Genomic DNA, 72089 nt, shown 5'->3' on the forward strand with positions numbered 1-72089 from the left:
TGTGGATCGCATACTCTCCATATATGCAAGCCAAGTTGGATCACCAATGTACTATAGAATTTTGCATACCGTGAGAAATAAGATCATCGGCCAAGCCGACGCGGCCCTCGAATCGTGCAATGTACCCCTTAATTGAAATGCCATCTCCAAGTGTCTCACACTGCACTATGCAGATAAAAGAGATATAAATACATTAGAATACGAGATGACTATGTTAATACAGGGGAACAACCAGACAGTAGAACAGTTTTATCAGGTTGTCTACAACCAGCTGACTTTAATACTGAACAAGGTAGGATGTATGGAACTCAATAGAGAGTCAGAAATACTCATGACGAAAATGTACAGAGAAAAAGCATTAGACACTTTCATCAGAGGTTTGAGAGTAGACTTTGCATAAAGGAACCAGCAGACCTTCCCTCAGCCCTCCATTTATGTTTAAAATTAGAAAATCAGAACTATAAAACAAACATAGCCTTCAATAAAAGCCATCAAACAGGTCACAAAAGCGTAGCTTGAAACGCAACACCACCCATGTTACCACCGCATATGGTTCAATACGCACAATATTCCCCTCAGATGATGAGAACTGTACCAATTGGTTTCAGAGCTCAAGTGCCAATGCAACATGCATGGCCAAATACCATGAATCAGGGACACCAATACCATAGACAACAACCTTTCCAAGCGCTTCAGACAAACGTATTTCCCCGACCATTAGCACCCAAACCACAGCCACGCCCCGAACCAATGGACGTTGACAACAGCATCCAAACATGGATGATAAATTACATGAACAGGCCAAATTTTGAACCAGGGAAAAGACCCCCAACAATAGCAAATACAACCGATAAAAGACAGAGAAACTTTAATATTCAATCAGAAGAGGAATATCCCGACAATGACAACCACAACGCCTACATAACTATGGAAGAATACGGACAGGCCATCGAAAGCTATGAACAACAGACCGAACACGAACAATCACTACAAGAGTACGCACAATAAATAGAACAAGATGACGACGAACAAGAGAGCCCCACTGAACATGCTAGCATCAACTTTTTAGAATAACTAGCTCCTCGCTTCCTTACATAGAATGCAGACAAAAAGCGGGGAGATACTTAAAATACTAATAGACACAGGTTCAAACAGAAATTACATACAGCCCAAACTAGTTTCTAACCCGATTCCCAATCAAAAGCCTTTCGAAGCCGTAACAGTCGGCGGAAATATAAAAATAACTCACCATAAAATCGCTAATCTCTTTGACAGATTCTTTGAGATATTCAAGTAAAATTTTTCCTATTACCTACGTTAAAAGCATTTGACGCAATTCTGGGCAACGACAGCCTTAAAAAACTAGACGCAGTAATCCACAGCAGCAAAAAGCAATTAATAATTAAAGATACCATGTTTATTAGACAGAAAAAAATCGAGGCAGTTAACACTGTCATACCACGGACAGATCACATGAAAAGCGAACAGAAACAAAGATTAAAACAGTTAGTTACGAAATACCCCAATTTATTTGCCACCCCAAATGAAAAATTAACCTACACAACAAACGTAAAAGCAGAAATTCGAACCAAGACAGATTCACCCATATATTCGAAATTTTATCAATTCCCAATGTCTTTAAAAGACGAAGTCCATGAACAAATACGGGAACTTTTAGAGGACGGAATTATTCGCTCATCCCGATCACCCTACAATTCACCCGTGTGGATTGTTCCCAAAAAAATGGATGCATCCCAAGAGAAAAAGTATAGAATGGTTATTTATTACAGAAAGCTTAATAAAGAAACAATAGCAGATAAATACCCTATTCCAGAAATAAATGAAGTACTAGCACAACTTGGAAATAATAACATTTTTTCAGTGCTTGACCTAAAAAGTGGTTTCAACCAAATTCCATTAAAAGAAGCAGATATCGAAAAGACCGCCTTCTCCGTAAACAACGGAAAATACGAGTTTACACGACTCCCTTTCGGTCTGAAAAACACACCTTCTATTTTTCAAAGAGCACTAGACGACATTCTTCGTGATCATATCGGCAAGATATGCTTCATATACATAGATGATATTATCATATTTAGCAAAGATAATGGAACCCATGCAGAAAATCTTGACACAATTTGTCGAACTCTTCAAGACGGTAACATGAAATGCCAGTTAGACAAACGCGAGATCTTTACAGATAAAGTAGAATTTCTCGGCTTTGTCCTCTCAGATAAAGGCGTCGAGACTAACCCAGACAAAATAGCAACCATAGCCAAATATCCCTATCCAAAAACACTTAAAGATTTGAGATCTTTCCTCGGACTCTCTAGCTACTATAGAAGGTTCATAAGAGATTTCAATAAGTTGGCAAAACCACTTAGCTCTCTTTTAAGAGGGGAGGATAGACGAGTGTCCAAAAGCCAGTCTTCAAAAAAACTAATTAATCTCAATCAAGAAGCCATTGATTCCTTTGATACAATCAAAAACGCTCTAATATCCAATGAAGTCATTTTACAATACCCAGATTTTAATAGGGAATTTCAATTTACAACAGACGCACCCAATTATGCAATTGGAGCAGTCTTATCTCAGAATAAACGACCCATATGCTTCCTTTCAAGAACATTGTCAAAATCTGATGAAAATTATGCCACTAATGAAAAAGAAATGTTGGCGATTATTTGGGCACTAAAAGCCCTCAAAAATCACCTTTACGGTAAGGCAAAAGTAACAAGTAAGAAAGCTATAGTTGAGACTACTCGACTACGAGTTCCCCTGAGCCCTTGGAGTAATAGCTATTTCAATAATTTTTCGCGTCTTTCAGCTTACACAAGAAACACACACACACACACACGCACGCACGCACAAGCATACATACACACAGGCATACATACACACACATACACACACACACACACACACACACGCACACACAAACAATTACATACATATACACACACAAGCATAAACACGCATGGGCGGCAGTGAGCGCATGTAATTGCCAAAGCACAAGTCTCTAGTATTTGAAATGAATTTAAGGGTGAGGGGTAAATCTTAACAAAAATCGAAATTGTATAAATTGCATATAAGCATACATTAAATATTTGGAGACTAGCAATAAAGGTGTAGAAGATATAATTTTATAACTGGTTTTCGATAAGGTTTTTTATAGATAAACCAGTAAGAAAGCTCTAGTCGAGACTGCTCGACTACGAGATCCCCTGAACCCTTGGAGCAATAGATATTTCAATAATTTTTCGCGTCTTTCAGCTTACACAAGAAACACGCACACACACACACACAGGCACGTACGCACACACAGGCATACATACACACACACGCATACAGACACACATACACACACACACGCATACATACACAAACGCATACACACACACACATACACATACACACACACATACACAAACACACACACACATACACAAACATATACAAGTTAACACAATCGACCAGCAAAACATAAATGTTCAGATTGATCACGCGCCGTCAGCATGAATGTAGCCGTTCCCAGCGGATATTGCACAACAGCAGCAGTGGCTCCAACGCGCAACAATGTTGTTGCCCGAAGTAATGCGATGCCTCGCGTAAATATGCAATGTCAGCATAATCAGGGTTTAGGGCTAGCTTTGGATATAAGAATTTATGTCACTGTACTTTAGTTGATTTTTGATAATAAAGAACGTCGGTCGTCGCCAACGGAAATTGAAGTCTACGCTTTAACTGGAAACAAAAAATTTTTTATAATTCAAATAACACCTATACAAGAGGCAGACGGAAGAGAAGTGGGAGCCCGACCGAACAACGAACCCAAAAAAAAAAAAACATACAAAACAAAAAAAAAAAAAAAAAACAAAAAAACAAGCCGATCAATGAGTGAGTTATATAAACAAGCAAGCAAGTGATACTAAATACACAGGTGCAAACAAAAAACAGAGCAAGACAACTGAAACTCATTTCACACTGGTACGATAATTTAACGAAAAAAAGATAGCATGATTTCCCATTAGACGAAGAAGTCACGCGTTATAGACACACAAACGAAAGCCAGCACTCAGCGAAGAGACAAGAACAAAGACGAAGCAGATCACCAGCGAAAGCAGCATAAAACGAAACAGTACGCAGCGAAGACACCCACCACGAAGCGGCTCATCAGCGAAGAAACACACAACATACAGTCTACTAACATAATATAAGAACATGTGAGTAGAGTGTTCATTGCAAAAAAAGAAATTAAGGAGTAAAAACAAATAAAAATACAATTTCAACCTTTAAATATTAATTATTAATAACAAAAAACGCAGCACGCAAAATTCCCTGTCTTTACTTGCCCTATGAGTGATAGTGAAATACAAGATTTAATAACAAATTTTCGAAAAATTTACAACACAGAAAATTTAAAAATGGCTTTGAATTCAGATCAATTAAAAGCTATAGTAGAAGGCGCAGTCGCAAGCGCTTTAGCTGCTCAAAAAGATAGCTTTGATAGAAAATTAAACGAAATTGAACAACGTATAAATTCAGTACAGGTTAGCGCACCCGAGGTAGAAACTTTCAAGGAGGCAGAAATCAAAATAGGTGTTATTTGCAACGAAACCCTTGACATCATGAAGTCCCTCCCGGACTTTGAAGGAAAAAGCGAAACTTATGTATCTTGGAGAAAGGCTGCGCATATCGCATACAAGGTATATGAGAAATACGATGGTAGCTCAAAGCATTATCAAGCTTTGGGAATATTAAGAAACAAAATTAAGAACGCTGCTGATATGGTACTCTCTTCTTTCGACACTCCTCTAAATTTTAAGGCCATTATAAATCGGTTAGATTTCACGTACTCCGACAAACGACCGATATACTTAATTGAACAGGAGATGTCAACACTCCGCCAAGGAAATTTGACACTACTGCAGTACTACGACGAGGTAGAAAAGAAACTGACTTTACTTATAAATAAGACAATCATGACCTACGACACCACCGTTGCCTCTTCGCTAAATGAGAAATATAGAGCAGACGCCCTGCGAGTATTCATCTCAGGAACCAGGAAGGCCTTAAGTGATGTCCTATTCTCAGCTAGACCAATTGATCTTCCCTCTGCATTGGCATTGGCTCAAGAAGTTGAGTCAAATCATGAACGTTATATGTTCGCCACAAATTTCGCCCGCAGTATAGAAGAAAAAGCGCAGAAGATCGAACAAAGACAGCAAGTCAGAGACAAGACTCTAGCTCAAGACCCAAAACACAACCAACCAGGAAAAAGCCCACACTACAAAAGACCAGAATTCTCACCACGACAAGAACAGGTAGAACCAATGGACGTTGACTCATCTTCTCGCTTCAGACAGGCTACGCAACACCAACAAAACGCGACCTTCTCGAAACAGACTCAGTGGCCAAATCAACAACGACGCACTCAATACGAAAACTACAATAACCAGGGACAGGCAAACAAACGACCAAACAGCGGTAGCGCACGGTTCACAGGACCGAAACAGCAAAGAGTTAACCACCTAGGAACAGAAGATACAGAATACGAGCAGGACAATAGCGAATACCAAGCGATCGCAGAAACCGAGACAGAAGACGTTGACAATGAATTGGACGAATACGACCAGGTCAATTTTTTAGGAATAAATCCCTGCTCCCGTTCATAGAGAGAACGATAGCAGGGAAAACCATAAAGTTGCTAATAGATACCGGAGCCTCAAAGAATTACGTGAGACCATTAAAAGAACTAAAAAATATTACGCCGGTAGAAAAACCCTTTCGATTAAAATCAATCCATGGCCACAACGTAGTTGACAAGAAATGCATAATGCACCTTTTTAATACCAAGACAACATTTTTCTTATTACCAAACCTCACGACATTCGATGGTATAATCGGACTTGACCTACTAAACCAAACCAACGTTTTATTAGACTTCAAAAATAAGAAACTAACAACAAACTATGGTTCTGAGACCATTAACTTTCTAAAATGCCCAGCCGTAAATTTCACAAGTGTCAAAGAAATAGAAGCCCCTCAGGCTATAACAACGGAATTTCAAACAATGCTCAAAGCCCGAGCAGGAGTATTTGCGGAACCAAATGAAGCGCTTCCGTATAATACAAATGTCATTGCAACTATTAGAACAGAGGACGAGAATCCCATTTATTCAAAATTATATCCATACCCAATGGGCGTATCAGAATTCGTAAACACAGAAACTCAAGATCTGTTAGAAAACGGTATAATACGTCCGTCCCAGTCACCATACAATAACCCCGTGTGGGTTGTAGATAAAAAAGGTACCGACGAGCAGGGAAGAAAAAAGAAACGTTTAGTTATAGACTTCAGAAAACTAAACAAAAAGACAATAGATGACAAATACCCCATTCCCAATATAGCCTCCATTTTATCCAACTTAGGCACAGCAAAGTACTTTACAACACTAGATTTAAAATCCGGATTCCACCAGATTTTACTTGCCGAAAAAGATAGAGAAAAAACAGCCTTTTCTGTAGGAAGCGGAAAGTATGAGTTCTGCAGGCTCCCTTTTGGCTTGAAAAATGCACCTAGTATTTTTCAGAGAGCCATTGACGATGTGCTCAGAGAGCAAATTGGAAAATCTTGTTATGTTTACGTAGACGACGTAATCATTTTTTCTGAAAATATGGAAAGCCATGTCAAGCATATCGCCTGGGTCCTAGATAAACTATACGAGGCCAACATGAGAGTTTCACCAGAAAAGTCGCACTTTTTCAAAGAAAGTGTAGAATACCTAGGTTTCGTAGTCTCAAGTAATGGTATAAAGACATGTCCAAGTAAAGTTGAAGCGATTCGTAACTATGAAGTACCAACAACTTTGTTTAACGTCAGATCATTCCTTGGGTTGGCAAGCTACTATAGGTGTTTCATCAAGGACTTCGCGTCTATAGCAAAACCTATAAGCGACATCTTAAAAGGCCAAAATGGCAAAGTGAGCGCCGGACAATCCAAAAAAATTCCAGTAAAATTTGACGAGAGTCAACATGCGGCATTCGAGAAGCTAAAAGAGGTTCTTGCATCCGAAAATGTAATGTTGCTCTACCCTGACTACAAGAAGCCGTTTGATTTAACAACGGACGCTTCATCCTCTGGTCTTGGGGCAGTTCTGTCACAAGGTGGAAAACCAATCACCATGATATCAAGAACATTAAAGGATAGAGAGCTTATCTTTGCAACAAATGAGAGGGAACTACTTGCAATAGTTTGGGCTTTAAAAAACCTCCGAAATTATCTATATGGGGTAAAAAATTTAAATATCTTTACGGACCATCAGCCTCTGACGTTTGCAGTATCCGACCGAAACCCGAACGCAAAAATCAGGCGTTGGAAAGCTTTTATAGATGAATATAACGCAAACATCTATTACAAGCCAGGGAAGGAGAACTACGTTGCGGACGCACTGTCACGGCATAATATTCATGCCCTAGAGGACGATGTACAGTCAGACAGAGCCACAATTCACAGCGAAATATCGCTCACATACACCATAGACACAACAGACAAACCAATCAACTGTTTCCAAAACCAAATTATAATAGAAGAAAATAATATAGCCTCTGATCGTACAGTTATCCTATTTGGTAAGAAAATCCGACATACAATTCATTTCTCAAACAGAGACTCGTTAATCAAAAGAGTTTGCGATGTAGTCAAAAAAGATGTCGTAAATGCAATCCATTGCGAGTTACCAATATTAGCATTCATACAACATAAACTAATAGAAACTTTTCCAACAACAACATTTCGATATACAAAGTACATAGTAAATGACATTTTTGATAAAAACGGACAGAAAGAAATAATTGCAACAGAACACAATCGGGCTCACAGAGCAGCCCAAGAAAATGTGAAGCAGATTTTACAAGACTATTTTTTTCCGAAAATGACAAAATTAACGAACGAAGTTGTTTCAAATTGTAAAATTTGTAAAACAGCTAAGTACAATCGTCACCCACAAAAACAAATACTTGGAGAAACACCCATACCTTCCTATGTGGGCGAAATACTACACATAGACATATACTCAACCAATAAAAAATACTTCCTTACGTGCATAGATAAATTTTCAAAATTTGCAATTGTTCAACCCATCGCTTCAAGGACAATAATTGACATACAATCAGCAATTTTACAACTTGTAAATTTTTACCGGCATACCAAGACGATCTATTGCGATAACGAGCCCTCCATAAAGTCCGAAACAATAAAATCTCTGCTAAACAATCAATATAACATTCAAATCGTAAATGCCCCACCACTCCATAGTACATCAAACGGACAAGTCGAGAGATTCCATAGCACCCTCGGTGACATTGCAAGATGCCTAACAGCTCAAAGAAAAATTACTGACACTGTTGAAACGATACTTCAAGCAACTATCGAATATAACAATACAATTCACTCAGTAACGGACAAACGACCAATCGATATAATCCACTCATCCTCCCCAGAACTCGAAATAGAGATAGGAAATAAAATTCAAAAGGCACAACAACTCCTAACAAATAGAGTAAACGAAACAAGACACAATAGACAATTCCAAATAGGCGACACAGTTTTGGAAAAAACAAACAGACGCTTAGGGAACAAACTGACACCACTATACAACGAAGGCAAAATTGACGCAGACTTGGGGACAACAGTCTTAATAAAAGGGAGGGTGGTCCACAAGGACAATCTAAGATAGGCAAAACATTAAATTCCCTTTTTTATCTTTTTAGGATTTGGACTATACTTCTTTTTGCTACAACGATAACAGCGAAATTGACTGACTATACTAACATGGACTACATACCGATCTTGGACGGATACGTAACCATTTGGACGGATTTCCAATACTTGAAGCACTCAACCAACCTTACCCTATACTCAGAAATAGTAAAAAATACGAAAGAATTAGCAAACCATTTCCCCCGATCACATATGAGAATGTTATTAGACGCAGACATACAACATATAGAAACATTAATAGCTACAGTAAATGTCCACCATAGACATGCTAGGAGTATCAATATGCTAGGCACCGTTCTAAAGGTCGTAGCTGGCACGCCAGACCATGATGATTTCGAGAAACTAAAATTTACACAGAATGAACTTGTAGAGTCAGAAAATAGGCAGATAACCATAAACACAAAAATGCAGGAACAAATTAATAAGCTAACTGACACCGTAAACCTCCTAGTAAAAAACACAAAAGTAAAACAAGTAGACACAGAGCATTTATATGAAACGCTGCTAACAAGAAATAGAATAATTATCTCAGAGTTAAAAACCTTAATACTATCAGTAACACTTGCAAAGGTTGGAATTGTAAACCCCTCCATTTTGGATTCCACTGATTTAAAAAACATTGTTAATGAACACTCTATAAATATCACTATTACTGACTTAATGGAAGTATCTCAAATTAAAGTTTTGTTAAGCGAAAATTTTCTACATTTCATTATAAGATATCCTAAGCCTAGCATAGTATGTAAAAAATTAACCGTATACCCTGTCCAACACAACGGCATCATAATAAATTTCGCCGAAGACTACAATTTAGCTGACTGTGGAAATCATGTAATATCAATAGGAAATTGTAGTACAGCCCTCACAATAACGTTCTGCAAGAAGTCACCCTACACAACATGCGCTCAACAGCTACACTCAGGTGACACCGCACATTGTTCAACTCGGCCCAGCCACCTCGAACCTCTAACCATAGTCGACGATGGAGTAATCATCATCAACGACGGAGCAGCTACAGTCAACGAGCAGATGGTAAAAGGGACGTTCCTCCTTACCTTTGACGACAAGATAAAGGTAAACAACACCGTATACCAAAACCAAAAAAACTACGTGAGGAAATCCCCGGGACCAGCGGTATCTGCGCTCTTAAATATAACAGACCACCAAGAGATACCAAGCCTGCCATACCTGCAGAAGATAAGCATAAAAAATCTGCGGGATATTGCTCAACTAGAGGAAGGGCTAGTAAGAAGGCCAATAGTATCTGGGCTAACCGTGGCCATCCTTTTACTCTCCTGCTACGCTTCGATGAAACTCTATCAAAGACATCAGAGGAACAAACGTCAACGTGATCTTCAAACATTAATTAACAGTTTCAAGAAAGCCGAGGACGTCATTCATCTAAGTGGGGGAGGAGTTAACACAATCGACCAGCAAAACATAAATGTTCAGATTGATCACGCGCCGTCAGCATGAATGTAGCCGTTCCCAGCGGATATTGCACAACAGCAGCAGTGGCTCCAACGCGCAACAATGTTGTTGCCCGAAGTAATGCGATGCCTCGCGTAAATATGCAATGTCAGCATAATCAGGGTTTAGGGCTAGCTTTGGATATAAGAATTTATGTCACTGTACTTTAGTTGATTTTTGATAATAAAGAACGTCGGTCGTCGCCACGGGATTATTGAAGTCTACTCATTTTGTGCAACACCGCACACTAACATCTAACACTTACAGCAAAAAAGCTTAATTTACATGCTATGTGTGATCTGGTCACACTTGATTACACGTGCTGGCTATTATTGTATCAAACAGGCATTACAATTAGATAAGTATATTAATATTAACAATGTGATTGCATTTAAGTGGCTAGTATATACTTTTTCTTTTTACTCTCAGCGCTGCGTCTCTTCATTGCAATCCGCGTGTTTAGAGGAATGCAGCCGTCGAGGCAAACTATTGGTAGCAGTGCAGTTTGTGCAGCCAGTGTAGCGCTAGCTGTATGCATTGGTCCAAGAGCAGCCACGTCACCAGCGGCAGGATGAGTTCTCATTCCAGGCAACCGCCTGCGCATTAGTTGGTTTGATGGCTGTACTGGCTGATTGGCGTAGCAGTTTGAAATACGCATTCTAATTCTCCCTCTTCTTCTTCTTCTTTGAGGTGCTATTGATGGCGTTAACGTTGTTGCAGTCGCATTCGCCGCGATCGTCACCGTCGTCACTTCTGGCGGACACAAGAAGTGGAAGGTGCATGGTACCATCATATGGGGACGAAGTGGCCGCCTCGAGCATCTTCCAGCAGTGCAGGACAAAGTCTGAAAAGAAAGAGCGTACGCAGCTGGCATAATATGTGCAGGCACTCTCACCAGTCCTGCAATTAGTGTCCAGTGGACGAGCCGGGATATCAGCTGTATTCCCTGGCATTGGTGGCGCGGACGTCTGTTCAGGGTATGTACACGTGAGTACGAGGGGTGCACTTCTCTTAGTTGCTGCTCCATCCTCTTTTCGTCAGCATCCAGGGCGTGTTCTAACCTGATTCTAATTCCTTTTAGCCCTTCATCAAGCAATGCCTCTTGATCAGCTGTGTCGATCAACGGGTCCGTAGTCAATGGAGATGCAGTCGATGATGGCAGGACTTTTGTAGACCCAGCGTCTATTGTTGTAGGTATTGTCGCCGCCATTGTCGTAGTGGCCACCATGGCTTGTGGTGCCTCCATTGCTGTCTGGTTTAAGGTTGAGGCCGCTAGTGCATCCATCGTCGCTGGAGTTGTTGAAGCAGTAGTTTGTCGCGGCATAGCTGCTTCTAGCACTGGAGTTGTAAGAGGTGCTGCCGCAACCGCTGTAGTTGATGTCGCCGCAGTTTGGAGTTCTTCAGTTGTTGTCAGCATTGGAGTTGGAGTTGCTGGTACTGTCGTCGTTGTTGGATTCACTGCCACCGATTCCAGGGATGTCGCTATGACTATCATCACTGGGGCTGGAACTGGGGCTGGAGCTATTGTTGCTGCTGCCAGAGGGACGTCATCTTGATCCTCATCATAGTCAGGTACGATGATTTTCTTAATGGCCAGTGGTTGACGTTGCACTCGTGCCACTGCCGCCGCTCTTGTAATACGCCCGTCTCTATAGTCTCTCCTGTAGCTGTTTATTAGTGATTCACATAGTCTGCTTGGTGGCTGGCCAGTTAATAGCTCATATAGCCACCCCGCACGCTCGTTTACCTGCCTGTCCGCCTCTTGTCGTTGCAGCTCTTCCGCTTCAAGACGAAGCAGTGTAGGTAGGGAGGTCATTTCTTGCTCGACTGGTCGTCTGCCATTAGTGGTAATTTGCGTAGCCTGGGTGCCTAGTGCTTGCAGTGGGAGTATATGGTTTTGCAGCTGTGTCATATATCTCGATCTGAGGAGTCGCTGCGGCTCGTATGGATTCTCTATTAGGCCTCGTGCTTCGGGGTTGCAGTGGATAGCCAAGGAATTGGCGAGGCGACTGCTTGCCTGTTCAAAAACCTCTTCAACTGTTTTGAATCCATATTTCAGATGTGTAGTGACGTTGCGTGTGAGCCAGGGCACTCGCAGCGCTCTTCTTATTATTTTATTTTGTGTGCCCTGGATACGTCTGATTTGCGATTCGGTTGTGAGGGCACCCCAAATAGGCAGGCCGTATTGCCACAATGGCATAATTAGTTGTTTAATAAGTACAGCTTTGCAGCTCTTGGCCAGCAAGCTGTCTCGGCCAATCAGCCAATCCAGTTTTGCTGCCCTCGTTCTGATCTTTGCCCTAAGTCTCACCACATGTTGTTTCATGTTGAGTTTCCTGTCCAGAATTATGCCCAAGTATGTGTGTGAGCTTTTGCATGGGATCGCTTTGCCAAAGACTGTAGGAGTTACTTGTCTATCTCTCCGATTTACTTGCCTTAGAGTGAATAGGACATGGCCTGTCTTATTGGCATTAAGATTAATGGCCCATTTTTTAGTCCATTTTTCGAAATGTTGCAAGTACCTCTCATTGGCTCTAACAGCCATTTCCGGCAAATCAGCTGCACTCATGATGACCGTATCATCAGCAAAAGTGGACAGCAACATTTCCTCTTGTGGCAGGCCGATCCGATTCGTATGCTCCTGGGAGGGCAGTGGCATATCCGAGGAGAAGATAGTGTACAGAATAGGGCCCAGTACGCTGCCCTGTGGCACGCCCGCAGATACACGGCCCATCCTGGAAGTTGCAGCTGACGAGAAATGTCCTAACCTCCAAGTAGCTCTCCAGGATATTGTATAGATTTAATGGCAGCAATTTGGCCAGCTTTAGAAGAAGACCCTCATGCCATACCCTGTCAAAAGCCTCTGCGATATCAATGAAAACGGCGGAGCAGTACTGTTTGCGCTCATAGGCACGCAGAATGAACTGGGTCACCCGGGCCAGCTGCTGTTCAGTGCCATGATTCCGCCTGAAACCAAACTGGTGTGATGGCACCGCTTTTGCAAAGTCTTCAACTTCAAAGAGTCTGGTGAGCAGCAGCTTTTCGAAAACTTTGGCGAAGCCAGAAGTTAGGCTGATCGGGCGATATGATTTAACATCAGAGGATATCTTGCCTTGCTTTTGGATCATAGTAACCACTGCATGTTTCCACTTGGTGGGGAAGTATTCAAGTCGTAGCATTGAGTTGAATATTAATAGAAGGTATAGCAGTGCTTTCTGCGATAATTGTTTAATAAGTTTATTATCAATTCTATCATCCCCAGGTGCTTTGGCTGTCTCGAGACTGCCGATGACAGCCCTCAGCTCGACCATTGTTATTGGCCTAATTGGGCGCGTGAGGTGTTGTTGCTGCATTTTTGCCTGCCTAATCAGACTCAGGTCGCTGCGTACTGCTGCTTGGACGTCGGGCGTATTGACAAATACGGGTGAGAATCTTTCTTCAAGATGTGTGGTAAAAGCTTCAACCTTCTCACCAGTTGTTTTGGTCCATTTTTGCAGACTGCTTGGTGGCTGAGTGGCTGGTGGCAGAGCGGCTGATGGCGGGGCGCTCAGGCATAGAGGTAAGTTTGGCTGAGGTTGTCTTTTAATCGTCTTCGTAAGTCGCCACAGTTTCCTCATGCTGTACTGGTCGTTGGTGTCGATGCCTTCAAACTGCTTATTGATGTTCTGATTTTTTAATTTCCAGAGTGCCTTTTTGAGACGATTCTGGGCCGCTCTGTACTGCGCTCTTGCCTCTGGAGTCCGTGTGGCAATTAGGATCCTTTTACAGCGCAGCTTCCATTCGAGGAGCGATTTTGTGGGCTCATCCAGTAACAGGGTCTGGTGACGACGTCGACTGCCATGGCCGTTCGGGGCGCTGCCATTAGTATTGTTGCGAGTTGTCAGAGCGGCAGCCTCTTGAATATTGCGTAGGAACACTTCAATGGCGTCATCAACATCAGCTCTAGATCCGATCTCAGTTTTTAGATGTATCAGCCTATCTAGCGCATCTTGGAATTGCCTTATTCTCGCTACTGGAATCTTGAGGCGCGTAGCCCTATTTGCTGGGCTCTCTGGTCGATGTTAACTTGTGGCGAACAGGTCAACTTTCAGTGGAAGGTGATCCGAGTCCAGGTCAGTTGTGGATTGTATGTTCATGCGCATGCCATTCATGCTACCATAGACAGCAAAATCAATGGCCGATGGGCGTATGGGAAGTGTGTTGCGCCTCCGGTTGCAAGAATGTTGAAGCGCCTTCGTGATTGGACAGCTTCGAAGAGAGCTTTGCCTCTCTGGCATGAGCGTGGATTGCCCCACCAAGAGTGCTTGGCATTCCAGTCGCCACATACTATGAAGTCTGTTGAAGCTTCCCCTGACAAGTTGTCGAAGTGATTGAGCAGTCTTTTGTAGTGATTACTGGACCATTTGAATGAGGGCGGACAATAGACGGGCGCTACGATTATCATTTCTTTTTTGTTTGATATTTCAGGTACCAATGCAATTGGGGCGCTTTGGATGTATGCCTCGCAGATTGGTTGTAGAGCGGTATGCTTGACGTCAGAGCGGACCAGGATTGCGACCCCGCCTCTTCTGGTTGTGTTGGGATCAGTGGCTACATACTTGATATATCCAGGTACGTCAAGTGCTGTAGAATTTGGTGCTGTCCTGGTTTCGATCAGCATCATCAGCTGTATTTTTTCTTTTTTCATAAAGAGCTCAATTTCTGGCATTTTTTTGCTCGCACCACCCGCATTCCAGAATGCAATTTTGAGAGAATTGGCGTTCAGAGGACTGGTGTGGGTGCCATTGCGAGCCTGGATAGGAATACCTCTAGTCGTCATTTGGCATGTCATTGGCTGTGTCGAGCTCCATGGGTGCTACGTTACTTGCATTTCTCTGTTTGAGTGCCTGCTGAAGTAGATTTTGCTGCTGATGGAGTTGTGCTGGTAACATACTGTTGGCGGTTTGGAGTTCAATAAAGCGCATCATGACATTTATTAATTGATCTATTTTATTTTCTAGTTTACTGAACCATATTGGGTAGTCGGGCTCAACACGATGCTGTGTCTTCTGTTGCTGGTTGCGCTGCTGCTCTTCACGTAGTCGATTTTGGAAGCAGGCCAGGTGCTTTTCAGCAGGATTGCTCGAAGGGCCTCTGTTGCTGCCGCCGCTTGCCTCCACCTTAGGTAGAAGGCTATTCGTTGTTGCCTTTTTTGTTGCATTGGCGTTTGCTGGTCGTTTGTGCTGGGGTTTGCCAAGCACTAACTGCGGGCGTATGGAGTTATGCGGAGCCTTGTCAGGATTTGCAGATGATGCAGTATTTTGCATATCGTTGTCTGGAGAGGATACTACTGCTTGTGTTGTTTTTTTTCGCTGCTGCTGTTGGTGCTGTTTCTGCTGGCTCATGTGTTGCTGATTATGCTGCACTTTGGGCTGGTGGTTTGTAACGAACCTTCGGTTTATCCCGAGTCTAAGCTGGGCTAGTTTCAGCTGACTGTGGATTCGTTGCCAACAAATTTATTTGTTGAAGCCCCTGCGATAATTAATTAGTCTTGTGGTTTAGGTTTTATAGCGTAATGGTATATTTTCTTAAATAGATATGAATTGTACAAGTCACTTATGCAAATGTATGTGGCTCGCTGGTTTGCTTAGCGACGCACACCTACTGAGCGCTTGTTCAACGCACTCCGGCTGGGAGAGTGTTATGCTGAACACGCTAGCTCACCGTAAGGATTTGAGAAACGCCAGGATCTGGATCTGTAAACTCTGGCGGCTCGCCAGCTATGCAGATCTCTCCTACTATCTCGCTCACTCACAGTACAACACTAGCTTCGTTCACTCACACGCACTTCTCTTACGCACGGCTACGCGAACTCACCCAGGTGTGCAGGCCTCGCTTACGTTGCGGATATGCACCGATGTCCTGATCGGCGCCTGCTGCTGATCTGCAAGGATTCCCACTGGGTGTCCTTGCTGTTCCCTCGATGTCCTTGCTGTTCCCACGATGTCCTGGGAGTCCTGATTTACCACTCGCGTTGACTTTCACTTGACTTTCTTCACGCACTTTCACTATATAGCTTCTCACAGGTATATTTTCGACTTCTTTTACTTCTTTTGACTTCTTTTCTGACTCCTCGTATGGAGCCGCTGGTGGCCTTTTATACCCCAGCCACAGGCCCTGCCTCGTGTGGTAACGGGGCCTGTTCGGCTCTGGAGCGGGGCCTTTCTGCTGCTCGTGCCCATAAAACGGTAAAGTGGCGTGATCTGGGTGACGCCACTTTCCCGCCAAATTGCGTGGCAGCCTCCCATTGGCCGAAGTACCGTTGTTGCCATGCGAGTGAAAACGTCCACTGCTCTCACCCGGCCCGAACGGCACCTCGGCTAACGGTCATCGATGATCGTCGTGCGTGCGACGCGAACCCATTGCTGAATCTGTAGGAGCGAAAGAGCCCGCCTCTAACAGGACTTTGACCCCCTTTCCAGTGCGAGGGTCGCTCCTACAGTATTCGCGTCGCTGTGTGGAGCAACATGTATATGCACGTACATGCATATAAACGCACAGCAAATACATACGTTTATATACATTAATACGTGCATACCTATATTGCTCCTCACACTCCCCTCTTCCTTCGGGAAAACACGAGACCATCGTGTTTGAATTTGGCGCCCGCCTCCGCTGCGCTGCTCCGTTTTGCGTCGCTCCATCCCTCGATGCTCCATTTTGCGCTGATCGCTGCTGTTAATACTCTGTTAATGTTAACAGCTGTATTTTCCCCTTACCGCTGGCAATGCTGCACTCTGCCGGTAAGTGAATGGGCAAATATTTTTATAAGTCTCGACAAAACTTTAATAAAAATATTGTTTTTCAGGTTGGGCATCTTTTCCTCTATGCCCCTTGACCTGATGGCCTGCCGCTGCCAATGCCCACGCCGGGCGCTGCTGCAAAACTCGCCTCTCGGTTTTACAGCCCCCGGTGGCATTGGCGCACGCGCGCACGGCAATGGCCATTTCGCCCATTTGGTGCATGCTGTCCCTCGCCGTTGGAGACATCTCTCTTCTGGTTTCTGCTGCTTCTTGGGCCCTTGGAGATGCTCCGGTGGGGCATCGCAGTCACTACATGCACTGCTGCTATGAGATCGGGCCACAGACGTCGTTCGCAAATGGGCACCGGTGTTCGATCTTTGGTGTCGGTGCGCTTGTTGGCCACTCCTCTTTCGCGCACAGCTCCAGCGGAGTCGCTGGCCAGTGCGCGAGGATTCGGTTGCCAAGCTTTACCGACACCTGGCGATCCATGACCGGTGGAGCCATTCGCGTGGCAGGCGTCTGTAGTCACCCTCTCACAGCAAACAGCCACATCTCTGACTGCATGCCCGCGTGCAATATGGGCCGCCGCTGCCTCCGCCCACGCCGGACGCTCCTGCACAACTCACCTGTTGGTTCTGCAGTCTCCGGTGGCTTTGGCACTCGTGCGGCGGCCACCTGCCTCACCATATCCCTCGTCGACCATGTTAGCAGCTGCCCTCCTGGATGCCGCTATGTCTATGTCTCCGTTGCGGCGCTGCAGACACATAGTTGGATTGCTGTTGAGAGCTGGCCACATCGATGTCGTTCGCAACTGCCACCGGTGTCGAACTTTGGCGCCGGCTGCTATTTTGCGGCTCACTCCTCATTCGCGCACAGCTCCAGCAAAGTCGCTGGCCAGTGCGCGAGGATCGGCCAACAAAACGCGCCTACGCCCCAGCACAGACAACCGGTTGGATTCGTCGCGTGGCAGGCATCGATGGTGGTCCAATCTCTCAATGGGCAACCCAAAGCTGTAACTATGTGTTTTATGTATGTATAGATATATTTTATTTTTATTTTTTTTTTATTCTGATATATCGTGTACACTTCTCTCTTTTTTTAGACATATTTGAATGCCCGGCATCCGATACGTGTCCGCCGCACCCTGTACTTCGTGCCCCTTGCCCAGACGATGCGGGCGGTGCGCCCGCTGCCCTGGGCCTCTATCCGGGCAGCGTGTTGCTCCACTTCCTCCGGCCACTCCTCACGCCGCAACTCCACCCATTGTGCTGCTCCCGCGTCGGGCCAAGAGACCTGCCGCTGTAGCGTAGGCCTCTGGGGTGGTGGCGGCGCCGGCTCCGACACCTGGCGTTGTAACGCTGGCCGGGCGGGCAATCGAATCGGCCGCCACTCCTCGTCGGCGTCCATCGACGTCTCCGGTGGCGTGGGCGGCGGCGCGGTCGCCTGTTGCGGCGTCGCCTGTGGTGGCGTCTCCTGCGGTATGGGCGGCGGCGGTGTCGCCTGTGGTGGCGTCTCTGGAGGCGACACTTCTTCTAATATGAACCCCGCGGGCTTCGTGGTGAGGGGTTCGCTCCATGTTATGACAACCTCGGCGCGATGCTCCAAGCGACCCCCCACCACCTTTCCAGCGTAGCTGGCACTTACCCGCGGAGGTTCCGGTGTTTCTCCCTCCTCCGAATCGGAGATCACAATTATGTCATCCTGCTCGCCCACCTCGTCCTCGTCGCTGTCGATAATGATGATCGGCTGCTCTTCTTCCTCTTCCTCTTCGCTGCTCTGCAGCGCGCGGTGAGGCGGGGGCGGACGCGGTGGGCGCCATAACGGACGCGTTGGTGAATATCGCCCGTTGCGGACGTAGTCGCTGACCAGCGACTCGTCCCACCGCTCCTCCTCCTGCCGCTCCTCCCAGGCTGCGCCACTGGGCGAGCTCACCGGTGACCATGCCCTGTCCTCCGACTCGGAGATCCAGCTACCTGGCGACCACGAGCCATCCGTGGCCACGCTCTCCTCTTCGCTGGTTGACGGCTCCAGCTCCAAATACGGCCGATGGCGTCGTAGCCGTCTCTTCGGCTGCCGGTGTGGGTGAAACGGCAGTCTCACCGGCGGCAGCCGCGTTCTACTCCTGCGCGCTCGTGGTCTGGACACCGGTGTGTCCACCCTGTTCGCTCCACGTGCCGCTCCAGCGTAGTCGCTGGCCAGCAACCGAGGATCGGCAGGGTGTACCCGGCCGATGCCCAGATCGAAGGTATCTCTTGCGATGCGTCCACTTTCCATTGTCACTTTTCACCAAATAGGCCGAGCCAAAGCTCGCCTGCCCATTTTATACCCTTATGCTGCCGCGCCGCCGGCTGCGTAGACGGCAGCATATAACGGCTCCTGTGTCCTCGGTTCAGCCCACTCTAGCTTTCCCTGCCTTATGGCTGAATTCCAGGCAGGCTACGGTATCGCCTTAATACCGTTTTCCCCACTCTCACCTACACATGCATACATAGCCCTTCGGTGGCCGAACAACCAAATGCAAGCTCTTCTGCTGCGTTGCATTGTTGTTGGCCGTTTTATGTATCTCTTTGGTAGTGATTGTTTTATATGTCTCTGTACATTTTGTTGTTGGCGGTTTTAGATGTCGCTGTACACTTTGTTGTTGGCGGTTTTAGATGTCGCTCGCTTTGACATCTTCGTGCGCTAGTGATCGCTGGGCAGCCGACGTAGGCCCTTGACCCTTGCCTACGCTCGCTCGCTCTCGCTTCGCTGTGTGTGTGTGTGCCGAAATGCTTTCGCCTGGAATGCGTGCGGCTTTGTTTTTGTTTTCCGCTTTTCGTTTTCGTGCGATTAATACCTAATTTCAGCTGCGCGCGTTGTTGTTGCGCATGTACCGTATATGAGTGTTGCTTGCGCATGCACTGCTTTGTTGTTGTATCTATGCATTGCGCATGCACCGACAGCTAAGTTTTTCGGCGCAGTACTGTACACTGCTTGCTGTCGTGCGCGCGCAGTTCAAACAAATTGTTGTTGCGCACCCACATACCGTAATTTTCCTGGTGGCAACTGTGGTTTTCCAGTCACAGATGCGTTTCGCAGCCGAAATTATGCATTTTTGAGCAAAATTTTGTCGTCTTATATTTTTTTTCTCTTCTTCTTTATTTTTTTATGAGAAGCAATACACTTCGCTGTGTGTTCACTCCCTTTTTTTTTTGGAAAAAAAAAAAACAAAACGGCTCTATTGCTCACCCGTGTCTCCTCTCCACGGCTTGAGATCCGCCACATGCGCCGTCCTGGTCCGCTTCTCTGCCTCCGACCTTATCCGGCAGATGACTGGAGACACAAAACTGGCCACTATATATGGCCCTCCATAGCGTGGCGCCAGTTTTGCTGCGAATCCCTCTGCGGCATTAGACAAGTGGCGTTCCTTTGCCCACACCTTGTCACCTACGGCCGGCTTCCACTGCCGCCTCCGTAGATTGTAATGCCGCGCCTGATCCTGTCCAGCTCTCTCCAGGTTCCGACGCACTTGATTCAGCCTCTGCCCAGCTGCAGGCGGCTGACTAGTCTTGCAGTTCTGACACCGCTTGCAACGCTGCACGTACGCCCGCGCATCCCGATACATACCGGGCCAGTAGTATCGTGCGGCCACCCGAGCAATTGTTTTTCGGCTCCCAAGGTGGCCAGCGGCGACTGCATCGTGGCTCTCTGCCAGTACTTGCTTGCGCCGCTCCGTAGGCACACACAGCTTCCACGCCGCCACACTTTTGTGGCCGGCTTGATGCGGACTGTGCCGATATAAGTTTCCAGACTCTTCGCGATAGTCTGGCCACTTTTGTGGTGCCTTGCGCAGACCCTGGCGCAGCTTGGTGAGCCAACGACATCCTGTCCCAGCTGGCGTCTCCTTACTAGCGACCAAGCGGCTCGCCTCTTTCTCCAGAAGCTGCCGAGAGAGTGCATCTGCTACCCCATTTCGCATGTCTTTCCTGCGTCGAAGATACCGTTGCTTTTTGGTCCTGTTGGTGCCCTTCACCTCCTTATCCACATGAAGCCGTTCTTGACTATCAGTAGTCACCTCCAGTGGCGTCTTGGGACCCGCTTCCATGCTTACAGCAACCATCGATAACTTCGCTTCCAGTTGGTGGCTTGGCTTGGGATCTCTTGGCCCAATTTTCATCGCCAAACCGCCACACTCCAGTGTGGTGCCTATACTAGCCAAGAAATCCCAGCCTAGCACCAAATCGTCGATCACTCCTGGCAGGATCAGCAACGGTATCTGGATTTGCTGATTTCCCAGGCTGATCGTCGTCTCCAGCTGCGAGTCCACCTGACTGCAACTGCCGTCCGCCAAGCGTATGCACCGCCGTGTGGCGCGCACCACGCCCACTCCTCCGAGCTTCTCAGCGAGCCTCTCACTGATGAAGCTGCTCGAGGCTCCCGTGTCAATCGTGGCCTTCTGCTGTGAGACTCCAATGGCCACGATCGCCGTCAGCCGGCTGCCTTCGTCCTGAAGACTGCCCATTAATACCTGGGGGCTCCTGGCTGCTGCTCCCGCTCGCCCCTGGATGGCGGGTGCCGCTGCTCGTTTCCCGACTGGCAACAGGCAAACGTTCTCACTCCAATGCGCCCGCACTGCCAGCAGAAATCCAGCGCCTTGTTGCGACACGTAAACGCGCGGTGCCCCTCCTGACCACACACTCGACATGCCCTGGCTGGATTCGGGATGTGTGTTCGTGCTCCGGCTGTGCCTGTCCTTGGCGCAGGCGAAGGCTTTGCCTCATCCTCCATGCGGCGATACTCCACATCGCCTCCAGCGTCGTCCATGGCCATCAGTCGTGTCCGGCCAGGCCGTGGCTGTTGCCGCAACCTCTCGCGGTCCTTCTCCAGCTCCTCGAACTCATCTGCCAGGTGCATCAATTCCACTAGATTGTGAAATTGATACGGCCTGGCGTAAGCGCGCAGATCGGGCAGGCTGTTATTGTATATCAGCTTCATTTCGCGGTCTGCTCCATAGCGCAGAGGCCGCATGAGAGTCTGCATCTCCACCATGTAGACTTTGAAGCACTCATCTACCATCTGCCTCCGGCGTTTGACGTCATCCTCCAGCTTCTCCAGATAGCCTCTGGGCAGGAAAAACTCCTGGAAGCTGCGCACGAATGTCGCCCACGCCGTCCAGTGCCGATTGTTGGCCACGTACCATTTCAAGGCCATGCCTTTCAGCAGCTCTGGCATCGCCCTTGGGATCATGTCCAGATCCAGGCCATAGGTGTCCGCCGACCACTCCACCTGCTCCAAGAACTCCAAAGGCTTTGTGGTGCCATCAAAGCGGAAGCTCCACTCCCGCACTTGTTTGGCCACCTTTGGATATTCCTGAGCTGTGCTGTCGTGTCCTCGTGGCCTAATTTCCGGTTGCGGGGTGGATGTGGCTCTCATCTCACCCTGTCGCGTGTCCTGCAGTCGTGCTGCTGCGCTTGTGGAGGGCACACAGAGCCGCGCCACATGCGCAAGCTCTGATTCCAGGTCGTCCTCCGTGACGGCGGTCGTTGCCTCATCCCTGAGTGAGGCACGGCGTCCATGCAGTCGCTCCAGCTCGGCGATCCTCAGTGAGTAAGGAATGCTTCCTTCATTCCTCGCAACCCACTCGCCAAACTGCCTCCGCATAACGTCTAGTGTGCCTGACAAGCTCACTCCGAATTCGTCACCATAATGCAGCACTTCATCTTTTTTAAGATTGTATACCCACGCTCGCACCATATTCACAAGTATTCACTAATCACACTCTTATCGTCGGGCCCCACCGTTGGGCGCCAGTTGTAACGAACCTTCGGTTTATCCCGAGTCTAAGCTGGGCTAGTTTCAGCTGACTGTGGATTCGTTGCCAACAAATTTATTTGTTGAAGCCCCTGCGATAATTAATTAGTCTTGTGGTTTAGGTTTTATAGAGTAATGGTATATTTTCTTAAATAGATATGAATTGTACAAGTCACTTATGCAAATGTATGTGGCTCGCTGGTTTGCTTAGCGACGCACACCTACTGAGCGCTTGTTCAACGCACTCCGGCTGGGAGAGTGTTATGCTGAACACGCTAGCTCACCGTAAGGATTTGAGAAACGCCAGGATCTGGATCTGTAAACTCTGGCGGTTCGCCAGCTATGCAGATCTCTCCTACTATCTCGCTCACTCACAGTACAACACTAGCTTCGTTCACTCACACGCACTTCTCTTACGCACGGCTACGCGAACTCACCCAGGTGTGCAGGCCTCGCTTACGTTGCGGATAAGCACCGATGTCCTGATCGGCGCCTGCTGCTGATCTGCAAGGATTCCCACTGGGTGTCCTTGCTGTTCCCTCGATGTCCTTGCTGTTCCCACGATGTCCTGGGAGTCCTGATTTACCACTCGCGTTGACTTTCACTTGACTTTCTTCACGCACTTTCACTATATAGCTTCTCACAGGTATATTTTCGACTTCTTTTACTTCTTTTGACTTCTTTTCTGACTCCTCGTATGGAGCCGCTGGTGGCCTTTTATACCCCAGCCACAGGCCCTGCCTCGTGTGGTAACGGGGCCTGTTCGGCTCTGGAGCGGGGCCTTTCTGCTGCTCGTGCCCATAAAACGGTAAAGTGGCGTGATCTGGGTGACGCCACTTTCCCGCCAAATTGCGTGGCAGCCTCCCATTGGCCGAAGTACCGTTGTTGCCATGCGAGTGAAAACGTCCACTGCTCTCACCCGGCCCGAACGGCACCTCGGCTAACGGTCATCGATGATCGTCGTGCGTGCGACGCGAACCCATTGCTGAATCTGTAGGAGCGAAAGAGCCCGCCTCTAACAGGACTTTGACCCCCTTTCCAGTGCGAGGGTCGCTCCTACAGTATTCGCGTCGCTGTGTGGAGCAACATGTATATGCACGTACATGCATATAAACGCACAGCAAATACATACGTTTATATACATTAATACGTGCATACCTATATTGCTCCTCACAGGTTCTTTATTGGCTCCCTCGAGTGGACATCTAGGCCGCTGCGAACGACCCGGCTGTATGAGAGTACTGGTGTTTGGCCTGCATGTTGTGGCAGGCTGTTGGCCACCGCCACTGTACTCCGTTGCCCAACTGGTGGCTTCGCTTCCGCTATCCGCTTATGCTTCAGCCGTTTTACTTCTGCGATAGCTCGAACTGACGAGAGTTTACTTCTGGCCGCCTTAAAGGATGGGCAGCCCTTGTAGCTGCTTATGTGCTCGCCTCCACAGTTTGTGCACTTTGGGGCAAGCTGTCTTGGTTTGCTGCAGGCTATAGTGGGATGTTCGCCTGCGCACTTCATGCAGCGAAAAGGTCGTCTACAATAGTTTTTGGTGTGCCCGTAGACCTGGCAGCCTGCTGTTCAACCTTGACCAACTGGCCACTCAATTGATTTAGCTCTAAGATTTTGAAATGGCTGCCATCGTACATGGCCTGAAGCTCCAGTTCAAATAGATTAAGCGGCTTGCCCGTAAATCGATTGCTAATGTTGCGAATGTATCTCACTATAAACCCTAGTTCGCGCATCTTATGCCTTATCCACTCACATGGAGTCGAGTGGTGAAGGTGCCTCATTATTATTCTGAAGCCTTTTTGGCTACGCAGATGGTGGGTATGCAGGTGAGTGCCATCTTCTTCCAGCGTGGTTAGAACAGCATTATATGTGTTCATATCCTCGCATTGGACGCGAAGTCCGTCGTTGGCAGTTGTTTTGGTGGTGAATTTGCCTATGGAGGGGATCTTTTGAAGTTTGTCCAGGATTGGCATTATTTGGGGAACCAGGGGCATAAATAGAGGGGGTACTTTTGTAGTTTCTTTATTAATATTTAGGCTCAATTGCTGCGATTTGGGGGGAGGGGAGAGTGTTTTTAGTGTAGTTGCTGCGATTAGCTGATCGCTTGCTATCGAGGATTTGGGATGGCTGCTATGTGCTTCCATCTCTTCTGTATCTTGATCCAGGGCCTGGTTTCGTCGTTGTAGGTGTAGCTTCTTGGCGAAGTTGCTCTTGAACTGAGGCGAGTCCAGTGGGATGGAGTACTTGTCCTCTGGGTCATCTATTTCAGAGCATCGCCTTTTAAAGGGCGACTGGGTGGCTGCGTTATGATTAGCTGTGCCTGGAGCTGTTGCTTCAGTTTGGGCTGGGATTAGAATCTCATGGGGCAGGTAAGGTGGCACATTAATGAGCCACCTTTGGATAGTAGACTTATTGTTTGCCGTGGCTGCTTTTGTCGATGTTGACATTGTGTCGTTGGCTGCTTTACGTGCTGTTAATTTTGTTGTTGCTGCTAATATTTCGGATGTTGGTTCCGTTGCTGCTGCTATTGGTCTTGTAGGCGTTGGGGCAATAGGGGGGGTCGGGGTTGGTGGTAGGATTAGCTTTCTTTTGGCGGTTTTGGCGTCTTCTCTTCTTGTAAAGGGCCTGTTTGGCTGCGTCAGTGGTTTTTGGAGTTGTTGTTGTTGCTTTATTTGCTGCTGGTGTTGCTGTTGTAGTTTTTGCTGCTGCTGCTTTTTTGTGTCATTAAATTTGACACTTGTCTTTTTTATGTATAGTGACATGTCAATTTTGTCTTGAGGTGAGTGGGTGAGGCTTGAGATTGGTATAGCTGCATTGAGGTTGCATTCCGGCGTCAAAGGCTGCCAGAGCTTGTTATTATATTGGTTGCTAGCTTTGTTGGCATGTGTAGTAGTCGACAGTAAGTTTGTCTTTGTACGTGTGTGTGTGGGCTGAGTAGATGGCGGGGAAATTTCCCTTTTTTTTTGTGCGTGAGATTGGGGAATTTTTTTTTGTTGTGTGCGTGCGCTCTCTTGTTGCGCTTGCGTATTTGAGCGAGAGTATGTGTCTGTGTTCGTGCGAGAATCAATGTGAGGGGCATACGTGGTTATTGTTCGGGCTGGCGGTGCCTTTGTACTTTGCTGTTCTTTATGGATATGTTGTTGTTGGCCAATTGTGGAGAGATTGTGATTTGTGCTCTTTATAGCGGATTTTACTGCTGCTTTTGGTGACTCTTTTTTTTCCGTTTGCTTTATTAGTTTGTCGATGGACACCATTTCTTCGGCTAGCGCCAGGTTGGTGGCCTCCATGATTGTGACGTTGTAGCAGGGCGTCATCGAGATGTCGGCGTGCGTATCGGACAATAGCGAAACAATTGACTCACCACTCAAGTTACTTCCAGCACAAGCCTTCGTCATGGTTGGAGTAAGTGCGTCCGTGGCCGTCTCATGTCGTCGGGTTTTGAGAAGTATTTCTAGAGAGCTCTCCAGGTCACTGTTGTTGCAGTCCATATCATTTCCGACGGGTATGGGCGTTGTACTTGTAGATGGCTCAGGTGATGGCATCTTGTGTGCCTCTTTGTTGCTTCCACTTATTTTGATTAATAAAGTGTTGGTTTATTTAAGCTTTTTGTTTCACTTTTGGTTGCTTAGTTTGCTTTAATGCCTTGTCACTTGGCTCAACTTGTTCATCTGATCATTTGTTTAATTTTATCTTATTAGTGTTTTTATGTTAACCGCACCCAACTTGTAATAAAAAGTCACTTTATTAATTTGCCTTATTTTTTTTTTTTTTTTTTTTTTTTTTTTTTCTTTATTTGATTTTATTTATTTATTTCTTTTTTTTTTTGTTTTTTTAATTTAATTTATTTGCTTTAACTTTTTTTTTATATATATATATATGTATAAGTGTTAAATATTGCACAGAGTGCTTTTCGCGGCGCGCGCACACCGGCAGCGAGGCGGACAGAACGGCAAGTCTGCGCACTCGAACAGTCAGCAGTGGAGTATGCGCCAGCCAATTGCCTGCCGTGAAGCGGCAGTTACAAAATCTCTCTCGGAATTCTCTTATACTTAATTCAAGTCATTACTTTCACGAAGCAACATATTTGAATTTAAATTACTGCATTTATCGCACTTTGATATTGATGTTGCTTGGCCCGATATCATATCGGATGCCCTAGTTGCCTACAGTTTTCTAGTATATATTTTTTTTTCAGCATTTTTTTAGCGCATTGGCCTATCCGACAATGGTCACACGCAGGCGCCATGCAGAAATGAGAAATGTGAAATCAAATGAATACGAAACAAGACAAGACTGCAAGACTTAACAGCTAACATAGATTATTTACTAATTCTCTTTTTTTTTTTTTTTTTTCTTCTCTTTTCAGGTTATCACTGGAATCCATGAGGGTCCAATTGGGATGGGTCATCGGGCTGCAGTTCTCATCTGCAGATCGTCGTCAAGTAGAGCAAGGGAGAGGAGGGAAGAACAGCCAGTCCAGCTGTCTGACCGCCTCCCGTCTGTGGCGCCGTCCAGTTGTTGCAGAGGGCATGGGTGAGTACAGCATATGCATTAGCTTGCATACGCATAACTACTCACACATTTATACATATCAAGTATGTACATTTGTGTGGATTGCAGTGTAGAAGAAATAGAAATATTTCATTAGTGGTGCAATAATAAAATGACATTATTTTGCTTTGTTTTGTTTGTTTGTTTTTGTTTTTGTTTTTTTTTTTTGCAATAATAAAATGTAATTATATATATGTAAGCTTTGTGTACATTTACATTTCTCTAATCATATGTTTTGATCTAATCATATGTTTGTGAGCTTTCACATGCATATCTGGGCCACATATCGATGAATAAGATGAAAGAGTGAGATTTGTGACAAAGTGAAGTTAATAAACTTAATAATAAATTAATATTAAACTACATTAAAAATAATTAAATTAATATTAAGTTAAGAAAATAATTATAATAATTAATAACTGAAGTGTCAATGGAATGTATAGGAGCATAAACATTTAATTGTTGATTCTCTTATTTTAGGTTAGTAACCATGTGCTATTATCTTTTCGTTGTAATGATGAATCAAATTGTGTCGTTGCTCTAATTGAGTTCCAACATATTATAAATCAACAATTATTACGTTTATGGGCGAATAATAAAAAAAAAAAAAAAAAAAAAAAAAAAAACACTATGGCAAAGCTACAATTTGGATTTGAATTGGCTGCTGACGAAGATCAAAAATCAAACATTATACTAATAAAATCCATAACAGACGAAGATGGGAAGATATACAGCGTTCCACAAAATTACCAATCATGCAAAGCTCACCCTGAACTTATGAAGCTACCAGAATTCCGGAACGTTGCAAAATCATTGCAAAAACGGGGACAATACAGGAATGTGTGGATGAAACTAAATGACGAGACTTTACAGCTATACAGAGATGGAAGTGGTAATATGATAATCAATAACTATCTGCTACAAGACATTTCTGGCATGGAACAGAGCAAAGCAAACACCTCTGCAAATCAAATAGATACAACTTTAATAAAGCTTCTTGAAAAATTATGTGAAAGAGAAAGTGAATCTATGAAAGATTGTAAAAGCACAAATTTGAACAGAGTATGTGACAAATTTGTGCTTGATAGATTTGAAGGTAAAAAAATGAATTCAAACCAATGGTTACAGACATATGAAAGTGAGTGTAATAGGTTAGGTATTAGCAAAGATGTAGAAAAAATTGAAGCTTTAAGACTATTCTTAGATGAAGCAGCAGAGGAGTGGTTTAATTCTATGTTAATTAAACATACAATAACTTCTGAGTGGGTAACATGGAAAGACAATTTTTTACAAACTTTTGCAGATAGAGGTTGGTCTTCTGTCACCTATGCGTTGAATTACAAATATATCTCTGGCTCACTTCTTGATTATGCATTAAAAAAAGAACGTTTATTACTGGAAACTGATAAAAATATGAATAACGTAACTTTAATAAACCTAATTGTCCACGGACTTCCACAGTTTATTAGAAACAAAATTGACAGACAAGATGTCACAGCCCCAGTTGCTTTATTTAGTGAACTAAGAAAATTTGAGGACATTCTCGAAACAAAATATGTCAAAGCAAATGATAATAAATCTAAAATATTTAAGACAGAAGTGAAACCCAAGTTTAAACAACCTTGTACGATTTGTGAAAACAGAGGGAATAAGAATAGATATCACCCTGTGTTGGTTCAACGTCAGGAAAAACAAAAACACTGAATCAAATAAAAGAATAAACTCAGTATTGGAAATTGACACTACTGAAGATCCAAAAAACTAAATATTCCCCCACTAATTGAAGTTAAAGTAAAAACTGAATGCAGGGGTATTTATGATCCTGGCTCAAATGTCACACTTATAAATTCTAATTTAGTGAAGATTAAACATTTGTCAGAAGATAACCATAAAAGTACAATAAAAACAATTAGTGGCAGGGGTAAGACTGATGGCTTGATAGCATTAAATGCAAGAATACTCGATACGGAAGATAGAATCAATGCGTTTGTATACAACAATATTGATTTCAATTATGATATGATCCTCGGATTAGACACTATAAAAAGATTTGGATTGACCCACGACTCAAATTTAAACATCCATATACATAAAGAATTAAAATCGGAAGAAAATAATAAAAATAAGTTGAGAGATATCAAAATAACTAATAATAATAATAATAACAAGAGTCAAAAGGAAAAAGAAATTAAGATTGAAAATGCATTTAATAAAATTCAAGTAAATTTCAATGAAGGCATTAATGTAAATGATTTCAATATTAATATTAATCATTTGAATAGTGACCAAAGAAGTAAAATAAATTCCTTGTTAAATAATTGTTTGAAGCTGTCGAGCTTTTTCGACAACTCTGGCTCCAATCATTTACGAAGGCAAAAAATAAAACCAAAACGATATAATTTAGCTTATTATTTATTAATTTAATGCCGAGTCTGTGGACACTGTTTAGGCAAAGTTATTTCGATGCGAGGGTGACAAGTTTGTAGGTGTTGCGCGAATGAAGACTATTTTCGTACAGAGTTTAAAAGAATATAAATAAAGAGGAGTATGCAATTAACAGAGCGGATGAGATTTACATATGTATGTGTGTTATGCTTTGTTATGTGCAAGAGTGCGCTAACAGCGAATGAGAATGACAAAGGAAAGAGATTAACTTAAGAGAAGCTTATTTAACTATTAAGAGCAATTATTAGCTGCTGCGCCGAACATCCTCCCCACCGTTAAAAGACCATGACTTTTAACAGGATCATCAACCGGAAGGACGCACAGCTTATTGACAGCTCGACGTGTAGTTCCAGTGGGTGTACGCAGAACAGCGACTCTCACGGCTCCATCGGCTCCAGCGATGATTTCAACGACCCGGGCTAATGGCCACTTTAAAGGTGGCAGGTTTTCGTCTTTTACACAGACGACATCGTTGACCTTGATAGAAGGCCGTGGGGTCCGCCATTTTACACGCTGTTGCAGAATTGTGAGGTATTCCTCACTCCATCGCTTCCAAAACAACTGCTGTATGTATGTCATACGCTGCCAGCGATCGAGGCGATTGCAGTTAATCCGAGATAGATCTGGTTCGGGGAAGTCGATAAGTGGTCGACCAATCAGGAAATGCCCTGGAGTGAGAACTCCAAGATCATCAGGGTTTTCTGAAATTGGAACAAGAGGACGAGAATTGATTATAGCCTGAATTTGGCACACCAATGTGCGCAGTTCATCGAAACCAAGAAGTGCCGATCCCATAGACCGATATAGGTGCCTTTTAGCTGTCTTCACTGCTGCCTCCCAAAGACCTCCAAAATGTGGCGAACGAGGAGGTATGAATTTCCAATCGAAGCTGTTGTTGATGCAGTAGTTGTGAACTTCAGTACGATGTTCCTGGCTCAAAAATAAACGTCTCAGATCCGCCAACTCGTTCCGTGCACCCACAAAGTTGGTTGCGTTGTCTGACCAGATGCATGTTGGAATGCCGCGCGTACTGACGAAACGCTTGAGGGCGCCCAAAAAGGCAGCTGTTGACAGATCCTTTGCAAGCTCCAGCCATACAGCCTTGGTTGTGAAACAAACGAACACGCAGACGTAGCATTTTACTGATGCTCTATTTCGTCCATCGGGCTTGTAATAAAAAGGTCCACAATAGTCAACTCCAGTGATTGTGAATGCCGGTGAGCACTGTGCACGCTCCTTAGGCAAGTCTGCCATTATATGCTCAACTAGGCGAGGCCGGGATCTGCAGCAAATTATGCATTTTCGCAATTCTCGGGCAACAGTTTTCATGCCGCCTATGGGCCAAAACTGCAATCGAATAGCTGCAAGCAAAGCCTGCGGTCCGGCGTGGTGATGCATTTGATGAAAATGGGATATTATAGCGAAGGTTAAGGGATGGTTTTTGGGTAAAATAATTGGGTGACGCGCATCGAAGCCGAGAGTAGAATGCCCCAAACGACCACCAACTCTTAGTAGCCCAAAATCATCCATAAACGGAAATAGCGAAAGAATGGCGCTTGACGAGTGTATATTCCTTCCATTCTGTAGGGCAGAGTATTCCGGTTGCAACTGAGCTCTTTGAGCAAGACGACATAATAGGAACGATCCTTGACGCAGATCATCCGATGATAACTCAGGTGATTTTATTTTCCGGATGAATTTATGAACATAACCAAAGATTCGCTTCATTATTCCGAATGAATTTATGTACTTGAATGACAAAGAGATGTCCACATGCTCTGCCGACAGCAAGACTCTTTGACGCATTTCAGGCAAGCATGCTTCAGGCAAGCAGTGCCTAGGCCAATAACATTTTTCCTCTTGCAAAAAAGAAGGTCCATGCATCCATAATTTCGAGTGCAAGAGCTCTAACGGTGCTGCTCCTTTAGATAACATATCTGCAGGGTTCATCTCAGTGGGCACGTAATGCCACTCCATGCCGATTGTGAGCTGCTGTATGGCACAAACCTTGTTAGCAACAAAAACATTGAATTTGGATGGCTCTTCCTTTAGCCAAGACAAGACCACCGCTGAATCTGACCAGCAATGCATCTCACATTCGAACAAGTTCAGTTTCTCTATCTCGCTTATCAAGTTCGCAAGCAGAAATGCAGCGCATAACTCAAGCTTAGGCACAGTGAGGGTCTTTAGTGGGGCGACTCTAGCCTTGGAACAGAGTAGATGCACTTTGACAGCATTATTCTTCGATGACCGAACATAAACACAAGAGCCATAGGCCTGAAGGCTAGCATCGCAGAAGGCATGTAATTCAACTCTTGCTTTAAGTTGGAGTACATAACGAGGAAAGGTTGCATTGCTCACTTGATGAAAGTCCTTACAAAATTCGCTCCAAATCGTTTCCAATGATTGTGGTAGACTCTCATCCCATTGTAGCTTGTCTCTCCACATGCGTTGCAAGATGATTTTTGCCCTAGTTAATGTTGGTCCGATCAAACCTAACGGATCGTAGCATCGCGCAATGGTTGACAGAACTGAACGTTTTGTGTGTTTTCCAACACTAATTTTGGGCTCGAAAGTGAATACGAAGCTATCCTTTCGAGGCTCCCAGATGAGTCCAAGAGTTTTGGTCACATCGGTCCCATCGCCGAGTTTGAGAAAACTCTCCTGCTCGATTTCTGGAACTCCGCGAAGAATGTTGATTGAGTTTGAGCACCATTTTCTCAATTTGAAGTTGCCTCGCTCAAGAAGATTTTTAGTTTGTTCCATTATGTCGCGAACTTCTTCAACTGAATTGCCTCCTGAGATCAGATCGTCAACATAGAAATCTCGCAAAACAGTTTTAGCTCCTAGGGGGTATGATGACGACTCATCCATTGCTAATTGGTGCATTGCACGAATAGCCAAAAAAGAAGCGGGCTTGGTCCCATAAGTGACGGTATTCAATTTGAAGACTAGAATGTCGTCGTCTGAGGAGTTTCGCCATAAGATACATTGAAGCATTGCATCAGGCTCTGAAACCTTCACACACCTATACATTTTACTAATATCACCTGTAAGTGCAATGGAAAATGTGCGAAAACGAACGAGTGTGTGAAACAATGTAGCTTGTATGGTCGGTCCTGACATAAGAATATCATTTAATGAAAGCCCAGATGTGGTAACAGCCGAACCGTCGAATACCACTCTCAGCTTTGTTGTCGAACTTTCTTCCTTGTATACACAATGATGAGGCAAGAAGTATTTGCATTTAGAAATCTCTGCGCTGGGCACCGGTGACATATGGCCGAGATCAATATATTCTTTCATAAATGCAGAGTATTTTTCCTTCATAGCATGATTTCGAGCAAACTTACGCTCCAAATTTAAGAGCCGACGCTTGGCCTGCACATAAGAGTCGCCCAAAGATTCGAAGCCTTGCTTTTTTGGCAAGCAGACTAAGTATTCCCCTGAAGACAATCGACGATGAGTTGCGATGAAATGCTGCTGACAGTGGAGCTCCTCTGTTGTTACCTTGGCGATAGGCTCGAAAACGTGCTCCACTTCCCAAAATTGACGAACCAAATCATCAAGCCGAGTGCTGAGATTGGTATCATCGGAAGCTCTTTGAGTTACGATGAACGATGAGAGTTTGGGGGCCGATTGCCCGCCACCTGATATGATCCAGCCGAGTTGAGTTTTCTGCAAAACTGGCAACCCAGGTGCCAACATAATTTGCCCAATACACAACAGCTCAAAGAAAAGACCAGCTCCGATGAGAAGATCAATTCGCTGTGACTTATAAAATAAGGGATCAGCTAACTTTATGTTTGAGGGTATGTTCCAACTATTAGTAGACATTGAAATTCCAGGCTGATTATCAGTAATCGTCTTGGCGATGATTGCGCTGATGGTAGTTGAGTAATCTGAAATCCGCGATTTCAGAACGAGATCGACTGAGTATCCTTCAGTTGAGAAGCTAGCATCTCCAATGCCAGAAACTGCAGTAAGCGACTTTCTTTTTCGGAGCTGAAGCTGATTAGCGAATTGCGTGGTAACAAAGTGAAGTTGAGATCCTGAATCCAAGAGTACACGACACGGAACGAATGTTCCAACTCGATTCTTAACAAGGATTATAGCAGTGGCTAGAAGCACAACATCAGACGAATGAGGCGACAGATGGGCTTGAGGCAAAGAAGGTGACATTGCAACCATAGCAGAGGAATGTATTGCATTTGTTTGTTGAACAGTGTTGGATGTATCTACTGAAGATTGATTGTAATGCAATAAGGTATGGTGCTTCGATTGACAAGTGCGGCAGGTACTAGATTTGCAATCTTTCAGCTGATGCCCCTTTCTTAGGCAATTTAGGCACAGAGCGAGTCTCTTGGCCTCCTTATGTCGTGCAATGGGTGGCAATTGCTCAAAACGCTTACATTGAAATATCATGTGGCTCGTGTCTTCGCAAAAGACACAACGACTGGGAGTTTTGGAAGCAACAAATGATTTTCTTAAATGTGTACTCACGATCTTCCCTGACTTGCCAACCTGACCATCCTGCAAAACTTGATCCACATTTTCAAGCATTCGACACCGCTCTTGCAAGAACGTTGACAACTTGGCCCACGACGGTAACTCATTTGCTGATGATCGTTCCTCCCATTTGGCCTGAGTGCATTTGTCCAATTTCTGCAACACTGTTTGCACGATGATACAATCAGCGACTTCTTCCCTCGATGCAAGAGAATCCATAGCACGAATGTGAGATGTAACCTTATCCGCCAACTGCCTCAGTCTGCCCACAGATGAATCTGCCTTCTCAAGCCCAAATATCGCTCTGATGTGTGCCTGTAAAATAAAACGTTTATTATCAAATCGACGTTGAAGAATATCCAGAGCGACGCTATAGTTAGCCCTATTTATTTCCAATGAGCCGATGGTATCCAGCGCAGCACCACTTAAGCAGGACCGAAGATGTTGGAGCTTCTCAATAGGGCTGAGATCAGAGTCAGCATCTATGATCGTTTTGAACATAGAGAAAAAGTTTTCCCACTCAGTATAGATTCCACTAAATTTTGGCAATTCCAACTGCGGCAAACGCGACCGATTTGACATAATGAGCACTGGATTAGCATTTGTAAAGCTTGTATTAAGTGTCGAAGAAAACTGTTGATTTGGCCGACTTCCCAGTTCACGTTGAAGCAGGGCCTTAAACTTCAGTAGAATTGATTCAAATTTCGCAGGTAAATCACTGGATATGGACTCAAAATCTGATTCTTCTAAGTTCGTGTGAACCGCATCGAAATTTGACTCTAATTTGGTGATTGAGTCCAAAAGTACACGTAAATCACACGAATCCATATGGCTTAATTTGTCCGCGTCTGATTCGGCATATAGACTTTCGAGTCTATCGAACAGCGCTTTCGTTTTACGCTTTAGATAAGTGACCTGAGATGCAGGAACTTGATCAGCACTCGATTCTAAATTATTCATTTTAGCCACAAATTTATTTGTCTTATGTTCACTTTTGAAAGAACACTTGCAATTGCAAAGTTAATGTACAAGCTAATAGCTCCACTTATGCACATATAATTTATCTGCACAGTTTATATGCAAGCCCACTGTACGTATATACATATGTATGTACGTGTGTGATCGAGACAACTATTTTCGGAATAGCTGTGCAGACGCTACATAAAAGGCGCTAAACGCGATGATCCACGGACGAAAGAAAAAATGATAAAGATAATCAGAATGCAAAGCCACTGCATGCAGATTATCTGAGCTTTGATTTATGTATGTGTGTGTGTGTGTGTGTGTCTTCTACGATTGACACAGCTTTTTAGGTTTGCGCGCTTTCTATGCAGATGCAGCTGAGAAAGCGCCAACCGCGACGAACGAAACGGCAATTAAAAGAGGATGCAAAAAACTCAAGACAATTGCGTACACATACATATAAGCAGTTCGAACGAAATGTTAAATGTTTTACAAGGTTGTGTCACAATGAAATTGATAATTTGAATGCACTATCTTGCACAAATGTTTTGTAAATTTCACTGATGAGCGACGCCAAGATGGTGTAATAACTTTTAACGCGCTAAGCGAGCACCACAGAGTGTATTAGGATCACGTCGGGGTCACCAAAATGTTTGAAGCTGTCGAGCTTTTTCGACAACTCTGGCTCCAATCATTTACGAAGGCAAAAAATAAAACCAAAACGATATAATTTAGCTTATTATTTATTAATTTAATGCCGAGTCTGTGGACACTGTTTAGGCAAAGTTATTTCGATGCGAGGGTGACAAGTTTGTAGGTGTTGCGCGAATGAAGACTATTTTCGTACAGAGTTTAAAAGAATATAAATAAAGAGGAGTATGCAATTAACAGAGCGGATGAGATTTACATATGTATGTGTGTTATGCTTTGTTATGTGCAAGAGTGCGCTAACAGCGAATGAGAATGACAAAGGAAAGAGATTAACTTAAGAGAAGCTTATTTAACTATTAAGAGCAATTATTAGCTGCTGCGCCGAACAATAATTATAAACATATTTTTGCCAAAGATAAGTACGATGTCGGCAAAGTAAGGAACTACGAAGCGTTTATAGACCTACAGCTAGAAAAATACTGTTACAAAAGACCCTACAGATGCTCGTTAGATGATAAAGTTGAAATCGAAAAGCAAGTGGCTCAATTATTAAAACATAACCTAATTGAGGAATCCTATAGTCCATTTGCAGCACCAGTCACATTGGCTTATAAAAAGGATGAAGGGAAGAAGAGTAGACTATGTATTGATTTTAGAGATTTAAATAAACTAATTGTACCTCAATCACAACCATTCCCTTTAATTGAAGATTTAATGGTTAAGACAGTTGATTATAAATTTTTCACAACGCTGGACATAAACTCAGCCTTCTGGTCTATACCATTGAGAATTCAAGATAGACCAAGGACTGGATTTGTGACACAAGAAGGTCATTATCAGTGGACATGCCTCCCTTTTGGATTGAAAACATCTCCTGCAACATTTCAAAGAATTCTGGTGAATATAATTAGAAAGTACAACTTATCAAATTTTGTTGTAAACTACATAGATGATATCATGATATTCTCAAAGACGTTCGATGAACATTTAATTCACTTGAGACAATTGTTAGATGCTATAGTAAAGGAAGGATTCCGCTTAAAGTTAACAAAATGCAATTTTGCGGCAAGTTCAGTCAGATATTTGGGTCATTTTATCGCAGAGAATTTAGTGACTCCTCTAAGAGATAATTTAAAATCTATAATAGACTTTCCTTTACCACAAAATAAGAAAAACATACGACAGTTCTTAGGTAAAGTGAATTTTTATGGGAAATACATTCCTAACGTCTCAATTTTGCTCGATCCCCTACACAACTTGCTCAGGAAAGATGTAAGGTTTGTTTGGTCAACTGATTGTGAAATAGCCTTTAGTAAAGTAAAACAATACTTGTGCTCGAAACCAATTCTGGCCATCTACAATCCAAAAGCTAAAACTTTTATATACACAGACGCAAGCACAAAAGGTATAGGAGCGATCTTAAAACAACAGCAAAACGATGGTACGCAAAAACCAATAGCCTATTTTTCAAAAAAATTGAATGATTCGCAAAAAAAGAAGAAAGCAATTTTTTTAGAATGCTTGGCCATTAAAGAATGCTTAAAATTCTGGCAACATTGGCTGATTGGAATCGAATTCATTGTTTACACAGACCACAAACCACTAGAGCGCTTGAACATAAAAAACAGAACAGACGATGAGTTGGGTGATATGACCCACTACCTTTCTCAATACAATTTCAAAATAATATATAATCCCGGAAAGAATAATACCGAAGCTGACTGCCTTAGCAGAAACCCTGTTTACGAATTTTATGAAAATAATGATGACAAATTACAAACAGTAAATATAATAAGTATGAATGATATAAAAAATGACCAAAAACAAAACGCAGATTTAAAAGTCAAGAAACATATTATTATTGAAAATGATATCTATTACAAGCAGAATGGAAAGAATAAGAAAAAAATAGTTTTGAGTGAAGAATACAGTAAAATACTTATAAAGAGAATACATAACGAATTCTGCCACATTGGAGTAAGTCAAATAGAAGCGAAAATGACACCATTTTATACAGCACCAAATTTATTAAATAATATAAAAATGATCTGCAAAATATGTGAAACTTGTATAAAAAACAAGACAAGACTAAACAAGAAGTTTGGATGTTTGTCATATTTAGGTCCTGCAGAGAGACCATTACAAATAATGTCTTTAGATACAATTGGAGGCTTTGGTGGACAACGATCGACAAAAAGATATTTACATTTATTGGTAGATCACTTTACTAGATTCGCATATATATCATGTTCGAAAAACCAACTCGCATGCGACTTCGTAAAACTAATTGAAAAAATACCGAAGGCGAATTCGATTGAAATCTTGCTTGCAGATCAGTATCCGGCCTTTTTTTTCTGTTCGTATGTCTAAAAATAACACACATTAGTGATCTCCGCCTCTTCCCATTCTCGTACATGAACAGCTGACCTGCAGCTGCATGATGAGGGGAAGAGTACGGGGATAGTCTTTATTTATTTTTTTTCTGTTCGTATGTCTATGAAGAACACACATTAATGATCTCCGCCTCTTCCCATTCTCGTACATGAACAGCTGACCTGCAGCTGCATGATGAGGGGAAGAGTACGGGGATAGTCTTTATTTATTTAATACTTCACAATAGCATTTTATGTAAATATAAATAGCGCCTATGAGATAATTAAAATCTAAAAAGGACAATATTTGTCGAAACTTATATAATGATTCAATTTAAATAGCCATAAGTGCACAAAAATAACAGTGCAGCTTAATTTTACAAAATACTTATATAAGAGCAATTTAAAGATAATACAAATTAACAATAAAGTGCTTGAGTAACTGATTAACGACTAAATAGATAATTAAGGTTTAAGTTTAACAATAGTAATAGATGGCATTAATTAATATAATTCAATTATTTCATTAATAAGCATCTACAAGATGCACAGAGAAAATAGCCCAAAGTGGCCAATTGGAATATTAGAGAAAAGTCGAGACAAAGTCTGGTCATTTTCTCAAATATGGGCTTAAGCTAAAATTAACTTAAATTACAAAAAGTTTATGACAATTAATATAGTTTTTTTTTTTTTTTTTTTTTTTTTTGTTGAATAGTCAGGTCTGCTCAAGGCTGTGCCCTAGATTGACTGACTATATTTATTTATTTACTGCTATACTACTGTATAATATAGTAAATTTGTTGACGCCTACTGTGTGTAGATCTCAAATGTGAGTTTTACATTAGATGTGAAGTGACATACAAAAGTAGTTTGATAAATTTTGTGTAAATTTGTTGACGCCTACTGTGTGTAGATCTCAAATGTGAGTGTTACATTAAATGTGAAGTGAAATACAAAAGTAGTTTGATTAATTATGTTTTAGTGAATGTATAGATATCTTGATTAAGAATTGCATCCTGTCTGGAAACGTCATCTCTTCTGGAACTGGTATCCTGTTTGGGATTCAAAATCTTTCCAGTTTATTATACAGACCAGCTGCATTCAAAACCAGAATCCTTAATGTGTAAGTGCTTCCAAGAGAACTAGGCAATATTGGATGTGTCATTGACGTGTTTAGCCATCATGCAGTTTGTTAATAAAGTCAACATAGTAATAAGCTGATCCATCTTCGCATTAAGATTTTCTATACTACTGACTTCCATGGGAACAGATCGTTTGCGCTCATCAAGCATTAACTCAATTAAGGTATCAAACTTTGCATTTAATGCTTTGATATCGCTATCATTATTAACAGTGAGCCGAGCATTACTACGGCTACGACTTCTAAATCGCCAGCTGGCATGTTGATCGTCTTCATGTCCATGACCTTCATTTGATCGAATTTGGTGCAACTGCTGAAGTGACCGTTGGTGTTGATTGTTCAGATTTATAGGTACTGGTTGAGTATTTTGTTGACGCTGCAGTACTTGTTGACCTTGTTGCGTTTTTACTGCAGTAGATGGTTTTTGCTTATTAGTTATGCCCATTTTTATTGCATCAGCATAACTCGATTTTTCTTTTTTTTTTTTTTTTTTTTTTTTTGTTGAATAGTCAGGTCTGCTCAAGGCTGTGCCCTAGACTGACTGACTATATTTATTTATTTACTGCTATACTACTGTATAATATAGTAAATTTGTTGACGCCTACTGTGTGTAGGTCTCAAATGTGAGTGTTACATTAAATGTGAAGTGACATACAAAAGTAGTTTGATTAATTTTGTGTAAATTTGTTGACGCCTACTGTGTGTAGATCTCAAATGTGAGTGTTACATTAAATGTGAAGTGAAATACAAAAGTAGTTTGATTAATTATGTTTTAGTGAATGTATAGATATCTTGATTAAGAATTGCATCCTGTCTGGAAACGTCATCTCTTCTGGAACTGGTATCCTGTTTGGGATTCAAAATCTTTCCAGTTTATTATACAGACCAGCTGCATTCAAAACCAGAATCCTTAATGTGTAAGTTTCTGTTCGTATGTCTATGAAGAACACACATTAATGATCTCCGCTTCTCCCCATCTCATACATGATCAGCTGACCAGCAGCTGCATGGCGAGGGGAAGATAGTACGGAGATACTTTTTATTCAATTAATACTTCACAATAGCATTTCTTATGAATATAAATAGCGCCTATGAGATAATTAAAATCTATACAGGACAATATTAGTCAAAACTTATCATAGAATGATTCAATTTAAATAGCCAAAAGTGCACAAAAATAACAGTGCAGCTTAATGTTACAAAATACTTATAAAAGAGCAATTTAAAGATAATACAAATTAACAATAAAGTGCTTGAGTAACTGATTAACGACTAAATAGATAAGTAAGATTTAAGTTTAACAATAGTAATAGATGGCATTAATTAATATAATTAAATTTTTTCATGGTGCTTACGGCGCGCGCTTAGGCTACGGCTTCTTTTTGGCTGCGGAGGCCGTTGGGCACTAGCCTGAGTACGCACATGGGCTTGTTGAAGCAGTTGCTGATGTTGTTGTTGTTGCTGCTGCTGTTGTTGCTGCTGTTGAAGTCGTTGTTGGGCGAGATTTTTAGCTTTTTGCCTAGACTGACGCTGTTGGCCATTATTAGGAGCAAAAGTAACAGGCTGATCAAATTGAAGACCCGCCCGGAGGGCAGCTGAATAGCTGGGCCCAACACTAGCAGTCTGAGGTCGAGGCTGAGGAGGGACTTGCTGGAAAAGATTTGGCAAATTCATTCTACTGCTCTGAGCAGATGTAGTGGGAGCAGGCTTAGTTAAATTGCTAATGATCTTTGTAATCTGCATAGCGCTTTCATTAACTCTTTTCTTGCTTGCCTCTTTAAAAGAAGGGCAGCCTTTGTAGCTCGCAGCATGGGGGCCCGAGCAGTTAGCGCATTTAGCCGGAGTCTGGTCGCCTTTCTGTTTGCCGCAGTCAGTGGAGGCGTGATTTTCGCCGCACTTAACGCAGACAAAGGGGCGACGGCAATAATTTTTTGTGTGCCCAAATTTTTGGCACCTATGGCACTGAGCTATTTCGCTCGTTTTGTACGGCCTCTCAACTTTCACCCGTTGATTGCCAATAGCAGTGACTTTTAAGAACTCAGCGTTATTGGCACTGGGAACTAACTCAACTTCGAAGAGATCAAGCGGCTCCTTAGAGAAGCGAGATTTCATACCTCTCAAAAAGCGGACTTGATGCCCTAACTTGGCTAATTTCTCACGGATCCAGTGGTCCGGAGTGGAGTAGTAGTGCAAATTTCTAATAATGGCTCTGAAGCCGCGCTCGCTTTTCAACTGGAAGGTATAGTTTTCAACTTTATTTACTTCAAGGTACTTTACCAGCTTGCGATAAGTAGCGACATCCTTGCACTGCACTCTAATACCATGGTTGGCCGCGCGCATGGTGCCATAATTGTCCTGACCGATGGCTTCGTCCAGGCGGATTAGTAGCGACAAGATGTCAGTGACATTTGCCAGGACTAGTGGCGCAGGCTTCACGTTGAGGGGAGCGTCGCGTACGCCAGTAGAAGTGGAAGGTGGAGTAATTTGCACATCGCTGGTAATGCAAACCTTATTGGCGAGGCTGGCTGCCTCCTTCTGTGTGTCCTCAGTCCTTGCAGCTGGTACGTGGTCGTCAGATGGCGGGATCTCTACATCACTGTCACCCAGATCAATAGAATCCAGTTGAGCACTCTTCTTCTTGGGCTGTTGCCCTTTTCAGCAGTGCGTTTAACTGCAGTTGCAATTGGTTGCGCACTCAATTTAAGCGCCTCCTCAATTGTAATCTGGCCACTTTTGTAAGCCGCCTTGGCTTTTTGATAGTTGGCAATTACTTTATCAGCTTTGCTGCTGCCGTTAACACCAGCCGCATTCACTTTAAGTAGCTGAGCCGCAGCTCGAGAAGTTGATGGTTTCGCCGAAACCTCACTTTTCTTTACTGGCGCGCTCGATGGCGTGGGCGCAGACAAGAGTGTCGGCGAGCCGAGAAGAGATTCGACTTCCACGTCCATGTCCTCTTCGCCGTCAGCTGCAACATAGCCCTTTTTTTTTTTTTTTTTTTTTTTTTTGTTGAATAGTCAGGTCTGCTCAAGGCTGTGCCCTAGACTGACTGACTATATTTATTTATTTACTGCTATACTACTGTATAATATAGTAAATTTGTTGACGCCTACTGTGTGTAGGTCTCAAATGTGAGTGTTACATTAAATGTGAAGTGACATACAAAAGTAGTTTGATTAATTTTGTGTAAATTTGTTGACGCCTACTGTGTGTAGATCTCAAATGTGAGTGTTACATTAAATGTGAAGTGAAATACAAAAGTAGTTTGATTAATTATGTTTTAGTGAATGTATAGATATCTTGATTAAGAATTGCATCCTGTCTGGAAACGTCATCTCTTCTGGAACTGGTATCCTGTTTGGGATTCAAAATCTTTCCAGTTTATTATACAGACCAGCTGCATTCAAAACCAGAATCCTTAATGTGTAAGTGCTTCCAAGAGAACTAGGCAATATTGGATGTGTCATTGACGTGTTTAGCCATCGTTTGATATATATTTATTTATAATCCAACTTATTACTAAAACTATAGCAACTTTTTTGAATTTAAAATAACAGCAATCATAGCTATGGGTTTTAAATAACTTAACGTTTCGATAGCCGTTTAGCATAACATTAGCAGCTTTTGTTTTGAATTAAAAATAAATATAACAGCAATCATAGCAATGGGTTAGGTGACTTAACATTTCGATAGCAGTTTACATTTAACATAACATTTCGATAAATATTTGTTATTATTTACATCCGTGCAATCTGGGCACACTTAGTTAAACGTGCTTGTTGATATTGTAGCAAATAAGCATTACAATTAGTTAAGTATTATTATTATTAACAATATTTAGGTGGCTAGTACACTAATTTTATTATATATTATATTACTATTATATTATATTTTTTTTTTTTTTTTTTTTCAGGATCCGGGCTGCACTTCACCAGGATAACAACATCAAGCTGGGATATTGCGCAATTTATGGGGCACCCCTCGTCGTCGCTGGAGTTTGTCGGCAGGTAAGTCATCATTGCAGTTGTAACTGGTATTTTGACGCTTATAGCTTTTCCATTTACAGGCTTATCTTAGCCCAGCGCCATAGCATGACCTCAGGGAGGCGTACTAACACACCCGAAGGCGAGGCTGCAGTCCTTGGGCCAAATGTGTTTTGCAAATCAAGGGCGTCTGCATCCTTCAGGCAAGGCAAGCATCGTGATGTAGGCATATATACCAAGGATGGCCTTCACAGCTGTGTAAGGTCGGGTTAGTCTGGTTTATAGTTAGTCTGGTTTATATTTGATAATGGTCCCATTGGGTTTCGTCTCGCATTTGTAGTGACTACAACCAGGCCAGGTTGAAGACTCCATCTATGGTTACGTCTATGCAGATGTGCACTGGGAGTACGCGTTCCAGTCCGATTGTAGGCTGCAAAGGGCAGTCCATGTGGGTCAGCCAGGGCTTCTCCTCCAGTTCTCGGCCAGGGCGATAGGGACGGCACGCTTTCACCTAGCAATCTCTGATAGTGTCGCCTTGGGCGCCAGGTCATTTGGGTGAGTTGCTGCCGCTTTTTGTGCCGTCTCAAGAAGCTTGCATCACTGTCACATGCAATTTTCCTGTGCAGCGCCATCTGGATATTTCTCGCTGTCATGGTCCAGCATATTAGCAATACATTGATATGTATGTATTTGCAAGAACGCTGTGTGTGCTTCTGTGGTGAGTTTACATGTATTCGAGGAGCTGTAGTCAATGTTCTCGCTGCTCTATGGCAGTGGTCTGCATCCAGTTCCTGTTCCAGTCTAATCGTTATTCTTTCCAGTCCTTCGTCAAGTAGCAGGTCCTGCAAAGCGACCTGTAGTTTCTGTGGACACATAGCCTGTGGCTGCAACGAGTATGGAGCAGTTTCTGGGATGGTCGCTATTTGTTGCAGTGGTCTATCATTTGGATATGGAGTCTGGCTCAGCTGTTGTCACTTCAGCTTGTGCTTCTATCCTCGCAGCCCATGTAGTCGTTGACAGGGCTGTTATTGTCTCAATACGCGGCTCCTCGATGTAGTCAGGGACTATTATTCGTTGTATGGAGAGAGGTGGGCCCTGTATCCGTTGAACCTACTTGTTCTCTGGTGAGCTGTCCACTCCAGTATTTACGTTTCAATGTGTTTATAATGGACTCGCAGAATCTGGTTGGCGGTCGCATCTTGCGCTCTTTCACACAGTCGTGCCTGTTCCAGCGCCCGTCTCTCAGATTCCTCTCGCTCGCGATCTTCCTCCTGGATGCGCAGTAATGTTGGGAGGTCTTTCTGGGTTAGTTGTCGCTGCTGGTTGCTGTATATCTTGTGGCTGTTGTAGTGGCATTTATATAGTGTTGTAGTTGCTCAAGTATCGAGGTCTGCTTAGGCGTAGTGGCACATACGGATCCATAATCAATTTCGAGCTTCCGGGTTAACATGAGATTGCAATGATCTGGCAAATCGATCACTGGTCAAGTTTGAAAGCCTCGTCAACCGAGTTGATTCCATAGGCGGTACGTAGTTCAACATTTCTTGCATACCACGATGACTTAACTGCATTTCTTAATATTTTATTTTGATTCGTTTGCACGCGCTGTATTTGAGTATCTTGATGCAAGAAGAGCCCCATACGGGAGAGCGCATACTGCCAGATCGGTACTATTAGCTGCTTGATGACTAGTGTTTTGCATACGGTCGCCGTCTGCTGCTTCTCCCCAGGAGCCAGCCCAATTTAGCAGTCTCGCCTTCAGACGCACACAAGCTGGGTCACGTGTAGTCGCATTGTTAACTTCCTATCCAGTATGACGCCTAGGTAGTTATGTGATTTTTTATGCTGAACAGCATGTCCGTTTAACTGGATAGATGATACATATCCTCTTGTCCGCTTTGAGCGTTGTTAGTGTGAATACTACATGAGCTGTCTTGGCCGCGTTTATTTGTATAGCCCCATTTTTTTGGGCCCAGCTGGTGAAGTGGTTTAGATAGCTCTGGTTTCTCTTTGCAGCAGATGAGGGGTATGTTCGATGAGCACCATCACCACTGTGTCATCTTTGCATAGGTATGATAGCATCATCCGATTTTGATTTGTTGCGAGAAATTGGCGGTTTTGAGTGATCCCTGGGCAGTGCATGTCAGACGTGAAAGATTGTATATAAAATGGGGCCCAGTAACGGTTCCTTGGGGACCACCAGCTTGTGAGCTCTGCCTATCATTGATTTAATCCCGTTGCATATAACGACAAATGTCCGCTTCACCATATCACTTTCATTCAATGATTTTATATATGTTTAATGGGCAGTATTATTTTTATCAAGTTATGTAGTAAGCCTGCGTGCCATACTCTATCAAAGGCTTCTGAGATGTCAATGAATATGCTTGAGCAATATTCCTTTCTTTCATATGCACGCAATATGAATTGGGTGACTCTCGCCAATTGTTGCTCCGTACCGTGTTCTCTCTTCTGAATCCGAATTGGTGAGTAGGTACCGCTTTAGCAAAATCCTCGACCTCAAACAGTCTGGTCAGCAGTAATCTCTCAAACAATTTGGAGAGGCCCGAGGTTAGACTGATTGGACGGTATATGATGTCACCTCTGCCGAGTTTTTGCCTGGTTTTAAAATCATAGAGATGCCTGCGTGCTTCCATGCGTCTGGAAAATACCCTATTCTGAGTATGGAATTGTAGATTAGCAGCAAATATAGTTGCGCTTTTAGTGGCAAATTCTTAATAACGCCGTTGTCCACTCCATCTTCTCCCGGCGCCTTGGTTTTGTCCAGCAATTCAATTTGTGACTTTAATTCATTGATTGTAATAGGACGAATTGCATGGATTTGCTGCGACTGTTGCTTTTTTCTTTGCTTTAGTGTATGCCATTCATTATGTATGTCATCTCTTTGCTTAGTCGTGTTGAAGAGTTTAGGCGAGAATCTGTCTTCCAAGTGAGCGACGAACGCTTCTGCCTTTTCTTCCAGAGTCTTAGTCCATTTAACTTGAGAACTTGGGGCACCTGCCGGTGTTATCTTCAGAGGATAGTTGGGCTTTGGTTGCCTTTTCACCTTATTCGTCAGTTTCCAGAGTTTTTGCATGCTGTACTGATCAGTATTAACAATTCCAGCAAATAATTTATTAATTTCTTTTTGTTTTAGGGTGACAATGGCTTTCTTCAGTCGGTTTTGCGCAGCCCTGTAATTTCTTCTGGCTTCCATGGTACGCGTGGCCATCAGAGTTCGCTTGCATTGCTGTTTATGGGCTAATAACGCTAGAGTATGTTCGTCCATTTGAAGATCATGTCGCCGTCTCTGTCGTCTGGATTGATTGAAGTGCGATGTAGCTGCCAGTGCTGCCAGCTTTACGTTGCGCATGAATATTGCCACAGCATCTTCAATATCTGCACTCGTATTAATTTCTGTATTGAGATGGATATTTTGATCGAACGTCGCTTGAAAGCGCTCAATTTTGGCTCCGCGAGGTAGTAGGCAACCGCCACCTGGTTGATGCTCAGTGAGTTTACGACGATGACCACCAGCAGACCATTCAATAATTAGAGGTAAGTGATCAGAGTCTAGATCAGTCATTGAGCTAATTTTGAGGCGGCAGTCTTCAATTCCACCATAAATAGCAAAATCAATTGCTGATGGTCTCTTTCTCGTGCTATAGGGAAAGTGTGTGGCACTGCCAGTGGCCAGGATATTATGCCTTCCGTTGCACATGGACCGCTTCCAGGAGCGCTTTGCCCCTTTGGCATGTGCGTGTGTTGCCCCCACCAGGTGTGCTGGGCATTCCAGTCTCCACATATGATGAATTTTGCTGGTAAGTCGTGTCCAGAGTAGCCTTCAAGGTGTCCCAGCAGTTTTGTAAAATGAACAGCTGTCCATTTATATGTTGGTGGACAGTATACTGGTGAGATAATGACATTGTCTTTTCTTTTTTCATTTTCCTTTAGAATCACTATTGGCATGCATTGGATAGATTCCTCACATATGGCCTGGAGAGCCATGTGCCTTATGCTGCTGCGCACGAGGATAGCAACTCCGCCTCTCCTGTGTGATTGTGGATTTGTGGCCGTATATGTCACGTATCCCGGGACGTTCAGAGTGTTTGCACCTGGTGGCACTCGCGTTTCAACGACCATCATAATGTCTACTTTTAGGCGCTGAATAAAAAGTTCCACTTCATTCATCTTGTTGCTCACTCCGCTGGCATTCCAGAATGCAATTTTGTATGAGTTGCCATTCTGAATTCCAGAGTGCGTGGCATTTTGAGTCTGGTTGGAAATGTTTCTATTGGTCATTTATGTTGTCATTGGCGGTGACAAACTCCTCATTACCACTCGATATCCTTTCTGATGGCGTGACTGGTGGGTGTACATCTGTACGTTCTCAGCAGTCAGGAAATCTACAATGGCTCTGTGTGTGTCCATATCATCGCTGTAGATAGTGACGCCAGCACTATTATTGCGTGTGGCGGTGCTAGTGGTGAAACCGCCAACTGCTGGGTGGCTGTGTAGCTTGTTGATTAGTGGCAGTATGTCATCCATTTGGGGCAAGAATATTGCCGGTATTCTTATTGGCTGTTGTTGTTGTTGTTGTTGTTGTTGCTGTTGCTGTTGCTTGGGAGCAGAGGCAGTTGTGTGGGCATGCGTTTGTTGCTGCATTTGGTCGCCAGTTTTTTGAGGCAGCCCGAAAGGCTGCAATACTTTTTCGATTTGATTGGCACGCCTCTCAACTGGCTGCATCTCATCATTGTGAGTGAGAGCAAGGTCGAGAGACGATATGTTTTCTTGTTGTTGTTGCTGCTGCTCCCCATTGTTACACAGCTGCGCCTGTGGCTGTGTTTGTGGCTGTTTTTGCGGCGGCTGGATTGCGTGATTGGTTTCCAGCTCCCGCCTGAAAGGCTGCAACGCATTTTGAACAGCCCTAGAGCGTTTTGCCAGCTGATGCTGGTGCTGTTGCTCTAGTTGTTGTTGTTGTTGCTGCATCTTCTGCTGCTGCCGCACCTCTTGGTGCAGTTTAGTGGCGAATGCACTCTTGAATTTGGGCGTTTCCAAGGGTAGTGAAACACCCTCGTCGCCATCGTCAGGCACCATTTCGGCGCAGCGCCTCTTCAAAGGCGATTGCCATTTAGCATTAATTTTTGAATTTAATAGTTTATTTATTTCTGTTGGTATATGAGAATGTAGTGGCAGCGGCAGTTCGTGGGGCAACAGTGGTGGCACACTGGTGAGCCACCTTTTAACGTTGTGTGCATTTTCACTGTTCGTTTTCGTTTTCTGTTTGTGTTCGTGTTCGTGTTGGTGTTGGTGTTGGTGTTGTGCGCTTGCTGGCTGAGCGCTAGTCGTTTTGCAGCTTCTGCTGCAGTTGTCATTTTCGTCAGTCTTGTCACTCGTGTGAATGTGTGTGTGTATTTGAGAGAGCGTGCTCGTTTGCTTTTTTGTCAGAGCAGTGTCGTCCGTGTTTTCCGTGTTTGCCGTGTTTGCCGTGTTTTGCGCCACTGTGTTGTTGTTGTTTTTTCTATTTATATATTGGCCGCCGTCGTCGTCGGCGTTCGTCATGTCATTGGTGCTTTTTACTCGTGTGTGTGTGATTGTGTTTGTGTGCGCTTGCATGGGGTTGTGTGTCAAGGTGTTTGTAGCATTATTGGCGGCAAGTGGTTTAGAGTGCGCATCAGTGTGAATGTGAGAGTGAGCGTGAGCGTGAGCGTGAGTGTGCGCAACTGCTTTTTTTTTTTTTTTTTTTTTTTTTTTTTTTTTTGATCTCCGCCTCTTCCCATTCTCGTACATGAACAGCTGACCTGCAGCTGCATGATGAGGGGAAGAGTACGGGGATACTCTTTATTTATTTAATACTTTACAATAGCATTTTTTTATAAATATAAATAGCGCCTATGAGATAATTAAAATCTAAAAAGGACTATATTTGTCGAAACTTTTCATTAAATGATTAAATTTAAATGGCCATAAGTGCACAAAAATAACGGTGCAGCTTAATGTTACAAAATACAAATAAAAAGAGCAAGTTAAAGATAATTCAAAATAACAATAAAGTGCTTGAGTAGCTTACAATAGACTAATTAGATGAGTAAGATATAAGTTTAACAATAGTAATAGATGGCATTAATTAATATAATTCAATTTTTTCATTTATAAGCATCTACAAGATGCACAGAGAAAAATAGCCCCAAGTGGCCAATTGGAATAATAGAGAAAAGTCGAGACAAAGTCTGGTCATTTTCTCCAATACGGGCTCAAGCTAAAATTAGCTTAAATTACAAAAAGTAAATGATAATTAATATAGATAATTAATTAAAAATAGTTTAACAATTCATTTTAGCAGTTTTGATTTCATTAACATTCATTCGATATATCGCAAGTGCAATTGAGTAAGTGACGATGCACCCCTGGCGTTGTGCCTATCGGGGTGCATAATCAAAACAAAACAAAAACAGCTGATTGAAAATTGCATTAAATGCAAATTTTATGCTGCTAATTGGTAAGTTTAAATATTAACAAGTAAATAATTGAAATTAATGATATTAATAATTAATATTAATTAATTATTATCTTTTTATATTTATGTGGCTGCTGTCATTCGGAATACAGACGGGCGCAATACTGGATATAGCAGGATTGCATTAATTGCAAGCTGACTAGCAGGTGAGTTTTGCAATATAAAAAATTAACAATTGAAAAAGTGATATTAATAAAGTTAACAATTAAGATTAATTAATTATTATCTTTATATATAAACAGCTGCTACCATACAAAGTGCAGAGGGGCCCAAAATTGGAAATAGTCGAATTTCATTAATTGCGAGCTGACTAGCAGGTAAGTGAATTTTGCATAAGTTAATAAAAACATTAAAAGATTATTAATGTTGATTTTTTCTTTGCAGAGCACATCAACTACGGCAAGGAGACTTAGCCAAGTGGGCTGCACAGCCAATAGGGCGTATATTTAAGTTAGTTTTTAGTTAATTCAAAATGTGTATTTAAGGCGCAAGCGCCGTCACATATGTTCCGTGCACATATATATGTATGTGCCGAAAATAAAATTTTGAAATTGTAACTGAGTGTTTAATTTGTGTTTAAATAGTGTAATTACTTAACTCTGATCCCTATGTGATCCAAATACGACCCTATAGGCAGCAAGTGGTGATGGTGGTGGTAGTGGCCGCGGCATTGGCGCAATACCCTCGAAAACAGGTAGTCGTTGCGGCTGGTGGGCTGCTGTTTGTGCAGCTTCGTTGCGTTGCTGAGCCTCACGTCGGCGAAGGAATCGCTCCCTACTTTCAGCAATTTCATCGGCTTCCCGTTGTAGTTGTCGCTGGGTGCGTAGAGCAATGTCATTGGCCAAATGCATGCTTACGAGACTCGTGTATCTTGCCAATGTTATCCGCTGTGGGATGAACGGGTCGTAGGCAATGTTTTTGGCCAAGTTGTTGGTATGGACCCGGAGTCGATCATAGTATTTGGCGCAGAGATTGTTGAATATATCATCCGCAGATAAAACTTCTAGATCAGCTCTGATGCGCGCGTTCGAAACAAAGTACTGAGCACCAGAAATGGCTCTCAGAGCTTTGTTGTGTACGACTCGAATGCGGCTGAATTGCGCCTCAGATAGCAAAGCACCCCATACAGGCAGCGAGTATTGCCAAAGTGGAGCAACTAGCTGCTTGTATATGATGACTTTAGTCCTTAGAGTCAATTTACTGTCTTTATTGATGAGCCAATCTATCTTTTTAAGCCTAGCCCTGACCCTAGTAACGACCGTAGTGACATGTTGTGAGAATCGTAGTTTTGTGTCTAGAGTAACGCCCAAATACGAATGTGAGGTGCCATTTTCAATAGTTTCGTTGCCAATACGAATAGCCTGATATGGCGCTATAACTCGAAGCGTATGCATGATATGCATAGTCTTGTTTGCATTAATCGTAATGCACCACTTGCTCGCCCATTCAGCCAATCTATCCATGTAAGCTTGCTGCTGATTAAGCGCATCTGCTTGACGAAAGTCTGCCGAAAGAACGATGACGTCGTCAGCATAAGTGGCAATCAAAGTCCCTCGCGGATAAGCTGGCCTCGGTATATCGCTGGTGTACACATTGTACAAGATAGGCCCAAGCAAGCTACCTTGTGGCACACCAGCGTGAATTTGCTTAATACCTGAGCGACAGCCACCGTGACACTCAACAATAAAAGTGCGATCTGTTAGATAGCAGCAGAGGATGCGGTAGAGAGCATCCGGCAATAGCATCTTGAGCTTATACTTCAAGCCTGTATGCCACACTCGATCAAAGGCTTCTTTGATATCCATGTACACAGCAGAGCAGTATTTATGGTCATCAAACGCTTTAATAATAAATTGGGTGACTCGACCCAATTGCTGTTCAGCTGAGTGCGCTTTGCGGAATCCAAACTGGTGGCTGGGAATCGCATTTACAAGAGTATCTTGCTCCAGCATACGGCTCAAAATAAGATACTCGAGTATCTTTGAGAGGCCAGACAGCAGACTTATTGGCCTGTATGATGCGACGTGTTGCGTAGGCTTGCCAGGCTTATGCACCATCTTCACCATCGCTAACTTCCAGCAAGAGGGGAAATGACCCAGTCTAAAAGAGTTATTGCATATCAAGACGAGATACAGAATAGCCTTCATCGGCAGCGCTTTAATGGTGTGATTATCAATTTGATCCAATCCAGCCGCTTTTTTGTTCTCTAGCGTGCTGATGTGACTGATGACCTCAGCCGCAGTGACTGGCCGAAATGAGACTGAAGCAGTCAAAGATGGCTGGCTAACTTGAGCCTCGATCTCGGCCAGATCACTGGGCGGCGTAGTCACGATTGGCTGAAAACGCTGCTCAAGACTTGCAGCAAATGTTTCGGCCTTCTCGGCTGTTGTCTTGCACCAGACATTTTGCGCATTAGAGCCATTGCCACTGGAGGACTTCAACAGCGGTAGATTTGGAGCAGGCTGCCGCTTGATCTCGTTGGTCAGCCGCCAGAGCTTCTGCATACTATATCTATCAGTTGGATCGATAGATCTAAATAGCTCTTCCTCATACTGCTGCCTAGCATATATGAGCTCTTTGCGTATGCGATTCGACAGCCTGTTGCAGAGCATCTTAAGCATCGGATTGCGACTTCGAGTCAGATAGCGCTTGATTTGCTTATGGGCCTCGATAAGTTGCAGAGTCTGCCTGTTTACTCGAAATCTAGTCCTCATAATCTTGCGTGGGTGCTGTGCATTCGCAATAGTTTGCAGCATCTTCAATATTTTTGACAAAAATATTGACCGCATCATCAACATCATCAGCACTGCTGATCTCAGTGTTGAGCAAGATTTTGTCATTTAGATAGCTCTGAAATTTGTTGACGTTGGCATTCAAATCAAGCAGGTGGCCTTTTGCTCTGCTGGTGACAGGCTTCTCAACCAGCTGAACTTGCAGCGGGAGATGATCAGAGCTGAGCTCGAAAGAGTCAGTGATGGTCAGCAAATCACGCCTGATGCCTTTAAATAGCGCAAAGTCAATGGCAGACGGAGTTTGGCGCGAATTAAACGGAAAATGGGTGGGCGACCCAGTTGCCAGAATGTTGCAATTCACTTGTAGAATACTATTGACTAGCATTCGGCCACGGAGACAAGATCTGGTGTTGCCCCACCACTGACTTTTCGCATTCCAGTCACCACCGACTATAAAAGTGTCACCCAAGGATAAAAGTAGGTTGTTGAAATCTTGCCCAGACCAGATGACTTGCGGCGGGCAGTAGATTGAGACAATATTAATGTGACGGCCATTTTGCAGGCTGACTGAAACTTCGACAGATTGATGCGAGTCGTTAGATGTAAAGCGCATAGCATAATGGCATATCTTTTTCTGTTCGTATGTCTAAAAAGAACACACATTAGTGATCTCCGCCTCTTCCCATTCTCGTACATGAACAGCTGACCTGCAGCTGCATGATGAGGGGAAGAGTACGGGGATACTCTTTATTTATTTAATACTTCACAATAGCATTTTTATATAAATATAAATAGCGCCTATGAGATAATTAAAATCTAAAAAGGACTATATTTGTCGAAACTTTTCATTAAATGAATAAATTTAAATGGCCATAAGTGCACAAAAATAACAGTGCAGCTTAATGTTACAAAATACTAATAAAAGAGCAAATTAAAGATAATTCAAAATAACAATAAAGTGCTTGAGTAGCTTACAATAGACTAATTAGATGAGTAAGATATAAGTTTAACAATAGTAATAGATGGCATTAATTAATATAATTCAATTTTTTCATTTATAAGCATCTACAAGATGCACAGAGAAAAATAGCCCGAAGTGGCCAATTGGAATAATAGAGAAAAGTCGAGACAAAGTCTGGTCATTTTCTCCAATGCGGGCTTAAGCTAAAATTAGCTTAAATTACAAAAAGTAAATGATAATTAATATAGATAATTAATTAAAAATAGTTTAACAATTCATTTTAGCAGTTTTGATTTCATTAACATTCATTCAATATATCGCAAGTGCAATTGAGTAAGTGACGATGCACCCCTGGCGTTGTGCCTATCGGGGTGCATAATCAAAACAAAACAAAAACAGCTGATTGAAAATTGCATTAAATGCAAATTTTATGCTGCTAATTGGTAAGTTTAAATAATAACAAGTAAATAATTGAAATTAATGATATTAATAATTAATATTAATTAATTATTATTTTTTTATATATATGTGGCTGCTGTAATACGGAATACAGACGGGCGCAATACTGAATATAGTTTCTGTTCGTATGTCTATGAAGAACACACATTAATGATCTCCGCCTCTTCCCATTCTCGTACATGAACAGCTGACCTGCAGCTGCATGATGAGGGGAAGAGTACGGGGATACTCTTTATTTATTTAATACTTCACAATAGCATTTTTTTATAAATATAAATAGCGCCTATGAGATAACTAAAATCTAAAAAGAACTGTATTTGTCGAAACTTTTCATTAAATGATTAAATTTAAATGGCCATAAGTGCACAAAAATAACAGTGCAGCTTAATGTTACAAAATACTAATAAAAAGAGCAAATTAAAGATAATTCAAAATAACAATGAAGTGCTTGAGTAGCTTACAATAGACTAATTAGATGAGTAAGATAAAAGTTTAACAATAGTAATAGATAGCATTAATTAATATAATTCAATTTTTTCATTTATAAGCATCTACAAGATGCACAGAGAAAAATAGCCCCAAGTGGCCAATTGGAATAATAGAGAAAAGTCGAGACAAAGTCTGGTCATTTTCTCCAATACGGGCTTAAGCTAAAATTAGCTTTGATCTCTATGTGATCCAAATACGACCCTATAGGCAGCAAGTGGTGATGGTGGTGGTAGTGGCCGCGGCATTGGCGCAATACCCTCGAAAACAGGTAGTCGTTGCGGCTGGTGGGCTGCTGTTTGTGCAGCTTCGTTGCGTTGCTGAGCCTCACGTCGGCGAAGGAATCGCTCCCTACTTTCAGCAATTTCGTCGGCTTCCCGTTGTAGTTGTCGCTGGGTGCGTAGAGCAATGTCATTGGCCAAATGCATGCTTACGAGACTCGTGTATCTTAGCCAATGTTATCCGCTGTGGGATGAACGGGTCGTAGGCAATGTTTTTGGCCAAGTTGTTGGTATGGACCCGGAGTCGATCATAGTATTTGGCGCAGAGATTGTTGAATATATCATCCGCAGATAAAACTTCTAGATCAGCTCTGATGCGCGCGTTCGAAACAAAGTACTGAGCACCAGAAATGGCTCTCAGAGCTTTGTTGTGTACGACTCGAATGCGGCTGAATTGCGCCTCAGATAGCAAAGCACCCCATACAGGCAGCGAGTATTGCCAAAGTGGAGCAACTAGCTGCTTGTATATGATGACTTTAGTCCTTAGAGTCAATTTACTGTCTTTATTGATGAGCCAATCTATCTTTTTAAGCCTAGCCCTGACCCTAGTAACGACCGTAGTGACATGTTGTGAGAATCGTAGTTTTGTGTCTAGAGTAACGCCCAAATACGAATGTGAGGTGCCATTTTCAATAGTTTCGTTGCCAATACGAATAGCCTGATATGGCGCTATAACTCGAAGCGTATGCATGATATGCATAGTCTTGTTTGCATTAATCGTAATGCACCACTTGCTCGCCCATTCAGCCAATCTATCCATGTAAGCTTGCTGCTGATTAAGCGCATCTGCTTGACGAAAGTCTGCCGAAAGAACGATGACGTCGTCAGCATAAGTGGCAATCAAAGTCCCTCGCGGATAAGCTGGCCTCGGTATATCGCTGGTGTACACATTGTACAAGATAGGCCCGAGCAAGCTACCTTGTGGCACACCAGCGTGAATTTGCTTAATACCTGAGCGACAGCCACCGTGACACTCAACAATAAAAGTGCGATCTGTTAGATAGCAGCAGAGGATGCGGTAGAGAGCAATCCGGCAATAGCATCTTGAGCTTATACTTCAAGCCTGTATGCCACACTCGATCAAAGGCTTCTTTGATATCCATGTACACAGCAGAGCAGTATTTATGGTCATCAAACGCTTTAATAATAAATTGGGTGACTCGACCCAATTGCTGTTCAGCTGAGTGCGCTTTGCGGAATCCAAATTGATGGTTTGGGATCGCATTTACAAGAGTATCTTGCTCCAGCATACGGCTCAAAATAAGATACTCGAGTATCTTTGAGAGGCCAGACAGCAGACTTATTGGCCTGTATGATGCGACGTGTTGCGTAGGCTTGCCAGGCTTATGCACCATCTTCACCATCGCTAACTTCCAGCAAGAGGGGAAATGACCCAGTCTAAAAGAGTTATTGCATATCAAGACGAGATACAGAATAGCCTTCATCGGCAGCGCTTTAATGGTGTGATTATCAATTTGATCCAATCCAGCCGCTTTTTTGTTCTCTAGCGTGCTGATGTGACTGATGACCTCAGCCGCAGTGACTGGCCGAAATGAGACTGAAGCAGTCAAAGATGGCTGGCTAACTTGAGCCTCGATCTCGGCCAGATCACTGGGCGGCGTAGTCACGATTGGCTGAAAACGCTGCTCAAGACTTGCAGCAAATGTTTCGGCCTTCTCGGCTGTTGTCTTGCACCAGACATTTTGCGCATTAGAGCCATTGCCACTGGAGGACTTCAACAGCGGTAGATTTGGAGCAGGCTGCCGCTTGATCTCGTTGGTCAGCCGCCAGAGCTTCTGCATACTATATCTATCAGTTGGATCGATAGATCTAAATAGCTCTTCCTCATACTTCTGCCTAGCATATATGAGCTCTTTGCGTATGCGATTCGACAGCCTGTTGCAGAGCATCTTAAGCATCGGATTGCGACTTCGAGTCAGATAGCGCTTGACTTGCTTATGGGCCTCGATAAGTTGCAGAGTCTGTCTATTTACTCGAAATCTAGTCCTCATTATCTTGCGTGGGTGCTGTGCATTCGCATAGTTTGCAGCATCTTCAATATTTTTGACAAAAATATTGACCGCATCATCAACATCATCAGCACTGCTGATCTCAGTGTTGAGCAAGATTTTGTCATTTAGATAGCTCTGAAATTTGTTGACGTTGGCATTCAAATCAAGCAGGTGGCCTTTTGCTCTGCTGGTGACAGGCTTCTCAACCAGCTGAACTTGCAGCGGGAGATGATCAGAGCTGAGCTCGAAAGAGTCAGTGATGGTCAGCAAATCATCGCCTGATGCCTTTAAATAGCGCAAAGTCAATGGCAGACGGAGTTTGGCGCGAATTAAACGGAAAATGGGTGGGCGACCCAGTTGCCAGAATGTTGCAATTCACTTGTAGAATACTATTGACTAGCATTCGGCCACGGAGACAAGATCTGGCGTTGCCCCACCACTGACTTTTCGCATTCCAGTCACCACCGACTATAAAAGTGTCACCCAGAGAAGATAGCAGGTTGTTGAAATCTTGCCCAGACCAGATGACTTGCGGCGGGCAGTAGATTGAGACAATATTGATATGACGGCCATTTTGCAGGCTGACTGAAACTTCGACAGATTGATGCGAGTCGTAAGATGTAAAGCGCATAGCATAATGACATATATGTTGTTTAATTATAAAGGCGGCACCTCCTCTGCGCCTGTTTGAGGGGTGATTTGCTAAATAAACAATATAGCCATTAATAGCAATGCTATCGCTATCAGTCAGATGCGTCTCAGACACTAGCATTATGTCTATATCGTGCTTGACGAGATATAGATTGAGCTCATTAAGCTTTTTCCTGACACCGGCAGCATTCCAAAAAGATATCTTGATGTTGTTGACACGTTGAGTTACAGCATGCTGCAGTGCAGCGCTGCGTCTACTGGCATTTGGGGAAGTGGATACATTACTAGACATTTAAAGGCTCATTGGGACCAACTCTGGCCATCAAGAAGGCAAAGACAGTGGTCATCATCTCAATGAGTTTATCTAATTTAGTTTTTTTTTTTTTTTTTCTGTTCGTATGTCTATGAAGAACACACATTAATGATCTCCGCCTCTTCCCATTCTCGTACATGAACAGCTGACCTGCAGCTGCATGATGAGGGGAAGAGTACGGGGATACTCTTTATTTATTTAATACTTCACAATAGCATTTTTTTATAAATATAAATAGCGCCTATGAGATAACTAAAATCTAAAAAGGACTATATTTGTCGAAACTTTTCATTAAATGATTAAATTTAAATGGCCATAAGTGCACAAAAATAACAGTGCAGCTTAATGTTACAAAATACTAATAAAAAGAGCAAATTAAAGATAATTCAAAATAACAATAAAGTGCTTGAGTAGCTTACAATAGACTAATTAGATGAGTAAGATAAAAGTTTAACAATAGTAATAGATAGCATTAATTAATATAATTCAATTTTTTCATTTATAAGCATCTACAAGATGCACAGAGAAAAATAGCCCCAAGTGGCCAATTGGAATAATAGAGAAAAGTCGAGACAAAGTCTGGTCATTTTCTCCAATACGGGCTTAAGCTAAAATTAGCTTTGATCTCTATGTGATCCAAATACGACCCTATAGGCAGCAAGTGGTGATGGTGGTGGTAGTGGCCGCGGCATTGGCGCAATACCCTCGAAAACAGGTAGTCGTTGCGGCTGGTGGGCTGCTGTTTGTGCAGCTTCGTTGCGTTGCTGAGCCTCACGTCGGCGAAGGAATCGCTCCCTACTTTCAGCAATTTCGTCGGCTTCCCGTTGTAGTTGTCGCTGGGTGCGTAGAGCAATGTCATTGGCCAAATGCATGCTTACGAGACTCGTGTATCTTGCCAATGTTATCCGCTGTGGGATGAACGGGTCGTAGGCAATGTTTTTGGCCAAGTTGTTGCTATGGACCCGGAGTCGATCATAGTATTTGGCGCAGAGATTGTTGAATATATCATCCGCAGATGAAACTTCCTAGATCAGCTCTGATGCGCGCGTTCGAAACAAAGTACTGAGCACCAGAAATGGCTCTCAGAGCTTTGTTGTGTACGACTCGAATGCGGTTGAATTGCGCCTCAGATAGCAAAGCACCCCATACAGGCAGCGAGTATTGCCAAAGTGGAGCAACTAGCTGCCTTATAATGATGACTTTAGTCCTTAGAGTCAATTTACTATCCTTGTTAATGAGCCAATCTATCTTTTTAAGCCTAGCCCTGACCCTAGTAACGACCGTAGTGACATGTTGTGAGAATCGTAGTTTTGTGTCTAGAGTAACGCCCAAATACGAATGTGAGGTGCCATTTTCAATAGTTTCGTTGCCAATACGAATAGCCTGATATGGCGCTATAACTCGAAGCGTATGCATGATATGCATAGTCTTGCTTTGCATTAATCGTAATGCACCACTTGCTCGCCCATTCGGCCAAACTATCCATATAAGCTTGCTGCTGATTAAGCGCATCTGCTTGACGAAAGTCTGCCGACAGAACGATGACGTCATCAGCATAAGTAGCTATAAGAATCCCACGCAGACAAGTTGGCCTTGGCATATCGCTGGTGTATATATTATACAAGATTGGCCCGAGCAAGCTACCTTGTGGCACACCAGCGTGAATCTGTTTGATACCTGAGCGACAGCCACCGTGGCACTCAACAATGAAAGTGCGATCTGCTAGATAGCAGCAGAGGATGCGATAGAGAGCATCTGGCAGTAGCCTCTTAAGCTTATACTTCAAGCCTGTATGCCACACTCGATCAAAGGCTTCTTTGATATCCATGTACACAGCAGAGCAGTATTTGTGGTCATCAAACGCTTTAATAATGTATTGGGTGACTCGACCCAATTGCTGTTCAGCTGAGTGCGCTTTGCGGAATCCAAATTGATGGTTTGGGATAGCATTTAGAAGAGTATCTTGCTCCAGCATACGGCTCAAAATAAGATACTCGAGTATCTTTGAGAGACCAGACAGCAGACTTATTGGCCTGTATGATGCGACGTGTTGCGTAGGCTTGCCAGGCTTATGCACCATCTTCACCATCGCTAGCTTCCAGCAAGAGGGGAAATGACCCAATCTAAAAGAGTTGTTACAGATCAAAACAAGATACAGAATAGCCTTCATTGGCAGCGCTTTAATGGTGTGATTATCAATTTGATCCAATCCAGCCGCTTTTTTGTTTCTCCAGCGTGCTGATGTGACTGATGACCTCAGCCGCAGTGACTGGCCGAAATGAGACTGAAGCAGTCAAAGATGGCTGGCTAACTTGAGCCTCGATCTCGGCCAGATCACTGGGCGGCGTAGTCACGATTGGCTGAAAACGCTGCTCAAGACTCGCAGCAAATGTTTCGGCCTTCTCGGCTGTTGTCTTGCACCAGACATTTTGCGCATTAGAGCCATTGCCACTGGAGGACTTCAACAGCGGTAGATTTGGAGCAGGCTGCCGCTTGATCTCGTTGGTCAGCCGCCAGAGCTTCTGCATGCTATATCTATCAGTTGGATCGATAGATCTAAATAGCTCTTCCTCATACTTCTGCCTAGCATATATGAGCTCTTTGCGTATGCGATTCGACAGCCTGTTGCAGAGCATCTTAAGCATCGGATTGCGATTTCGAGCGAGATAGCGCTTGACTTGCTTATGGGCCTCGATTAGTTGCAGAGTCTGTCTATCTACACGAAATCTAGTCCTCGTTATCTTGCGTGGGTTCTGTGCATTCGCATAGTTTGCAGCATCTTCAATATTTTTGACAAAAATATTGACCGCATCATCAACATCATCAGCACTCCTGATCTCAGTGTTGAGCAAGATTTTTTCATTTAGATAGTTCTGAAATTTGTTGACGTTGGCATTCAAATCAAGCAGGTGGCCTTTTGCTCTGCTGGTGACAGGCTTCTCAACCAGCTGAACTTGCAGCGGGAGATGATCAGAGCTGAGCTCGAAAGAGTCAGTGATGGTCAGCAAATCTCGCCTGATGCCTTTAAATAGCGCAAAGTCAATGGCAGACGGAGTTTGGCGCGAATTAAACGGAAAATGGGTGGGCGACCCAGTTGCCAGAATGTTGCAATTCACTTGTAGAATACTATTGACTAGCATTCGGCCACGGAGACAAGATCTGGCGTTGCCCCACCACTGACTTTTCGCATTCCAGTCACCACCGACTATAAAAGTGTCACCCAGAGAAGATAGCAGGTTGTGGAAATCTTGCCCAGACCAGATGACTTGCGGCGGGCAGTAGATTGAGACAATATTGATATGACGGCCATTTTGCAGGCTGACTGAAACTTCGACAGATTGATGCGAGTCGTAAGATGTAAAGCGCATAGCATAATGGCATATATGTTGTTTAATTATAAAGGCTGCACCTCCTCTGCGCCTGTTTGAGGGGTGATTTGCTAAATAAACAATATAACCATTAATAGCAATGCTATCGCTATCAGTCAGATGCGTCTCAGACACTAGCATTATGTCTACATCGTGCTTGACGAGATACAGATTGAGCTCATTAAGCTTTTTCTTGACACCTGCAGCATTCCAAAAAGATATGTTCATGTTGTTGACACGTTGAGATACAACAGGCTGCAGTGCAGCGCTGCGTCTACTGGCATTTGGGGAAGTGGATACATTGTTAGACATTTAAGCGCTCATTGGGACCAAATTGGGCCAACAGGCAGGCCGTGAGGGTGGTCATCATCTCAATGAGTTTGTCTATTTTAGCTTCTAATCTAAAGCTAACTTGCACTGGCATGCTTGGCACATTCGCATTCATTGGCTGCTCGAAACGTTGAAAATGAACACCCCCACTAACAGGATGCGCACCCCCATCTATTGGTTGCGGATGCCTACGGCGCGTACTTAGGCTACGGCTGCGTTTTGGCTGCGGCGGCCGCTGTGCGCTTGCCTGCCTAGGCAAACGGACTTGTTGCTGCTGCTGTTGTTGTTGCTGGCTAACTTTGGCGGCTTTTTGCCTCGACTGACGCTGTTTGCTGCTAATAGCTGCCGGTCCGACAGGCTGAGCAAATTGGAGGCCAGCCCGAAGAGCAGCCGAATAACTGTGCCCTGCACTAACAGTTTGCGGTCGTGACTGAGGGGGGGCTTGCTGTAAAAGATTTGGCATATTAGACATGTTTGGCATATTTGCTCGACTGCTCTGAGCAGCAGTAGTGGCAGCTGGCTTGACTATTTTTTTTTTTTTTTTTTTTTTTTTTTTGTTGAATAGTCAGGTCTGCTCAAGGCTGTGCCCTAGACTGACTGACTATATTTATTTATTTACTGCTATACTACTGTATAATATAGTAAATTTGTTGACGCCTACTGTGTGTAGATCTCAAATGTGAGTTTTACATTAGATGTGAAGTGACATACAAAAGTAGTTTGATAAATTTTGTGTAAATTTGTTGACGCCTACTGTGTGTAGATCCCAAATGAGTGTTACATTAAATGTGAAGTGACATACAAAAGTAATTTGATAAATTTTGTGTAAATTTGTTGACGCCTACTGTGTGTAGATCCCAAATGTGAGTGTGAAGTGAAATACAAAAGTAGTTTGTTTAATTATGTTTCAGTGAATGTAAAGATTTCTTGATTGAGAATTGCATCCGGCCAGGAAACGTCATCTCTTCCGGGACTGGCATCCTGTTTGGGATTCAAAATCTGTATGGAAGAACCAGTATTTTAACTGGAGCCAGGATCCTGTCTGGAACCGTCGATTTGAATAAGATTGACATCTCGACTAGAGCCAATATTTCGACTGGGAATGGAATTTTGTCTGGAGCCATCGACCTGATTGAAACCATTATTTTGACTTTTTTCTGTTCGTATGTTACAAGAGAACACACAATAATGATCTCCCCTTCTTCCCATCTCAAACATGATCAGCTGTCCTGCAGCTGCATGGCGAGGGGAAGAGAGAGTGGAGATACTTTTTATTCAAACAATACTTTACAATAGCATTTCTTAAGAATATGATTAGCGCCTATAGATACTTAAAAGTATACAAAAGGTCGATATTTGTCGTAACTTTTCATAATATGAATTAATTTAAATAGCAATAAGTGCACAAAAATAACAGTGCAGCTTAATTTTACAAAATATAAAGATAAAGAGCAAATTTAAGGTAATAAGATACAAAAGAGTGCTTGAATAGCTGATAATAGACTAAGTAGTTAATTAAGATTAATATTTTACAATAGTAAGAAGTAGCATTATTTAATATAATTCAGATATTTCATTTATAAGCATCTGCAAGATGCAGTGAGAAATCAGCTCAAAGTGGCCAATTGGAGTTATAGAGAAAAGTCGAGACAAGGTCTGGTCATTTTCTCCATTACATGTATAAGTTAAAAAATAGTTTTAATTGCATAAAGTTAATAAAAATTGATAAGAATAATAATATACTTTACATATTTACATTTAAGTTTCAATGGCTATAAGAATCTGCACAACTGTCAACACAAAGTGCAAAGTTGTTACATATGTAATTATCGGCGAGTTATCGAATGTAATAACATGAATATATGGCAAGTAAAAGACTATGAACAATAAGAATTAGCAATAGATAATAATTATTGGCGATAAGATCTAGAGTTAGTGTAATTAATTAATTTACTAGTATTTTTAATTATTATTAAGTTTAGTTTACATATTTACAATGCATATATAGCAATAATAGTGCAATGTATCGCATATGCATACATATATTTTAATTTAGTTGCTGCTATAATATAATTGTTTTTAATTTAATTATATATAGTTATAAGTTTATAGGATTTAATAATTTGAATAAAAATTAGCTTTTCAATTCGTTTTAGTAGTTTTGATTTCAAAAGTATTAATTTTTTTCTGTTCGTATGTCTATGAAGAACACACATTAATTTTTTTTTCTGTTCGTATGTCTACAAAGAACACACATTAGTGATCTCCGCCTCTTCCCATTCTCGTACATGAACAACTGACCTGCAGCTGCATGATGAGGGGAAGAGTACGGGGATACTCTTTATTTATTTAATACTTTACAATAGCATTTTTTTATAAATATAAATAGCGCCTATGAGATAACTAAAATCTAAAAAGGACTATATTTGTCGAAACTTTTCATTAAATGATTAAATTTAAATGGCCATAAGTGCACAAAAATAATAGTGCAGCTTAATGTTACAAAATACAAATAAAAAGAGCAAGTTAAAGATAATTCAAAATAACAATAAAGTGCTTGAGTAGCTTACAATAGACTAATTAGATGAGTAAGATATAAGTTTAACAATAGTAATAGATGGCATTAATTAATATAATTCAATTTTTTCATTTATAAGCATCTACAAGATGCACAGAGAAAAATAGCCCCAAGTGGCCAATTGGAATAATAGAGAAAAGTCGAGACAAAGTCTGGTCATTTTCTCCAATACGGGCTTAAGCTAAAATTAGCTTTGATCTCTATGTGATCCAAATACGACCCTATAGGCAGCAAGTGGTGATGGTGGTGGTAGTGGCCGCGGCATTGGCGCAATACCCTCGAAAACAGGTAGTCGTTGCGGCTGGTGGGCTGCTGTTTGTGCAGCTTCGTTGCGTTGCTGAGCCTCACGTCGGCGAAGGAATCGCTCCCTACTTTCAGCAATTTCGTCGGCTTCCCGTTGTAGTTGTCGCTGGGTGCGTAGAGCAATGTCATTGGCCAAATGCATGCTTACGAGACTCGTGTATCTTGCCAATGTTATCCGCTGTGGGATGAACGGGTCGTAGGCAATGTTTTTGGCCAAGTTGTTGGTATGGACCCGGAGTCGATCATAGTATTTGGCGCAGAGATTGTTGAGTATATCATCCGCAGATAAAACGTCCAGATCAGCTCTGATGCGCGCGTTCGAAACAAAGTACTGAGCACCAGAGATGGCTCTCAGAGCTTTGTTGTGTACGACTCGAATGCGGTTGAATTGCGCCTCAGATAGCAGAGCGCCCCATACAGGCAGCGAGTATTGCCAAAGTGGAGCAACTAGCTGCCTATAAATAATGACTTTTGTTCTAAGCGTCAATTTGCTATCCTTGTTAATGAGCCAATCTATCTTTTTAAGCCTAGCCCTGACCCTAGTAACGACCGTAGTGACATGTTGTGAGAATCGTAGTTTTGTGTCTAGAGTAACGCCCAAATACGAATGTGAGGTGCCATTTTCAATAGTTTCGTTGCCAATACGAATAGCCTGATATGGCGATATAACTCGAAGCGTATGCATGATATGCATAGTCTTGCTTGCATTAATTGTAATGCACCACTTGCTCGCCCATTCAGCCAATCTATCCATATAAACTTGCTGTTGAATAAGCGCATCTGCTTGACGAAAGTCTGCCGAAAGAACGATGACGTCGTCAGCATAAGTGGCAATCAAAGTCCCTCGCGGATAAGCTGGCCTCGGTATATCGCCGGTGTACACATTGTACAAGATAGGCCCGAGCAAGCTACCCTGTGGCACACCAGCGTGAATTTGCTTAATTCCTGAGCGACAGCCACCGTGACACTCAACAATAAACGTCCGATCAACTAAATAGCAGCAGAGGATGCGGTAGAGAGCATCCGGCAATAGCATCTTGAGCTTATATTTCAAGCCTGTATGCCACACTCGATCAAAGGCTTCCTTGATATCCATATAGACAGCAGAGCAGTATTTATGGTCATCAAACGCTTTAATAATAAATTGAGTAACTCGACCCAATTGCTGCTCAGCTGAATGCGCCTTGCGGAATCCAAATTGATGATTTGGAATCGCATTTACTAGAGTATCTTGCTCCAGCATACGGCTCAAAATCAGATACTCAAGTATCTTAGAGAGGCCAGACAGCAGACTTATTGGCCTGTATGATGCAACATGGTGCGTAGGCTTGCCAGGCTTATGCACCATCTTCACCATCGCTAACTTCCAGCAAGAGGGGAAATGACCCAATCTAAAAGAGTTGTTGCAGATCAAAACAAGATACAGAATAGCCTTCATTGGCAGCGCTTTAATTGTGTGATTGTCAATTTGATCCAATCCAGCCGCTTTTTTGTTCTCTAGCGTGCTGATGTGACTGGTGACCTCAGCCGCAGTGACTGGCCGAAATGAGACTGAAGCAGTCAAAGATGGCTGGCTAACTTGAGCCTCGATCTCGGCCAGATCACTGGGCGGCGTAGTCACGATTGGCTGAAAACGCTGCTCAAGACTTGCAGCAAATGTTTCGGCCTTCTCGGCTGTTGTCTTGCACCAGACATTTTGCGCATTAGAGCCATTGTCACTGGAGGACTTCAACAGCGGTAGATTTGGAGCAGGCTGCCGCTTGATCTCGTTGGTCAGTCGCCAGAGCTTCTGCATACTATATCTATCAGTTGGATCGATAGATCTAAATAGCTCTTCCTCATACTTCTGCCTAGCATATATGAGCTCTTTGCGTATGCGATTCGACAGCCTGTTGCAGAGCATCTTAAGCATCGGATTGCGATTTCGAGCGAGATAGCGCTTGACTTGCTTATGGGCCTCGATAAGTTGCAGAGTCTGTCTATCTACACGAAATCTAGTCCTCGTTATCTTGCGTGGGTTCTGTGCATTTGCATAGTTTGCAGCATCTTCAATGTTTTTTACAAAAATATTGACCGCATCATCAATATCGTCAGCACTGTTGATCTCAGTGTTGAGCAAGATTTTGTCGTTTAGATAGCTCTGAAATTTGTTGATGTTGGCATTCAAATCAAGCAGGTGGCCTTTTGCTCTGCTGGTGACAGGCTTCTCAACCAGCTGAACTTGCAGCGGGAGATGATCAGAGCTGAGCTCGAAAGAGTCAGTGATGGTCAGCAAATCTCGCCTGATACCTTTAAATATCGCAAAGTCAATGGCTGACGGAGTTTGGCGTGAATTAAACGGAAAATGGGTGGGCGACCCAGTTGCCAGAATGTTGCAATTCACTTGTAGAATACTATTGACTAGCATTCGGCCACGGAGACAAGATCTGGCGTTGCCCCACCACTGACTTTTCGCATTCCAGTCACCACCGACTATAAAAGTGTCACCCAGAGAAGATAGCAGGTTGTGGAAATCTTGCCCAGACCAGATGACTTGAGGCGGGCAGTAGATTGAGACAATATTGATATGACGGCCATTTTGCAGGCTGACTGAAACTTCGACAGATTGATGCGAGTCGTTAGATGTAAAGCGCATAGCATAATGACATATATGTTGTTTAATTATAAAGGCTGCACCACCTCTGCGCCTGTTTGAGGGGTGATTTGCTAAATAAACAATATAACCATTAATAGCAATGCTATCGCTATCAGTCAGATGCGTCTCAGACACTAGCATTATGTCTATATCGTGTTTGACGAGATACAGATTGAGCTCATTAAGCTTTTTCTTGACACCTGCAGCATTCCAAAAAGATATCTTGATGTTGTTGACACGTTGAGATACAGCAGGCTGCAGTGCGGCGCTGCGTGTACTGGCATTTGGGGAAGTGGATACATTACTAGACATTTGAAGGCTCATTGGGACCAACTCTGGCCATCAAGAAGGCGAAGACAGTGGTCATCATCTCAATGAGTTTATCTAATTTAGCCTCTAATCTAGAGCTAACTTGTACTGGCATGCTTGGCATATTCGCATTTATTGGCTGCTCGAAGCGTTGAAAATGAACACCCCCACTAATAGGATGCGCACTACCATCCAAAGGTTGCTGATGCCTACGGCGCGTACTTAGGCTACGGCTGCGTTTTGGCTGCGGCGGCCGCTGTGCGCTTGCCTGCCTAGGCAAACGGACTTGTTGCTGCTGCTTTTTCTAGGTGAGGTGCCTGCTGGCGGCTGCGCTCTCGCGACCGATCTCGCTGCCGTCCAACTAGCAATTGGCTGGGCTGCCCACTCCTGTCACTCACCACCACCAGGCATGGCAGGGCGCGGGCTGTAAATATCTCAATCGATACCTAGTATCATTTGTTTAGAAATTAAGTGGCGCCTGAAAACATGCTACGCAGAGCAGTCAGGGCTCGAGTTGCTGGGGAACTGCTCAGCCAGGGCTGAGTAGATTATTGACATTACTATCGTAATATATGAATGTTATCGATGTGCGATCATTTTGAATGGCGAACTTAGAGCTATTGTGACTTAGAACTATATTTACAAATAACAATAGGAAAACTTAAATTAACTTAGCTAATAATACTAATTATTTTCTTTTTATTTACAGGTGAGGAGACATCTAGGCGAGGAAACCATCAGGACCATCAGGGGCGGACGGCTTCCGTCAGTGGCAGCACAATCGGTGGAAATTATGCAGGACAAGATGAATGGCTGCTGGCACCGCAATTTGGACCAGCGACACATGGTAGATATTAGGCATCTCGAGTTTGCTGGAGACAAGCACCAGCATCACCAGATCCTCAAGTGGCAGGAAGCAGGTAAGTTGACATCATTATTGACAATTTACTGAAATCTATTCAATTACAGATTCAGCAAATCGACTGCATCCATCGGCATCATCTGGGGCATCCAGGATTTGGACAAGTCAACTGGTAGGATACACTGGCTGTCTGGCATACTAACACCAGCATCACCAGACATCATTATTGGCTATTTACTGAAACCTGTTAATTATAGATTCAGCAAATCAACTGCTCCATCTTGGACATCCAGGGACGGAACATAGGTAAGTGTGTAATGATATTGGTATTGACTTCGTTTAATTGCAGGTATTGGACTTCTGGCATCGGACTTCTGGCATCGGACATAGGTAAGTGTGTAATAATATTGGACTCCATTTTATTTCAGGTTCGGCATTGAACTTCTGGCATCGGACTTCTGGCATCGGACATCAAGGAGACGGGGCATCTGTACGGGCAGTGTGTTTCTCAATACGGACTATACAAATATAGTGTATATATTTGTAATTGTTGATTACATATGAATTTGCATTTGCTTACGCATTTGCATCTTCATATGCAATTTGGGCACAATCATGTGCATTAGAGCAATTATATTCGTTTGTCTTTCATCAGGTGAGTGGCCAACAATCCAATCATATTGATCAGCTTGTCGATCTTCTCTTCCAGGTTACTACTGGAGTTGTTGCTGTTGACTACTGGGGCGGCAGGACGCTTACGCTCCTCCAGCATCAAACTAATAAGAATGTCTAGCTTCTGGTCTGTGCTAGCATTGACATCTCCACGTTGACGAGATTCATATTTGAATTTAGTGGCAGCATCAGTACTGACGTCATCATTTGGCAGTTTCTGGCGCAGTGCCTCTTGTGGCTGAGGTTGCTGCCTAGCAATTGGTTGATTCAATTGGACAGGATGATGATTTGCTTTCAGAGCGTCAGCATAACTAAGTAATGTTGATTGGCTTTGTTTTTTAGGATATGGCTTTATATTTTTTAACGGCTGCTGTGGTAGCTGCTGTTTAGACAATTTGTTTACTTTAATTGGCTGTTGTTGTTGTCTTGGCATTTGTGGCTGTTTCCGTTGCTGCTGTTGCTGTTGCTGTTGCAGTGGCATTTGTGGCTGTTTGACAGCATTGGCGTTGCATAGATGTTGTTTAATGGTCATAGCCATAGAGGCAGCATTGTCACTTTTGTTACGTGCCAAATCTGCCACCATTTTGCTGGCCAACTGATGGCCCTTGGCTGCAGATGATTTTAGCCTGCAGGCATCTTTATAGGATTTGCAGCCGCGATAGCTGGCAGCATGTTCCCCTTGGCAGTTTGCACACTTTGGTGGTGGCTGGCTGCTAGCGCCTTTCTTTCTTTCGCACTCGGTGGATGGGTGGCTGCCACTGCATTTAACGCATACAAAAGGGCGTCTGCAATAATTTTTTGTATGGCCAAATTTTTGGCAGCGATGACATTGGACGGCATCAGCGTTGCGCAGAATCTTTTCTACTTTCACTTTCTGTCCGCCCAAGCATGTAATGTCCAGCACATTCAAACTAGATGACTCGGCAGCGATCTCAACTTCAAACATGTTGAGTGGCTGGCGAGTGAATCGCTTCTTGATTACACTCACATATCGCACTTTGTGCCCCAGGTTCGTCAGTTGTTGACGAATCCAGGCATCTGGCGTCGAATGATGTAGATGACGAATCATGAACCGAAAGCCACGATCAGCTTGCAATTGGTACGTATGCGATTCAATATTGTTTTGTTTGAAGTGGTGCGCCAGCTGGCGATATACAGCTATATTTGCGCATTGAATACGTAAGCCATGTCCAGCAGTCGGCTTCGTATAGTAGTTATTTTCACCAATGACTTTATTTATGTCCAGCAGTACTGGCATAATTTCTGGCACATTGTGTAAGTATAATGGAGTTGGCTTCTTCTTGAGCCTATCAAGAAAGCCCTCGTTCTGATCATGATCGTCGTCATCTTCGTCGTCGTCGTCAATTTCTATATCATTGGCATAGAAATTAGCGCCATCTACTGGTGGTGAGTGGTTGGCATTAACAGCACCTAGCTTGCTGTTGTCAATAACATTGGTGTTGTTGTTAACATCAGCCGTGGCCGTGGCCGTGGCCGTGGCCGTGGCTGTAGTGGCTTTGCGTGCCGCAGCAATGGCAGCCGCTTTTTTGGATGTTGGCGTATCGTCATCAATAGCCAAAACATCATCTTCAGCTATTAGCTTATTTTTAACAATCATTGAATAGAGTGATTGATTTGTTGGCGAGCTAGAAGCTGCCATTCTATGGCATGCTTCTTTAGCCTCAGCAGACAATGGAGGTGGAGGGGGGATTGATTTGTTCAATTCATGTCCACTAAATAAATGATTTAGAATTTCAGATATTTCTGCTGAGCTTGCAGCATCTAATTCAGTCAAGTCCATGGCTGCATTTGTGCGATTTTTGTTAACAGTTGACGCTGTTGATGTAACAGATTTCGTTGACGGTTTTATTGATTTGCCAATAGATGGCGGAGTTGTGGACAGTGGACTATTGCTAGTCGCTATATCCTCCTCATTCGCTGCATCTGAGCTACAGCAATCAGCTTTAGATTGGCATGGCGAGTTGCTATTTGAGATGGCGTCGATATCTTCCGCCATTTGCTTCTTCGACTTAGGGCTGATGCCCTTTTTGGCGGGCCGCTTATATTTATTTGGCTTTGATTTGGATTTTATATTTAATTGATGCTGCTGATGTTGCAGCTTGTGGGCACGCATTTGCTGCTCCTGCTCCATCATTGCCTCCATGGCAAGTTTTAGCACAGTAGCAGCACTTTGGCGTTTGTTGGTACCTACTTGATCTGGGTCAGTATGAGAGCCAGGTCCAGCCAGGTCTTCATCCAGCGCTGGGTCTTCGTCCACATAGAGTTCCTCCTCGTCGTCGCTAGTTTCATCAATGATGACGCTGCCCGAGAGTGCGTTGTACATTATGAAGCGCACGCACACACACTCTCACACACTGGAGGAACCTTGTTAATTTTTTCTATATTCTTGTTTTTATATTCTTATTCAGTTTCAGTTTGACGTCCTTTTTCGTTTATTAACCACTTTTTCCAATTAATACACAATTATGTTTGCATTTAATTTAATTTTAATATTTAATTTGAATATTTAATTTAAATATTTAATTTATTCAGTTTTTTCTAGGTGAGGTGCCTGCTGGCGGCTGCGCTCTCGCGACCGATCTCGCTGCCGTCCAACTAGCAATTGGCTGGGCTGCCCACTCCTGCCATTCACCTCCACCAGGCATGGCAGGGCGCGGCTGTGAATATCTCAATCGATACCTAGTATCATTTGTTTAGAAATTAAGTGGCGCCTGAAAACATGCTACGCAGAGCAGTCAGGGCTCGAGTTGCTGGGGAACTACTCAGCCAGGGCTGAGTAGATTATTGGCATTACTATCGTAATATATGAATGTTATCGATGTGCGATCATTTTGAATGGCGAACTTAGAGCTATTGTGACTTAGAACTATATTTACAAATAACAATAGGAAAACTTAAATTAACTTAGCTAATCATACTAATTATTTTCTATTTATTTACAGGTGACATCTAGGCGAGGAAACCATCAGGACCATCAGGGACAGACGGCCTCCATCAGTGGCAGCACAATCGGTGGAAATTATGCAGGGCAAGATGAATGGCTGCTGGCACCGCAATTTGGACCAGCGACACATGGTAGATATTAGGCATCTCGAGTTTGCTGGAGACTACACCAGCATCACCAGATCCTCAAGTGGCAGGAAGCAGGTAAGTTGACATCA

At 43.2% G+C, this 72089-nt stretch overlaps 2 protein-coding genes and 3 long non-coding RNA genes across 19 annotated transcripts in view; 3 read left to right on the forward strand and 2 right to left on the reverse strand.

Moving 5' to 3' along the window:
• The first annotated feature begins 4122 nt into the window (after positions 1–4122).
• On the forward strand, positions 4123–15845 carry LOC149267694 (uncharacterized). 8 transcript variants are annotated; one of them, XR_016271546.1, is made up of 9 exons: positions 4123–11228; positions 11333–11823; positions 12748–13451; positions 13514–13675; positions 13749–13845; positions 13936–14363; positions 14719–14862; positions 14943–15175; positions 15252–15845. It is a non-coding gene; the product is annotated as an uncharacterized LOC149267694 (long non-coding RNA). The 8 variants fall into 8 exon arrangements; XR_016271548.1 differs by lacking the exon at positions 12748–13451 and having other exon boundaries at positions 4123–10872; positions 10942–11228; XR_016271543.1 differs by lacking the exon at positions 12748–13451 and having other exon boundaries at positions 4123–10613; positions 10681–11228.
• Positions 15846–29773: 13928 nt separating this feature from the next.
• Positions 29774–36332, reverse strand: LOC149267695 (uncharacterized). The gene has a single exon (XM_089476213.1). It carries the CDS (start codon positions 35289–35291, stop codon positions 30054–30056), a length of 5238 nt encoding a protein of 1745 aa, XP_089332339.1. The 5' UTR covers positions 35292–36332; the 3' UTR covers positions 29774–30053.
• Positions 36333–43600: 7268 nt separating this feature from the next.
• Positions 43601–47179, forward strand: LOC149267696 (uncharacterized). Of its 8 annotated transcripts, none has more exons than XR_016271534.1 (4): positions 43601–43706; positions 43779–43993; positions 46596–46996; positions 47107–47179. It is a non-coding gene; the product is annotated as an uncharacterized LOC149267696 (long non-coding RNA). The 8 variants fall into 8 exon arrangements; XR_016271537.1 differs by having other exon boundaries at positions 43617–43701; XR_016271539.1 differs by having other exon boundaries at positions 43626–43696.
• Positions 47180–47207: 28 nt separating this feature from the next.
• Positions 47208–47624, forward strand: LOC149267697 (uncharacterized). The gene is made up of 2 exons (XR_016271533.1): positions 47208–47259; positions 47393–47624. It is a non-coding gene; the product is annotated as an uncharacterized LOC149267697 (long non-coding RNA).
• A 19732-nt stretch (positions 47625–67356) lies between these two features.
• Positions 67357–72089, reverse strand: part of LOC149267698 (uncharacterized) — a 5621-nt gene continuing 888 nt past the window's right edge. The window contains exon 1 of the mRNA XM_089476211.1: positions 67357–72089. This exon is cut by the window's right edge and continues 888 nt beyond it. Coding sequence (XP_089332337.1) covers positions 68867–71251 — 2385 coding nt within the window. The 5' untranslated portion in view covers positions 71252–72089 and the 3' untranslated portion in view covers positions 67357–68866.

The sequence above is a fragment of the Drosophila arizonae genome, unplaced genomic scaffold, assembly GCF_054131065.1.
Source record: "Drosophila arizonae isolate 15081-1271.41 unplaced genomic scaffold, UAZ_ARI_1.0 ARI_Backbone_47, whole genome shotgun sequence".
Classification (NCBI taxonomy): domain Eukaryota; kingdom Metazoa; phylum Arthropoda; class Insecta; order Diptera; family Drosophilidae; genus Drosophila; species Drosophila arizonae.

Coding starts and splice junctions, on each gene's coding strand:
- LOC149267695 (XM_089476213.1), bottom strand. CDS start 35,291: ATGAATAATTTAGAATCGAGTGCTGATCAAGTTCCTGCATCTCAGGTC.